Source organism: Phyllobates terribilis, unplaced genomic scaffold, assembly GCF_046119375.1.
Source record: "Phyllobates terribilis strain yellow unplaced genomic scaffold, ASM4611937v1 Scaffold_2__4_contigs__length_985480577, whole genome shotgun sequence".
Classification (NCBI taxonomy): Eukaryota; Metazoa; Chordata; class Amphibia; order Anura; family Dendrobatidae; genus Phyllobates; species Phyllobates terribilis.
In genome coordinates, this window is record NW_027362762.1 from 947236745 (window position 1) to 947308833 (window position 72089).

At 48.1% G+C, this 72089-nt stretch overlaps 1 protein-coding gene across 3 annotated transcripts; it reads left to right on the forward strand.

Moving 5' to 3' along the window:
- Positions 1 to 794: 794 nt before the first annotated feature.
- On the forward strand, positions 795 to 34591 carry LOC141253090 (B- and T-lymphocyte attenuator-like). 3 transcript variants are annotated; one of them, XM_073670847.1, is made up of 5 exons: positions 795 to 1918; positions 11820 to 12146; positions 22489 to 22605; positions 30743 to 30780; positions 34057 to 34591. In XM_073670847.1, the coding sequence occupies exons 1-5, from the start codon at positions 1837 to 1839 to the stop codon at positions 34114 to 34116; spliced, it is 624 nt and encodes a 207-aa protein (XP_073526948.1). In that variant the 5' UTR covers positions 795 to 1836; the 3' UTR covers positions 34117 to 34591. The 3 variants fall into 3 exon arrangements, 2 of the variants coding, with proteins under 2 accessions (XP_073526948.1, XP_073526949.1); XM_073670848.1 differs by lacking the exon at positions 30743 to 30780 and having other exon boundaries at positions 803 to 1918; XR_012314225.1 differs by lacking the exons at positions 795 to 1918; positions 11820 to 12146; positions 30743 to 30780 and adding an exon at positions 22267 to 22395.
- The last annotated feature ends 37498 nt before the right edge of the window (positions 34592 to 72089 follow it).

Below are 72089 nucleotides of genomic sequence, written 5' to 3' on the forward strand. Positions count from 1 at the left end.
TGAGTCACTGTGGTGTGTTTGACACTGTTATAGGGCACTGTGCTCTGGTTGGCACTGGTATTGGTCACTGTGGTGTGGATTACAATGTTTTGGGGCACTGTTACTGTTCACTGTTGTGGTTGGCACTGTTATTGTTCACTGTTATGGTTAGCACTGTTATAGGGCACTATGCTGTGGTTGGCACTGCTATAGGGCACTGTGGTGTGGTTGGCAATATTATGGGGCACTGTGCTCTGGTTGGCACTAGTATTGGTCACTGTGGTGTGGTTGGCCATGTTTTGGGGCACTGTGGTGTGGTTGGCACTGTTATTGTTCACTGTTGTGGTTGGCACTGTTATTGGTCACTGTGGTGTGATTGTCACTGTTATAGGGCACTATGCTGTGGTTGGCACTGTTATGGGGCACTGTGGTTGCATTTTTACATTAACACTGTGATGTTTTAGATGCTGGTTTAGAAAATTCTAGATATATAATAGCTTTTTCTTTTTTAGAGCACCGTGTCTTGCATTTATAGGGCAATTTGATTAGGCTTGTGATAGTGCACTCTGATACTGTTATAGGGACTCTCTAACCGGACTTTGTATGGAGTACTATGATCCACATTTTATTGTGATTGTTAATGTTATTGGGTATTATGGTTGTCTTGTTATTGATGAGCCGTGGATGGCACTGTTATGGGGCACTGTGATTGGCACTGTTGTGAGGGAATATTGCTGCATTGTTATTAAGGAGCTGTGGATTTCACTATTATGAGGCTTTGTAGTTGGCACTGTTGTGGGGTATTGTGGCTGTCCTGTTATTGGGGAACTGTAAATGGCTCTCTTATGGGTCACTGTGGTTGACATTGTTGTATGATATTATGGTTGGCACTGTTGTACGGTATTGTGACTGAATTGTTATTGGGAACCAGTGATGGCACTGGTATGGGGCACTGTGGTTGGCACTGGTGTAGAGTTTTATGGCTGCATTGTTGTAGCGAGAGCTCTGGATGGCATTGTTATGGGGCACTATGGTGGGCACTGTTATAAGGTATTGTGGATGGCACTGTTGTTGGGGAGCCATGGATGGCACTCTTACAGGGTACTGGAGTTGGCACTGTCTTTCTGTGGCTGCACTGTTGCTGAGGAGCTGTGGATGGCACTCTTATGGGGCACTGCAGTTGGCACTGTGGTTTTGTGGCTGCACTTTTGTTGGGGAGCCATGTATGGCACTCTTATGGGGTACTGCAATTGGGACTGTGGTTTTGTCGCTGCACTGTTGTGGGGGAGCCATGCGTGGCACTCTTATAGGGTACTGCAGTTGGCACTGACGTTCTGTGGTGGCACTGTTGTTGAGGAGCTGTGAATGGCACTGTTATGGGACACTAGCTTTTGCTCTTTAGAAACATTATGATTGGCTTTGTTATAGTGCCCTGCCCCGGGGTTGGCACTGCAGTGGACCACCGTGGTAGCCTTTTATGGAGCCCTATGGCTGGCACTGTAATAGGGCACTGTAGATTTGCTATTATGGGGCACTGTTATTGTTGCACTATTGCATTATATAATAAATGATATATAATCAGAGTTATCGGAACATTTTATTGTGAATGTATCGTGCTCCACTTATACCTGTCCCATTTGCAAAAATTATGAGGCGTGATACTGTGCTAGTGAGTCTGTCGCTGTTCTTACAAACAGGAATTAGACCTTGGGGTAAGTTCTCTATAGATAGAACCTGGACGTCTACACAGGAGAAAGCAGAAGCTCAGCTATAACTATACACCCACAACAGTAAAACCAAAACTTGGGATCGGCAAGAGGCACAAAACTGCAAGGACTCGTTGAACTACACAGGACCATGGACACTCGCCTTCACGTCATGTGGATGGAATTTCTTGGGATTCTTGCTCTATTGCCTCTGACCTTTACCACCATAAACCGTAAGTCCAAGAGTTAATGATCATCTAGTTTGACTTAATTTAAAGGGATATTCCAGAGAATAGTTTATTCGTCCCTTGCATATACTTCTTAGCTATCAGTTTTGGAAAAACTCTTTTTTGCTTGAAGGATCTTCTAAAACGGGTAACCCATAGTGATCAGCTGTAATCTCTGTGGGGGGGGGGATCGAGGAGTAAAGTGTTTAATTTTCCTACAGCACCACCGCAGGAGAAATTAAGTATTACACTGTTCTCATTAAAATAGGTTGTCTATGTGAATCATGAAAATGTTGAGACCTCCCAAACAAGATGCTCCAAGAGCAGAGAATCTTACAGAGAAGGGCTGTGACTTCTAAGGTCTCTCCAGTTCTGCTACAATGTATCAGTGCAGGTAGAAATGAATCCATATGAGCAAACTCTCAGTTGTGGGATGTATAAGTGTGGCACACCCAGGGGTCTGGTTTCCACAGTAATAGCAGTATTACGTCTGTGAGCAGGTGGGAGGTCTCCTGGGCAGGAATCCTAAGCATGCCACACCTCCTGCCCAGTCCTGGGAGGGGAAGAACTTCCCCTACATAAACTGGGGCTGAGGCAGGGTTAGAGAGAGGAGTTCCAGACAGAGACGGAGTCTGGTCTGGACACGCAGAAACAGGGACAGATAGACATCAGGAGCTCTGTAGGAGCCAAGGAGAAGCGCCAGGGGCTGGAGCCGTGCAGAGCTCGCCCTGGGAGAAGGTACTAAAACCGGACACAGGAGTCCGAGGCTGTGGGGACTAAGATATACCCAGCAGCAGAATCCATCCGGCAGGGGATTCCAGGTCCTCTGGCCATAAAAGCCCGGAGGCTCAGTCACAACGAAGGGACCAGCACCGCCATCCCGGAGCGGAGGCTAACAGGAGGCCCCAGGTCACCAGCCATACGGGTGAGCACCACACGGTATACCCAGGGACGTGGGCTACTTGTAACCGCCGAAAGCAGGGTAGCCAGGAAGGGTACAGACTAACGGGAAGGCCTACAACTCCACCTGGCCAGGGGAACTCCGGCTTACTCGCAGACTAACCAGGCCCCAACTACTAGCCAGTACTCCCGGGGGAATTTGCCTTGTACCATCAGTAAAGGCCCTGAACTGTACCCTCGCGTCTCCGTGCTTCCTTGTCGCACCGTTAGTGCTGGGACATCCACACCATCACACCCAACATCACCCATATCCGCTGCCCTGAGGCCATACCTCTCCCGTTGGGGGTTATATCAACATTGCTGCACACCTATACCACCGGCCTCAGCGGTCTGCCCTGCAGCGGCGGTTTCATAACCGCATTCAACGGGTGGCGTAGTCGGACACTAATACCATCATACCAATAACTGCCACTTAGTTTGACCACCCTGGGCGCGGACCGGGTCACCGCCACACGAAGACTACTACCCCCATCGGATCCGGCTCCGGGTATCTCCCGCGCGCACGCGCGCCGCACTACAGCACTGGCCCAGGGGGTGAGTCAACTTTGGCGTAGTCGGCAGGATTACGTGCCTGCAACCACCGGGTACTGCGTGCCTGAAAAAAGAGACTTTTATACTTACCTGTGGTGAAGTTTCCCGCCGTCCGGAGTCGTTTCCCGCCATCTGGAGCCGATTCCCGCCATCCGACGCCATCTTCTGCCTTCTTCCCGCCATCCATGGAGTTTTCCCGCCATCGGACGCCATCTTCGGGACGCCGCACAGGAAGAAGAGGGGCGTGGACTCCGAAAGCCCGCGAGAACTGAAGCCCCGCCTCACGTCCGGACGTTGCGTAAGGTCCTGGAAGGAGCCCAGCAGACGCCGACGTCACAGGAGCGCGACGGAAGGTCCTCAACCCTGACGATCCACTGCGGAGCCGCGGCCTACGGAAGAGGATCATCGCAAGGTAGGCCACGGTCCACTAGGGGGGAGGAGGATGTCGGATACGGAGGAGAGCTTCACCGCCACAGCCGCCGCCAGCGCCACCGCTGCTGCGGTCATGCCTTTCACCATGCCCTATATCCCGGGGGCAGCCTGGCTACCCCAGTACTCAGGGGAGTCACATACCCTAAATGACTTCAGAGAAAGGCTGGATAGCCTCTTCCAGGTGTATCCCCTCACGGAGGCGCAAAAAGTGAGCATCCTGGTGGCCCAATTAATCGGGGCAGCCCAAAGGGAGGTAAAGTTCTGGCCACATGGGAGGAAGAGGACTGTCAGAGACATACTAACCCGGCTGAAAGACACATTTGACACCCGCACCTCAGCCGAAATAAAACTAAGATTTTATGGGTGCAAACAACGGGCACATGAGAGTATAAGAGACTATGCTCTAAACCTACAAGAGGCCCTGAGAGCCATTAAGCAGGCAGACCCTGACAGCGTGGGAAATGAAGATAAGCTGTTGACTGAACAATTCATTGAGGGTCTACTGTGCAATGCCCACCGGACCCAGTTGTGGGCAATGGCCTTACAGGACCCTGACCTGGACTTTGCACAGTTCAAGGACAGAGCCATCCGGGTGCTCCGAGAACCGGCACCAGGTGGCGCTGTGACCCACAGGCGCCCTGCTATCACTTATCACCAGGAGACGGCGCCCTTGTCTGCAGGGCCTGTGGGAGCTGATGCGCAGGCTTTAAACAGTGACCCGGCTACAGACCTGCACCATCAGGTCCAAGAGCTAACTAAAAGCGTTGCCGCGCTAACCTGAACTGTGCAGTCTTTACAGGTTTCTACTGCAGGGAAGATCGAGCTGGCATCCGGACCGGAGGACATCCCGTGGCGCCGACCAAGGAGGACCCCACCGGCCAGAGGAAGACCCAGCGATCGATACAACGAGGACGGACGACCTATTTGCCGCCGCTGCAATCAACCCGGACATGTGGCAAGGTACTGTCATTTAAACGGGCACAACCTGGGGTAGAGGGCCAACCCCCAGGCATAAGACCATCAGGCCCATCAAACTGGCGTGATAAATACGTAGGGGGACGTCCAATCTTGCCTGTGGTACTGGATGGCATTCCTATGAGTGCCCTACTAGACACTGGGTCACAGGTCACCACCATCCCGTACGTGCTCTTCAAGCAGTACTGGAATGATTCGGACATAACCCGCTACCCAGACGACGACCTGAGTATCATCGCCAGCAATGGTCAGCCCGTGCCGCAGGTGGGATTCAAGGAGGTGACCATTAAAATCGGTAAAGTCGAACTGGCGGCACAAGGACTGATTATAGTGGACATAGACCGTCATGAGAGTCACCCTAGAATCACCCTGGGAACCAATGTAATTGAAAATTGTCTTGCAGAGGTGATTCTCATTTTACAGCAGGTTGCCAAGAACGCCAGTTCCGGCCAGCAGCGTGTGCTCCAAAAAGAGATCCGGGCACTGATGAAGCGGCAACAGGTGGAACTATCTGGTGGTGAGATAGGTAGCGTGAGAATGTGTGACCCGTTCCCTATTGCCATGCCCCCAAAAAGTGAGATGATGATTTGGTGCCGGGCAGCTATTGGTCTAAGAGGTAGAGACTACCAAGCAATGGTAGAACCCGTCTACTCAGACAGTAGGCCCACCATTTTGACAGCACGGGGGGTGGTCGATGTACGCCATGGGAGGGTGCCCGTTCGCATCATAAATATCGGTGAGAGAGAAGTACACCTGCCCCGGTATGCCACGCTAGCTAAATTGTTCACCATAAACCAGAATTCTGTACAGGCCGTGGAACCCTTGCCTCCATCTCAACCAGAGGAAGGTAACGGCTCTAAGAAACCAGTGGAGGACTGGTGTCAGCAACTACATCTGGGTACTGACTCCACTCCCTCACACCAGAAACAAGGAGTCTATCGGGTGGTTCAAGAGTACGAGAGAGTGTTTAGTAAACACCCGTTAGACTTCGGGCGAGTAAAGGGGGTAGAACACCACATCCCCACGGGAGACCATCCTCCCATAAAGGAGAGATACCGACCCGTACCCCCTGCACACTACCAACACGCCAAGGGGATGCTTAGAGACATGAAGGAGGCTGGGGTAATCAGGGACAGCTGTAGCCCCTGGGCAGCTCCACTAGTCTTAGTGAAAAAGAAGGACAACACTATGAGAATGTGTGTAGACTACAGGAAGGTCAACCGTATCACACACAAAGATGCGAACCCGTTACCAAGGATAGAAGAGTCCTTAGCTGCATTAAAATCTGCTAACTTCTTCTCTACTTTGGATCTCACTAGCGGGTACTGGCAGGTTCCTGTAGCAGAGGCAGACCGGGAGAAGACCGCATTCACCACCCCGATGGGTCTCAGCGAATTTAACTGTATGCCGTTCGGGCTCTGCAACGCACCAGGAACCTTCCAACGGTTGATGGAATGCTGTCTGGGACACCGGAACTTCGAGACGGTCCTGTTATACCTGGACGATGTCATCGTCTATTCCAAGACCTACGAGGACCACCTGAAACACCTGGCAGAAGTGTTCGAAGCTCTGGCAAACTACGGCCTAAAGGTGAAACCCTCCAAGTGTCACCTCCTGAAACCAAAGGTGCAATACCTGGGACACGTGGTGAGTGCTGACGGAGTGGCTCCTGACCCTGATAAGATCACCGTGATTAAGGACTGGCCAAGACCCTCCAGCATAAAGGAAGTGCGGCAGTTCCTCGGGTTGGTAGGCTACTACCGAAGATTCATTCCCGGTTTCACCAAAATGGCAGCCCCTATGCAGGACCTCCTGATAGGTCAATCTCGAAAAGCCAAAAACCAGAAGCCGCCCTTCAGGTGGGAAAAGCTGGAAGAGGAGTCCTTTTGCCAGCTGAAGATGGCCCTCACGGGGGATGAAATCCTGGCATATCCAGACTACAGCCAGCCCTTTATCCTCCACACGGACGCAAGTAACATCGGGCTAGGAGCCGTGCTGTCCCAGATCCAGCAAGGAAAAGAACGAGTAATCGCTTACGCTAGCCGAAAGCTACGACCCACCGAGAGGAACCCTGAGAATTATAGCTCATTCAAGCTGGAGTTCCTGGCAGTAGTGTGGGCAGTGACCGAACGTTTCAAGCATTACCTTGCCTCCTCCAAATTCATCGTGTACACGGATAACAACCCATTGACACACCTGGACACTGCAAGGCTCGGTGCTCTGGAACAGAGATGGATGGCTTGCCTGTCCAACTTTGAATTCACCATCAAATACCGGGCAGGACGCTCAAATGCCAACGCGGATGCCCTGTCTAGAATGCCAAACTTACCGGACGTAGGGGAAGATCCAGAAGATCTGGAAGAAGTTGAGCTCCCTGCGTTCCACCGTCATGGGATTACCCTGTATTCCCACCGTGTGAAGGACAGGCGCTCCGCGACGTTCAATCCCTTGCCCCACTACAACTGGGCGGAGACGCAAGACAGTGATCCTGCAGTCCGTCTGGTGAAGGAAATGCTGACCCAAGCCGATGCCAGAGGAGACTAAGCAACTGTGGAAGGAGAAAAGTAGGCTGTTCCTCTACAGGGAGAAGTTGTGCCGGAGAATGGTTAACTCTCGAACACATGAGTTGACCTGGCAGGTAGTGGTCCCCAGACGAGACGCGGCTATGATTCTGGAGGCGTACCACAACGGAGCAGGACATTTCGGGTGGAAGAAGCTGGAGTTCTTATTGCGTGAACGGTTCTACTGGGTAGGCATGAGAGGAGCCATCGAGAGGTGGTGCAGAGACTGTGGACCGTGCCACCTAAGAAGGAAGGACCGTGCCAGCCAGAAGACTCCCTTGCAGCCCATCATCACCCGACAGCCACTGGAACTGGTAGCCCTGGACCATGTGAAACTGGCTCCAAGCAGATCTGGGTATGTCTACGCCCTCACAATCGTAGATCATTACTCCCGGTTCCTGGTGGTGGTCCCGGTCAAGGACTTAACGGCTCAAACAGCAGCTAGAGCCTTCCAGCAGCACTTCTGCCGTCCACACAGGTACCCGGACCAAGTGCTGACAGACCAAGGGCCAGCCTTCGAAGCGGAAGTCTTCCAGGAGTTCTGCAACCTGTATGGCTGCACGAAGATAAGAACAACGCCCTATCACCCACAAACTAATGGACTCTGCGAGAAGATGAACCAGGTGGTGATAGACCTCCTGAAAACATTGCCCCTGGAAGAACGCAGTCTGTGGCCTGAGAAGCTGCCTGATCTGGTGGACCTATACAACCACATCCCTGTAGGTTCTACCAACTGTACCCCGGCTTACCTAATGAGAGCGAGGCCTGGTAAGCTGCCTATCGACCTGGATATGGGAGTCCTGACGCCCGAGGACACCTCGCCAGAGGCAGACTGGGATACAGGACGGCAGCAGCAGTATCGGAAAGTGCAGGAGAGCGTGGAGCGAAGTCTGTCTCAAGCTAGAGAAAGGCAAGAGAGGGCTTATAATCAGTATGCTCCCGCTGTTCCCCTGGTACCTGGAGAGCAGGTCTTGAAGAGGAAAAGACGGCTCCACAAGTTGGACGACCAGTGGGAGAAGGACCCTTACACCGTACTGCCATCAAGCCATGAGAACCCAAAGATTTGCGTGATCAGTAAGGATGGAGGAGAAACCACAGCCGTTGTCTCCAGAGACCACCTGAAGAAGTGTCCCGAGCAGCTGCAAAACCCTGAAGAAGAAGATCAAGAAAACCCTCGACCCGCAGAGGAAAGGGAAGAAATGATCAGGACTGTACTCGGAGACTTCCCCTGGTCTTGGACACAAGTAAACGGTGCTGTCGTGGTACCCGTCCTCACCTTTCTCCAGCCAGCCCCGCAAGTGCCTACAGAGGAACCAGTAGAGCTGGAAGAGCAGCCGGCCCAAGAGGCAGAAGAGTCCACGCCAGCAGTACAGGAGGATCAACCCTCTGCTAGTAGTGAACCTGCCGTGCCCCTAGTGAGCCAAAGAGTGTGCAGAAAGCTGCCCAGCCTGCCCATAACACCTCCTACACCCTGTAGTGCAGGACCAGTTAGTGAGCTCCGTAGGTCCACTAGGGTTACCAGAGGCCAGATGCCCGTACGTTGGAGAATCTAAGTTGGCTAGTTGCTTTAACTATTTTATGTTTACCTGTTTTGTTGTAGCCGTTGCTAATTATGTTTTTCAGTTACAGATTTCTTTATATGGACTGACAGGTTATGGACAGTGAGTAACCGGAACTCTGTTGTAAATATGTTTGGAGCGTAACCCAGGAATGGACTAAAGACTGTTAAAGACTCGGGGCAGGACAGACCCCTACCTGGTTACGGCTCCCTGTTCTTTGGTGAAATGGACACCCTTATTGCTTCCCGGTTACGGACACGCCGTGACCATCTCATGTATTTAATTGTTATTGTTTATACTCTGTTATGTTTTAAAAAAAATAAATAAATAATATGTTTAGTCCGGGAGTACTAAATTTCACTAGGGGGGAATGTGGCACACCCAGGGGTCTGGTTTCCACAGTAATAGCAGTATTACGTCTGTGAGCGGGTGGGAGGTCTCCTGGGCAGGAATCCTAAGCATGCCACACCTCCTGCCCAGTCCTGGGAGGGGAAGAACTTCCCCTACATAAACTGGGGCTGAGGCAGGGTTAGAGAGAGGAGTTCCAGACAGAGACGGAGTCTGGTCTGGACACGCAGAAACAGGGACAGATAGACATCAGGAGCTCTGTAGGAGCCAAGGAGAAGCGCCAGGGGCTGGAGCCGTGCAGAGCTCGCCCTGGGAGAAGGTACTTAAACCGGACACAGGAGTCCGAGGCTGTGGGGACTAAGATATACCCAGCAGCAGAATCCATCCGGCAGGGGATTCCAGGTCCTCTGGCCATAAAAGCCCGGAGGCTCAGTCACAACGAAGGGACCAGCACCGCCATCCCGGAGCGGAGGCTAACAGGAGGCCCCAGGTCACCAGCCATACGGGTGAGCACCACACGGTATACCCAGGGACGTGGGCTACTTGTAACCGCCGAAAGCAGGGTAGCCAGGAAGGGTACAGACTAACGGGAAGGCCTACAACTCCACCTGGCCAGGGGAACTCCGGCTTACTCGCAGACTAACCAGGCCCCAACTACTAGCCAGTACTCCCGGGGGAATTTGCCTTGTACCATCAGTAAAGGCCCTGAACTGTACCCTCGCGTCTCCGTGCTTCCTTGTCGCACCGTTAGTGCTGGGACATCCACACCATCACACCCAACATCACCCATATCCGCTGCCCTGAGGCCATACCTCTCCCGTTGGGGGTTATATCAACATTGCTGCACACCTATACTACCGGCCTCAGCGGTCTGCCCTGCAGCGGCGGTTTCATAACCGCATTCAACGGGTGGCGTAGTCGGACACTAATACCATCATACCAATAACTGCCACTTAGTTTGACCACCCTGGGCGCGGACCGGGTCACCGCCACACGAAGACTACTACCCCCATCGGATCCGGCTCCGGGTATCTCCCGCGCGCACGCGCGCCGCACTACAGCACTGGCCCAGGGGGTGAGTCATAAGATCTTCAGGCACTGATTTGTGAAGAAGAATGTTCCCATTCCCATAGCTGCCATTTTGGTCCTCCTGGGAAGACCAGCCACAGTCTGAACTTCATAAGAGAATATTATTTTATCTTTATACTGTAATAGTGTAATTTTGCAGTATATAAAACAAGCAATGGCAGCTTCAAGTCCCCTAACAAGACTAAAAAAAAAAAAAAAAAGTAAAAAATACTGTGGAAAGTTTAAATCCCTCCCACCCTTTTTTCCCTTTAAAAATAAAATACAAAAAAAATACGAAATAAAAATAAATAAATAAAAAATATATATATTTGGTATTGCCACATCTGTATACGTTTGATCTATCAAAATATGAAATGAATTAACTCGTACAGTAAACGCCATAAAGAAAAAAAAAAATCCAGATGCCAGATTTTCAATTGTTTTTGGCCTCCTGGAGGCTGCACCTTCTTAAAAAAAATACATGATCAAAATGGTAAAAACAAAAACTATAGAGTTCCTACAAAAAAAAACAAGAGTCCTCACACAGCTCCATTGACGGATTAATAAAAAAAAAGTTATGAATTTAAGAAAATGGAGACACAAAACTTTTTTTTTTGCAACTTTCCAAATTTTCATGTGACAGCTCCCTGCCTTCGATGCAGGTCCGTGAAGTTTTTTTTTGTAATAAAATGCAATAAGAGGCAATCAAAACATTGTATCTACCCCAAAATGGTATCAGTAGAAACATCAACTCAGGGCCCAAAAAAAATAAGCCGTCACCCAGCCCCAGATCCTGAAAAATGAAAAAGTTACGGTTCTCGGAAAATGGCGACAAAAGCAAATATCTTTTTTCCTTACAAAATTCCAAATTTTCCCAAATTATTTTTCTTCCCATGTCCGAATTTTTTTTTCACCACTTAAATAAAAAACAAAATAAAACTATTCATGTTTGGTATCTGCGTACTCGTACTGACCTGGAGAATCATATTACTAGGTCTTTTTTTATCATATAGTGACCATGTTTAATAAAAAAAAAAAAAAAAAAAAATTGAGGAATTGCAATTTTTTTTTGCAATTTCACCGCACTTTTTTTTCCCCAGTACACTATGTGGTATGTAACAAATCACCAATTTTCTAAATAAATCTATTTCTAAAGGTGCTATTGACATGAAATTCTCACCACATGTATGTAACAACCCATCCAATCCACACAGGCAAATAAATCATTATAGATGTCCATAAATTATGTGTAATAATGAGAAATGATAGGGAAAAAGTATTGAACACGCTTACTGAAATTCTATTAATACTGTGTACAAAAGCCTTTGTTGGTGATGAACTTTCAAGATGTATGGAGAAACTAGTCGCAGGCATTGCTCAGGTGTGATTTTGTCCCATTCTTCCACACATACACCCATGGCGTGTTCAATACTTATTTCTCCCACTGTATATACTGATATATTATTTTTATAGAAAATGGATCTTCCTGCGTACCATCACTAAATATCCCACCAAACACACAGTCTAGTATCACAGAAGAACAGGCTTTAATACTAAGATGTCCGGTCCGGTCCTGCTCCAAGGAATTACCCAATGTGACCTGGTGTAGGACAGAAGAAGGCGGCTGCGGGGCTGTGACATCTGGACGGGGAGTTTTCTATGAATGGGAAGACAACATGTATGTGCTGAAATTGGTGGCGGCACATAGGAATGACACCGGGCACTACCGATGTTCAGCAGAATATGGAGGATGGCGGATAACCGGGAATGTCATCATTGTCACTGTCATAGGAGCAAACGGTAAGACGTATAAAGGGGAGCCTGGTTTATCCGGAAGGGCAGGGTCTGGTCTCCATAGGAGCTTATCTATACTACAGACCTAGAGTAATGCAGTACATAATACAAATGATCAGATAATCGACGGTTCAGGTCTCCCAGAGAGACTAAAAAATGAATTGAAATATGCTAAAAAAAATAAATAAAAATGAAAAATATTAGAAAAAGAACAAAAATTTTCCCCATCCAAATTATTATTTTTTTTTTAAAAGCATATTAGGATTTGTTGTGTCTGTAAAAGTCCGATCTATCAGCATATTAAATTATCTAACAAAAAAAAATAGAAATGCCACAATTTCCTTTCTTTGTTTGACGCACAGCAAATCGATCAAAATAATATATCTACCACCAAATGGTGGCAATAAAAACTACAGATCATCAAGCCAAAAAAAAATAAAGTTACAGAAACAATTTTTTTTTTATTTGCAAAAGTTCAGAACTTTTTATAGTAAATCTTGTCAGCAGGTTTTTGCTATTTAATCTAAGAGCAGTATAATGTAGGGGATAGAGACAGTGATTCCAGTGATGTGTCGCTTATTAGGCTGCGTGCCGTAGTTTCAATAAAATCGGTGTTTAATCCGCAGGACTAGTTGTCATGTGTAAGCCAGTCCAGCTAATCTGTGTAACCCCGCCCCCACTACCGATTGGCAGTATACGCAGGAAGATGTCACATGGTCCTCTTTGATAGGTCATGTGAGTAACACACAGGTGCTCTGGTGTAGATCCGTAGATGGAAAATGACAGAGACAGCGGCACGCACAGCGCACCGCGCAAATTTTTCCCTTATGTACAGCACTATACATAATAGAGCAGGGGTGGGAGATTAAGTTTCACAAGGGGCCACATGAGAGACCGTGACTGTTGTGGAGGCTGAACCGATAGGCTGAAATTATTTCTGCTCAATATTAATATTGCCTTATTAATTATCATTATTTTTTTATATTAATTGTATGACTTAATTCTGAGCAGAATTAAGTATGCTGACATCCCTCTGTATACATAGAATGTATAGTTATCCTCTATAGAAATGTTATCCCCCTCATTCCAAAGATCATATATAACCTACAGAGGCCAAAAAAAGAGGCAATGGCACTAATTTTTACAAAATAGTATCAAAATGTATTACAAAGCAATGGTATACCTAACCGGCAGCCACAATGGATGATATACAAATATTCATGGACAAAGAACAGTAAAAACTAAATACCCCCATATCACTTTTTTTTTTACACAGGGCCCTGTAGGTTTGGATTTCTTTTTCCTTTAATAATAAAGACCTTCAGTTAAAAACTGCATTTTGTGTTTTCTTTGTTTAATAATTAAATTTGTTTTGTGATCTGAAACATTTAAGTGTGACGAACATGAAAAAGAAAAAGAGATCAGGAAGGGGGCAAACACTTTTTCACACCACTGAATATAGACCCTTTATGGCCTGAACAGTTGTGTACTTAGCTTAATGGCATCTTCTTCCTAAGCGTTTCTCCCCTCTTCTGGTCATTCAGGGATTTATCAGGGAATTCCTTCAATCAGGACAAGAAAAGGAGACTATAAGCCTAACTGCAATGAGAATAACAGCTCACAGGTCCAGGCAATATGCCCCCACATAGCCCCCTACATACAATATGAGCCCCCACACAGTCCCCCTATATACAGTATGAGCCCCCACGTAGCCCCCTACATACAATATGAGCCCCCACGCAGTTTCCCTATATACAGTATGAGCCCCCACATAGCCCCCTACATACAATATGAGCCCCCCCACAGTCCCCTATATACAGTATGAGCCCCCACATAGCCCCCTACATATAATATGAGCCCCCACACAGTCCCCCTATATACAGTATGAGCCCCCACGTAGCCCCCTACATACAGTATGAACCCCCACGTAGCCCCCTACATACAATATGAGCCCCCACACAGTCCCCCTATATACAGTTTGAGCCCCCACATAGCCCCCTACATACAATATGAGCCCCCACGCAGTCTCCCTATATACAGTATGAGCCCCCACATAGCCCCCTACATACAATATGAGCCCCCACACAGTCCCCCTATATACAGTATGAGCCCCCACATAGCCCCTACATACAATATGAGCCCCCACATAGTCCCCCTATATACAGTATGAGCCCCCACGTAGCCCCCTACATACAATATGAGCCCCCACACAGTCCCCTATATACAGTATGAACCCCCACGTAGCCCCCTACATACAATATGAGCCACCACACAGTCCCCCTATATACAGTATGAGCCCCAACGTAGCCACCTACATACAATATGAGCCCCCACACAGTCCCCCTATATACAGTATGAACCCCCACGTAGCCCCTACATACAATATGAGCCCACACACAGTCCCCCTATATACAGTATGAGCCCCCATGTAACCCCCTACATACAATATGAGCCCCCACACAGCCCCCCTATATACAGTATGAGCCCCCATGTAGCCACCTACATACAATATGAGCCCCCACACAGTCCCCCTATATACAGTATGAACCCCCACATAGCCCCCTACATACAATATGAGCACCCACACACTCCTCCTATATACAGTATAAGTCCACACATAGCCCCTACATACAATATGAGTAAACAGAGCCCCCTACATACAGTATGAACCCTCACATAGCCCCCAATATACAGTATGAGCCCCCACATAGCTACCTAGATACATTATGAGCCCCTACATACAATATGAGCCCCCACATAGCTACCTAGATACAGTATGAGCCCCCACATAGCCCCTACACACAATATGAGCCCCCACACAGTCCCCCTATATACAGTATGATCCCCCACATAGCCCCCTATATACAATATAAGTCCACACACAGCCCCCTACATACAGTATGAACCCTCACATAGCCCCTACATACAATATGAGCCCCCACACAGCCCCCTATATACAGTATGAGCCCCCACATAGCTACCTAGATACATTATGAGCCCCTACATATCCCCCTACATACAGTATGAGCCCCTACATAGCCCTCTACACACAATATGAGCAACCACAGAGTCCCCCTACATACAGTATGAACCCTCACATAGCCCCCAATATATAGTATGATCCCCCACATAGCTACATACATACGAGACCCCACATAGCCCCTAGATATAGTATGAGCCACCATATAGCCTCCTATACACAATATGAGCTCGCACATAGCCTCCTAGATACAGTATGAGACCCCGCATAGCCTCCTATATACAGTATGAGTCCCCACATAGCCTCCTAGATACAGTATGAGCTCCCACATAGCCTCCTATATAGAGTATGAGCCCCCACATGGCCTCCTAGATACAGTATGAGCCCCCGCATAGTCTCCTAGATACACTATGAGCCCCACATAGCCTCCTAGATACAGTATGAGCTCCCACATAGCTCCCTAGATACAGTATGAGCCCACACACAGCCCCCTACATATGTTATGAATACTCACATAGCCTCCCCATATACAGTATGACCTCCACATAGATACTTAGATACAGCATGAGCCCCCACATAGCCTCCTAGATACACAAAAAAAAAAAAAAGTCCAGCCACAGACATTCAAATCAGAATCTGTGTGTTAAAACTTCATGTTTCTTAGAATTCCTTTAAAATCACGCTGTTAAAATTGTATATCCAGTGTGTGACACCTTCGCCCTCGCCGGGTCGGTGTAGGTGTTATGGGGGATGCAGTCGTGGCCTGGACCCGTTCCGTTGTAGATCCAGGGGATTACGCGTTTCGATTAAAAATGTTCTTAGTCATAACCATGTCTGTGATCAGTACAAAAGCAGAGTTGAATAAAAAAAGGGGAGGAAAAGGAATAAGATGAGCAATTAATCAAGTAGACGAGACAATTATGCTAATAAACCAAACAAATGTCATAGGTGTAAAAGCATTAATTCAATAATAATACGTGATATCCGTTCTCTTACTCAATCCGGAAGGGACTCCGCAATTAAACTTGAAAATATATTGTGCTTCTCTAAAATGCAATCCTTTATCTCTATCCGCGCCTCGATCACTGGTGAGAACCTCCATGGACAGACAGAAGATGGTGAGAAGCTCCTGATAGAGCTCTTGTTGTAACATTTTCAGCATCGTACATATGTTCTGCGATTCTGGTCCTGAGAGGTCGTGTGCACGTGATGACATAAACCACATAGGCTGTACTGCAATTAATAACCGTGCGGTTCCTATGTGTGTATGGAGCAGCTGGGGCTTTAATGTCCTTAGAATTATCCATGTATGGACATAAGCCGCGCTGTCGTCTGCCTCATTTGTATGAACCGGACACAGATAACCAGTTACGTTTTGCTTTAGTTTGATCAGAAGGTGATGTCATGTTGCCAATAGCAATTCCTCTCCTGGATACAAAATTGACTCCTTTTTCTAGCAGTTTTTTCAAGGTGTCATCTACTATATAATTGTCTTATCCCGTCTGTCTGTCTGTCTGTCTGTCTGTCTGTCTGTCTGTCTGTCTGTCTGTCTGTCTGTCTGTCTGTCTGTCTTTCTGTCTGTCTGTCTGTCCTGGAAATCCCGCGTCGCTCATTGGTCCGGCAGCGGCCAATCAGCGCCGCAGGATTTCTGAAAAAAGATGGCGGCTGTTAGCGGCTCATCTGGCGGACGAAGGTTAGCGGCGATGCAGCGGGGAGATGAGCGGCGCTAGCAGCACAACTACCCCGACCGGCGCTGCTGACCTCCATGCGGCTAACGTCGGAAGATCAGCGACTTGGCCCGCTGATCTCCCGACAGCAAGTGTGAACGGAGGACCGGGGAGTGGCGCCGCTGGTCGGGATGCTTCTGCTGCGAGCAGCCGCTCATCTCCCGGCTTCTCGCAGCAGAAGGAGCCGCACAGGCAGCGCCGCTCCCCGGTCCTCGCTAATACGGAGCCGCACAAGCAGCGCCGCTCCCGGGCCCACACTAATACGACGCTGATTGGTCGCGGTGGCCGGCCGCGACCAATCAGCTAGATGGGCGGCAAATTTAAACGCCGCTCTGCTGATTGGTCGCGGTGGCCGGCCGACCGCGACCAATCAGCGAGATAGGCGGGAAATTTAAACGCCGCTCTGCTGATTGGTCGCGGCCGGCCACCGCGACCAATGAACGAGATGGGCGGCAAATTTAAAAGCCGCTCTGCTGATTAATCACGGCCGGCCACCGCGACCAATCAGCTAGATGGCCGGCAAATTTAAAAGCCGCTCTGCTGATTAATCACGGCCGGCCACCGCGACCAATCAGCTAGATGGCCGGCAAATTTAAAAGCCGCTCTGCTGATTAATCACGGCCGGCCACCGCGACCAATGAGCGAGATGGGCGGCAAATTTAAACGCCGCTCTGCTGATTGGTCGCGGTGGCCAGCCGGCCGCAACCAATCAGCGAGATGGGCGGCAAATTTAAACGCCGCTGTGCTGATTGGTCGCGGTGGCCGGCCGTGACCAATGAGCGAGATGGCCGGCAAATTTAAACGCCGTTCTGCTGATTGGTCGCGGCCAGCTACCTCGACCAATCAGTGAGATGGGCGGCAAATTTAAACGCCGCTCTGCTGATTGGTCGCAGCCGGCCATCGCGACCAATCAGCGTGATGGCCGGCAAATTTAAACGCCGCTCTGCTGATTGGTCGCGGTGGCCGGCCGCGACCAATGATCGAGATGGGCGGCAAATTTAAACGCTGTTCTGCTGATTGGTCGCGGTCGCCGGCCGCGACCAATCAGCGATACAGGCTGCAAATTTAAACGTCGCTCTGCTGATTGGTCGCGGTCGCCGGCCGCGACCAATCAGCGATATAGGCTGCAAATGTAAACGCCGCTCTGCTGATTGGTCGCGGTGGCCGACCGCGACCAATCAGCGAGATGGGCGGCACATTTAAACGCCACTCTGCTGATTGGTCGCGGCCGGCCACCGCGACCAATCAGCGAGATTGGCGCCAAACTTAAACAACGCTCTGCTGATTGGTCGCGGCCGCCGGCGACCGCTACCAATCAGCGATTTTGGCGCCAAATTTAAACACCACTCTGCTCATTGTTCCCGGCCGGCTGAGACCAATCAGCGAGATTGCCGGCAAATTTAAACAACGCTCGGCTGATTGGTCACTAACACAGTTCGCTAATTGGTCGCGGCCGCCACCCGCCACCGATATTCCCGCCAAATTTAAACACCGTTTTGCTGATTAGTCGCGGTTGCCGGCCGCGACCAATCAGCGATTTTGGCGCCAAATTTAAACAACGTTCTGCTGATTGCGCCCGGTCGGCCGCATACCTATTCTAGAATACCCGATGCGTTAGAATCGGGCCACCATCTAGTCAGCATATAATACTGGAAGGTATTTCTTAATCACATCAGTCACTTGGTGACAATTACTGCTATATGTAGTGGAGAAGGTTAGGCAGATTTTCTCGTGCAGTTTTTTTCTGCTGTAAGTATTCTGCTCTGCTTTTACTATCAGCTTTAATTTTTGCCCTTTCGAGCACATTAGTTGAATAGCCACGGTTTTTAAATCTACGGTCAATAATGGTGCACTCCTTCAAAAAATCTTCTCTGTTAGTACAACATCTTTTGGCTCGAATATATTCTCCTGTTGGAACATTATTCACACCATGCCTGGGATGGCAGCTGTCAGCATTCAATACAGAATTCCTAGCAGTAGGTTTGCGAAATAAGGAGCAATCAATTTTACCAGTTATAAATTGACCCTTTTAGGTTGATATCCGAATATGAAATCGTCTCCTTTTCATGTTGGAAGGTGAAAAAAAATATTAAACAGATTATTGTTAATATATTGAACAAAACCATAAACTGACTCACCGGAACCGGACCATATTATTACTAAACCATCATCTATATATCTCATGTAGCAATGTAGAGAAGATTGAAATGGATTCAGTTCTCAATAAATATAGTTGTCCTCCCACCAATTCATAAAAATAACAGCAATAGAGGGGGAAAATTTTGCCCCCCATAGAACAACCTTGCTGTTGTAGGAAAAACCTGTCTGAAAATTTGAAGTAATTATTTTTCAGCAAAAACCAAGTAGCATCTAATATAAAATCTTGCAAGCTCGTGCTATATTTGGAATATCTCTCCATATAAATGCGTATCGCATAGAGGGCTAAAGTGTGTGGAATCATAGAATATAGTGCGTTTACGTCACATGTAAGCCAGCTATTATTGATTGTCCATTCCAAACCATTCATGATATTTAGCACATGCTTAGAATCCTGGACAAAACTGGGAGAGCATCGCGTCAAAGGTTGAAGTCTCTCATCAATCCATGTTCAGACAAAGAGTCAATGCCTGAAACAATCGGTCACATTGGGGGTGGAAATGTCCCTTTATGTAGTTTAATTGCGGAGTCCCTTCCGGATTGAGTAAGAGAACGGATATCACGTATTATTATTGAATTAATGCTTTTACACCTATGACATTTGTTTGGTTTATTAGCATAATTGTCTCATCTACATGACTAATTGCTCACCTTATTCCTTTTCCTCCCCTTTTTTATTCAACTCTGCTTTTGTACTGATCACAGACATGGTTATGACTAAGAACATTTTTAATCGAAACGCGTAATCCCCTGGATCTACAATTTTAACAGCGTGATTTTAAAGGCATTCTAATAAACATGAAGTTTTAACACACAGATTCTGACTACCACAGCCGCCTTATCCGAGCACCATCCTGGAGTCCACACCCAAAGCCACAGGAATTCATCTAATGGTGAGCTGAAAAAATACTTTTCCCCCTAGATACAGTATGAGCCCCACATAGCTACTTAGATACAATATGAGCCCCCACATAGCCCCCTAGATACAGTATGAGCCCTCACATAGCCCCTTATACACAGTATGAACCCCCCCACATAGCAACTTATATACAGTATGAGGCCCCACATAGCCCCTTAGATACAGTATGAGCCCTCACATAGCCCCTTATACACAGTATGAACCCCCCCACATAGCAACTTATATACAGTATGAGGCCCCACATAGCCTCCTATATACTGTATGAGCTCTTATAGCTCACTATATACAGGGTGGGCCATTTATATGGATACACCTAAATTAAAGGGGAATGGTTGGTGATATCAACTTCCTGTTTGTGGCACATTAGTATATGGGAGGGGGAAAACTTTTCCAGGTGGGTGGTGACCATGGCGGCCATTTTGAAGTTGGCCATTTCGGGTCCAACTTTATTGTTTTCAATGGGAAGAGGGTCATGTGACACATCAAACTTATTGAGAATTTCATAAGAAAAACAATGGTGTGCTTGGTTTTAACGTAAATTTATTCTTTCATGAGTTTTTTACAAGTTTATGACCACTTATAAAATGTGTTCAAAGTGCTGCCATTGTTTTTCTTATGAAATTCTCAATAAGTTTGATGTGTCACATTACCCTCTTCCCATTGAAAACAATAAAGTTGGATCCAAAATGGCCAACTTCAAAATGGCCGCCATGGTCACCACCCATCTGGAAAAGTTTTCCCATTCCCATATACTAATGTGCCACAAACAGGAAGCTGATATCACCAACCATTCCCATTTAATCTAGGTGTATCCATATAAATGGCCCACCCTGTAGTATGAGTGCCACATAGCCTCCATATATATACAGTATGAGCCTGACATAGCTCTCTATATACATTATGGGCCCCACATAGTCTCCTATATGCAGTATGAGCCCCATATAGCCCCTATATACAGTATGAGCCCCACATAGCTCCTTATATACAGTATGAGACCCCACATAGCCTCCTATATACAGTATGAGCCCCCACATAGCCTCCTATATATAGTATGAGCCCACACATAGCCTCCTATATACAACATGAGCCTTACATAGCCCCCTATATACAGTATGAGCCTCCACATAGCCCCCTATATACAGTATGAGCCCGCACATAGCCCCCTATATACAGTATGAGCCCCCACATAGCATCCTATATACAACATGAGCCTTACATAGCCCCCTATATACAGTATGAGCCCCCACATAGCCCCCTATATACAGTATGAGCCCGCACATAGCCCCCTATATACAGTATGAGCCCCCACATAGCATCCTATATACAGTATAAGCCCCCACATAGCCTCCTATATACAACATGAGCCCCACATAGCCCCCTATATACAGTATGAGCTCCCACATAGCCCCTATATACAGTATGAGTCTCCACATAGCCTCCTATATACAATATGAGCTCTCACATAGCCTCCTATATACAGTATGAGCTCCTACATAGCCTTCTATATACAGCATGAGCCCCACATAGCCTCCTATATACAGCATGAGCCCCCACATAGCCTCCTATATACAATATGAGCTCTCACATAGCCTCCTATATACAGCATGAGCCCCCACATAGCTCCCTATGTACAGTATGAGCCCCCACATAGCCTCCTATATACAGTATGAGCCCCCACATAGTCCATATATATCGGCACACATCCCATACACATATTAATAAAAAAACACACCACATACTCACCTTGACCCTGTTCCCCGACTCTCTGATTCGGTCCCCAAGGCTCCACATGTACTTGTGGCACGTACATGCCGGCGCGTGCCTGATGATGTGATCATGCCGGAACGTCACAGCTAAGGTAACGGGAGCTCCCCTGGAGCGGGCTGCTATTCTGTATCATCGGCAAATGAGGGCAATCATTGTAATGAGGGCAATCTGACCATGGGTCCCCCCGCAGCCTCGGGGACCCGGGCGGTAGCCCACATTGTCCTTATTATAATCAGACTATCAATGTGTGCCCTTACCAGAACAAAAAAAAAGAAGAAAGGAGCTGCAGAAATAGATGAATGCAATCTACTCAGTGTAGGAATGTGAACTATTTCTTTTCACCACTAGAGGTCACTGTATTACAACAATGACATACGGCTTTAAGAAGGGATTAATCCTCAGTACATTATTTTTATCATTATTTATAGTAATATTATTATTCTCATAAACACCTCAAAGTCTGGAAAGATAAAGGAACAAAATAATTATTTAAAAATATAAAAAAAATAGAATTCTATATAATTGTGGACGACAAGTTTTATCAAAAGATCAGAACGGAGATGAGTTCTGGAAGCCCCAAACTCTTTACATGACTTCAGTTTTGGCTGCTTTTCTATCTCCTCCGCTAGGGCACAGCTATGATCGGCTTAGCTGCATTGTCTATTGGTAGTTTAAAATCTATGTCCTGTCTCATCACAGACCCGGGTTCGTTTCTCTTCCTCCATGCTTTACACTGAAGCTATGCTTTAAACAAGGGCATTTATTCCTAATCTCACTTCTCTTATTTTTTGCCATCAGCGCGTGTAATTGGGGACAGAAGTCAATCATGGATCACGTACTTCTCTATAGCGCTCCGGCTGTGGATGACCGTTGTAGTCTATGTGTGGATATACTGCTTTCTTCACCAACTGAAAGGTAAATCCCTGATAACCTGATAACCGAGCCCTCCGGCGACAGGTCCCATCGTTACTAGACTAATTTGTAGCCAAAACAAAGAATGTGGGGTTTTATTTTTCACTTTCAAAAGGAGCAAAAATAGAAGAAAAAAAAAGTTTTCAAAATGCAAAACTTTTTTTTTTTTTCACATTTTTCTTATTTTAACCCCTTCACCATTTTTCATTTTTGTTCTTTCCTCCCCTTCTTCCCAGAGCCATACATTTTTTATTTTTCCATCAGTATGGCCATATGAGGGCTTCTTTTTTCTTTTTGCAAGATGAGTTGTACTTTTGAACGTCACCATTGAAATTACTATATAGTTTACTGGAAAATGGATAAAAAAAAATTCAAGTGCGTTGAAATTGCAAAAAAAGTGCAACTCCACAATAGTTTTTTTAATTTTTTTATTTACCATGTTTACTACGTGGTAAAACTGACCTGCCATTAGGATTCTCCAGGTCATTACGAGTTCATAGATACCAAACATGTATAGATTCTTGAAAAAAAAATCTGAAATTTGTAAAGTTTTTGCATTTTTCACAATTTTCCTAGACCCATAGTGTCTCCATTTTTCAGGATTTGGGAACCGGGTGAGGGTTTATTTTTTGTTCGTTGAGCTGACTTTTTTTATTGATACCATTTTGGGGTACACATGATGTTTTGATCGCCTGTTATTACATTTTATTGCAATGTTGTGACCACAAAACAAATTAATTCTGGTGTTTCCATTTGATTTCTCGTTACGCCATTTACCGATCGGATTAATTTAGTTTATATATTGATAGATCGGACATTTCTGAATGCAACAATACCAAATATATATTTTTTAATTGTTTTATTTTTAATGGAGAAAGAGTGGGATGATTTGAACTTTTGTGTTCTTTTTAAATTTTTATATATTTTTGAAAACTTTTTTTTTAAAACTTTTTACTGTATTTAATAGTCCCGTTTGGAGACTTGAAGCTATGATCATCTGATCGCCTGTGCTATGCATAGCAAGGCTTCAGCACTGCCATATATAATAAAAATCACTATCTCCTGGCAGTGTTTTCTCAGGCGAAACCACTTCAGGAAAACAGCGACAGTCATTTTCCTGGAGCAGTTTCGGCAGCGTTTTTGCCGCTATTTTTGCTTCAGCTCCTCCGCCGCCATCTTTCATCGGCGGCTTCCGAATCGATTTGTTATGATGAATCGATTCACTCATCTTTAGCGCTGAGCAGATTGGACGGACAGTAAAAACAACAAAAAAACGGAAACGGTTAATTATTTGTGCGGATCATATTTTCCATGGTAAGGACACGTTACTGCAACAGTTCAAAACGATAAAAGTAAATTATAATATAACGTGTAATTATTATTATTATCATTATTGTAGCGGTATTTGATTATTTTGGTTTATCTTCATTATTTAATTAATTTTTTACATTTATTTACTAATTTCTTTATTTCTTTTATATGTGTGATTCTATGTGTTTTTCTCTTAATTTTTATGATTATTTTTTTTTAGCATTTTATTTCTTTTATCTGAGTGACTTTTTATTATTATATTTATTTCTTTACTAATTTATTTGTTTGTGGTTGATTTATTTCACCTATTTTTTTGGGAACCCCTATTCCCTTACAATGGTGGCAAAAAGTATTGGCACCCCTGCAATTCTGTCAGATAATACTCAGTTTCTTCCTGAAAATGATTGCAATCACAAATTCTTTGGTATTATTATCTTTATTTAATTTGTCTTCAATGAAAAAACACAAAAAGAATTGTCCTAAAGCCAAATTGGATACAATTCCACACCAAACCTAAAAAAGGGGGTGGACAAAAGTATTGGCACTGTTTGGAAAATCATGTGATGCTTCTCTAATTGGTGTAATTAACAGCACCTGTAACTTACCTGTGGCACCTAACAGGTGTTGGCAATAACTAAATCACACTTGCAGCCAGTTAACATGGATTAAAGTTGACTCAACCTCTGTCCTGTGTCCTTGTGTGTACCACATTGAGCATGGAGAAAAGAAAGAAGACCAAAGAACTGTCTGAGGACTTGAGAAACCAAATTGTGAGGAAGCATGAGCAATCTCAAGGCTACAAGTCCATCTCCAAAGACCTGAATGTTCCTGTGTCTTCCATGCGCAGTGTCATCAAGAAGTGTAAAGCCCATGGCACTGTGGCTAACCTCCCTAGATGTGGACGGAAAAGAAAAATTGACGAGAGATTTCAACGCAAGATTGTGCGGATGGTGGATAAAGAACCTCGACTAACATCCAAACAAGTTCAAGCTGCCCTGCAGTCCGAGGGTGCAACAGTGTCAACCCGTACTATCCATCGGCGTCTGAATGAAAAGGGACTGTATGGTAGGATACCCAGGAAGACTACACTTCTTACCCCGAGACATAAAAAAGCCAGGCTGGAGTTTGACAAAACTTACCTGAGAAAGCCTAAAACGTTTTGGAAGAATGTTCTCTGGTCAGATGAGCCAAAAGTAGAGCTTTTTGGGAAAAAGCATCAACATAGAGTATACAGGAAAAAAAAGAGGCATTCAAAGAAAAGAACACGGTCCCTACAGTCAAACATGGCGGAGGTTCCCTGATGTTTTGGGGTTGCTTTGCTGCCTCGGGCACTGGACTGCTTGACCGTGTGCATGGCATTATGAAGTCTGAAGACTACCAACAAATTTTGCAGCATAATGTAGGGCCCAGTGTGAGAAAGCTGGGTCTCCCTCAGAGGTCATGGGTCTTCCAGCAGGACAATGACCCAAAACACACTTCCAAAAGCACTATAAAATGGTTTGAGAGAAAGCACTGGAGACTTCTAAGGTGGCCAGCAATGAGTCCAGACCTGAATCCCATAGAAAACCTGTGGAGAGATCTCAAAATGGCAGTTTGGAGAAGGCACCCTTCAAATATCAGGGACCTGGAGCAGTTTGCCAAAGAAGAATGGTCTACAATTCCAGCAGAGCATTATAAGAAACTCATTGATGGTTACCGGAAGCGGTTGTTTGCCATTATTTTGGCTAAAGGTTGTGCAACCAAGTATTAGGCTGAGGGTGCCAATACTTTTGTCCGACCCTTTTTTGGAGTTTTGTGTGAAATGATCAATGATTTGATTTTTGCTTCATTCTCTTTTGTGTTTTTTCCTTGCAAGCAAATTATATGAAGATAATAATACCAAAGAATTTGTGATTGCAATCATTTTCAGGAAGAAACTGAGTATTATCTGACAGAATTGCAGGGGTGCCAATACTTTTGGCCACCACTGTATGTCTGGAGGAGGCAGGGATGACATGATCTGTGTAAAAATAAGGGAATTGTTTGAAATTTGAATTCTCCAAATCTTCCCAGGAAATTCTATTCATGGCGAATCAGAACTACTCCAGAGCCTTCAATTGCCCAAACAACACTATACTTTTTTCCTTACACACAAATCTTCGCCACCGTGCTGTCATACACTATCTGTACAGTTTCTTAAATGTTTATGGATTTATCTCCCTATTTGTATTGCTAAGATGTGAGCTGTGACGTCCTATTCCTATCCAGATTCACCAGAACATGGCTGCTGCATTCCCTGCCTTTGCTTTTATACAGGCTGTGATATTCCTTACTGATTGGCTGAGCTTTACCATGTGATGTGATATGAGCCAGGCATTATGGCGAAGTCTACCCGAAGTCATGTGATCCTTCTCAGGCTGAGACAATCTTCTGCATCCTGTGGGTGGGCAATTTTGACGATTTCACCAAGCCCAAATTTTTCATTATTTATAAACATTATTGGTCCTGATACATTTCCTCGGGGGAAGGCACATATTACTGTAGTTTTAATTTGACCCAGTTCTGATTACTCCATGGATATGATCATTTACTCAACCTCGTATCTAATCAGAGTGTGTATGGTTTGGTGCAAAGGACCATAAAGGGGTGGTCTCACTACAGATAGCCCCTTTTAGATTGGAGTAATTTTCCGGCAATTCACTTTAAAGCAACAGATGAATAGTCATCCATGTTATACAGGGGTGGCTCATGTCTGTTGTGGCTTATGGAGGGAGGACTTGAGCGGGGAACCTTCTTCTATGACATCCAAATTGGACAAATGTGCTGATCTCGACTTCAACCCCTAAACTTTTTTTAACATATAAATTTTTTATTAGTTTATAATTGTGCAATATAAAAAAGTACAGAAAAGAAAAAGAGGAATTGTCTCGTGTAACGTCTCTCAATAACCAGCTCAGGACCGGAAAGATAAGAGTGTTATCTCACTGTACTGTTCTAACAGATGATATAGATAGAAAGGCATATTCTGGGGAAATCTGAGCGTTCTGCTTAGCGCAGGCAGGAGGCACGAGGCCGAATTAAGGTCGGCGTGGTCCCTGGGGAAAAAATTAAACTTCAGTCACAGATCAAGACATGGAGACACCCTAGCCACTCTTTTAGAGAGAGAGAGCGCATCAAGCTTGAGAGGTAGAAAGTTAAGTTGAGCAAAAAGTTTCATGCTGGTCTGGTCCTCTGGGGTCTGTGGTCCAGTCCTCCATAGACACCTGGGCACTTTGGGTGTTTGCTAGGCCCCGTGATGTCATGACATTAATTATTAGGCATTATGTGACATCATCATGTGTGAGGACTAATTTAAGCCAAATGTGCCAAAGATGCCAAAAAGTGAAGACTACCCTGGTGCAGCGGCCACAGAGCCACGGACTGGACATTGGAACAGCATACCCAGGATAGTTTTTGCTCAAATATAGTAAATAGATGAACAAATAGATATAGGATAGATAAATATTAGGTAGATAGATAGATAATAGTGTGACACTCAAGTAGTGGTGAGATGACCGTAATGATGGACAGCAATAGCAGTATGCCAGACACACTTGGCGCAAGCCGACACGATAATGCACACCCTTGAGGGTCGGAGTACTCTTCACCCGCTCCCACTAAAGAGAGGGGGACTTTGGCAGAGCCCTTCCCAGGTGCCAATGACATGCCCAGGGGATGGGGATGACTCGGTACCCAGGCCTTTACCTGGTTTGGGGATGTCGCGGTGGTCGGCTCCCGGGCCCGTACCCTGGGGTCACTCTTGAAAAAGGGGATTGGAACTTGAATAAAATAAATAAACAGTTCGTGACGCCACCTGTTGTACCTGGTAATGATTACCAGCGCTGCTGCAGACCTCCGGGGGATGTTGGGATGGCAGCTGAGGTATTTCTGCTCCCCACAGGCGGAGCGGGCCCCCGGGGCAGGGTGGTGTGAAGGGATGCAGGAGAGAGGGGACCCAGCCGGGTCAGAGGAAGAACAGACACACACTCCGGGGCTAGTTTCAGTACCTTTACTGCAGATGGTAGGCAGGTATGGTCCGGGGTACTTGTAGGTGGTGTGCACTTCTGGACTTGCTCCCCAGTGAGCGGGTGTAAGGCCTCCTTTCTGTATCTTCCTGTCTCTCTCCCTGGAGCCTCTGACCTGCCTGGAACAGGGTCTAGCTTCCTTGATGTTTCTCTCACCCGTATGCTTGGCGGCGAGGGGTTTCCCCTGGTTACCACGATCCCTGGACGCCGGAGCTTTCGTTCTACCTAGTCCTCTAAATGTGCGGTATTCACGGGTGGACCAAGGGATATGAAATCCTCCTCAGTATGCCGGATTCCCTACTGGGCATGGAGGTCCCAATAGGCTTAGGCCCGGTGCCCGGCTTGCATCAGGGGACAAACCCTCTGTGGTTCCTCTGTCCCTTCTCCTCTCCTTGTCTTCTGGCCCACTCTAGGCTCTCACTGGCCAGACTAGCCCGCAGCTTGGGCCTAGCCTGGTTTTCAGCCACACAGACCTCAGCTTGTCTGGTGCTACAGCATCGTGTCACACTCACTGCTTCCCACTGACTGACTTCCTGAACTCCACCCCCCAGTATATATATACCTGACAGGGCTCCATCTAGTGGACTTGGGTGGAGATGTCTGCATGTATTGAGGCCACTGGGGAGAATCCGTCTGTGCACCACCCAGGAGTTCTGTGACAGCCTGCAGCTGCAGGGCGTCACACCAATAGCGGAGTGGCTGGTGGCTGGGCACACTGGCCACAGTTGGGTCAAGCACACCAATAAACTATACCGGTAAGGCAGAGACGAACCTAACAAACAAACTTGGAAGGTCAAGGAGCATAAAAACAGATGTAGAAACCAGAGGGCACCAGAGCCAGAGACAAACCAAAGAAACAATCACAAAAGAACTACCAATCATACCACTGAAGGGCAACTGAATAATTAGCGGTGAACAAGAGGATATGGCGGGTTTAAATATCCCTCTCATGGATCACCTGACACAGGAAGGGGCGAGGAGGGTGGAGAAAAAGGAATCTCCCATTACAGACCTGAACCAGGAGATATAGGATACCATGTCTCCTGGCAACAGCTGAAGCTGGGGAACCCAGGGCCCAAGATCCCTGAATAGCGTTAGTGCTGTAAGCGACGACGTCCTGCCTCCCAACCACACCACGCCCTGAGGCAGGTCCCCTGGAACAGAGTACACGGGCAAGTCGAGCCAGACTTGCCCCCTGAAGCAACCCCTCACAACCAGGGAGCGGCGAGAGGCAACCCGCCGGGGAGCCATGGTACACCTGGAAGCATGAGGGGTATGCTTGCGTGCACGCCGCCTTCCCAGCAATCCGACAGATCAATATTAGATAAATAGATATTAGAGAGATAGATATATCAGTGGTCCGGGAGATTCCAAATTCTCAAGGCTGTTCTGAACTGTTTGACCTTTGTTATCATTTATTGTTTCTTCAATTATCATATAAACATTTCTTGGTACTTTCCTTTGTAATTTACTTCCCGTTTTCAACATTCAGTGTTTAAATTCTTTTCGCATTAAATTTCTTTATTCAGTTGCATAATTTGTAGATCACAGATTCAGAGTCGGTATTGGGCCTTTTCCTTCCCCCTGCTGGAGAGGTGTATGTGCTGCTTGGGGTGATGTAAGACCACTGAGACTATCGCATCCTTACGCTGACACACCTGCACACCTTTAGTTCCACAATGACCATTAGTTGTTCAACCTGGCCATAAATGTTCAGTGACATCGAGCAAAAAATTACCAATCTTTCTGGGGCTGTTCTTTCAACAATGGATCATTCCTGGACATAGGTTGGTCCAGAATTATATCTTATCGGCCAACTACATTTCAGACGTTGATGGTCTGTGATCACTGGAGTCGATTGAATGGAGTTGATCGAATTTCCCAAAATTTGAATTTGGCAAATTCACTGGTTAGGGCAGGGGACATTTGGTTGGCACCGGAAAAAAATATTATATTCCCCACTTTTTGGCCCATCCCATACCTGTCACGCCACTGCCGCTCTCACACCTTGTTTCCAAACAGCACCTCCTCAGTTTTCTTCACCTTCCAGCCCACCGGATAGGTGCTGCCTCTGACTTAGTCCCATGCTGTCACAAGGGGCGCGTTGCTCGTCAATGCTGGCTAGACATGATCACATGGGGTCTAATCAGTGGCGATGCATGACCAAAGACTTAGAAGGAGAAGAAGGCCAAAGAGGAGTCGATCAGTAGGTAGGAGGGTCAACAAGAGGTGAGTATAAAAATTTATTAGTTTTTCTTTAACCCCTTCTCAGCCCTCAGAATCAAACACAATGGCTGACATCTAGATTTCACACAAATGGAATCTCCCAAATTCCAAAACTTTGGAGTAAATTCTTAATAAAATCGATTTTTTTTTTTTACAATCTACAGTGGCATGTAAAAGTTCGGGGACCCCTGGTCAAAATTACTGTTATTGTGAAACGGTTAAGCAAGTTGAAGGTGAAATGATCTCAAAAAGGCCTAAAGTTAAAGAAGACACATTTTTCCTTTGTATTTTAGTAGAAAAAAAATATATATATTTTTATCTTTTACATTTTAAAAATTACAAAAAAATGCACAAAAATTGTGAGGGCACATTTCTGGCACAAAGTAAACCAACTGATGAGTGGTGTAAACTAAACACTCTTACAACAGCCTGAACTGCTGTGATAAATCTGCAGCATTTTCAGACAGTCTAAGTCTAAGTTTTCGCTGTCTAAAATAAGACAGATTTGATAAATATGCCTTAATGTCGTCCTTTGATTGTGTTCTAATTTTATTCTGCAGAAAAAACGGAATTGAACGACAAATTAATTTCTTACAAGGTGAGGACGGGGGAAATTCCCCAATCTATTAATTATAATGATTTCCTAGATTTCCTTAAGAAACTAACTATAAATTTGTACACCTTTCTATAACACCTGACCTGTAACAGTTTATACTGACGTGTCCTTGACTCGCCCCCTGGGCCGTGTGGGGAACCCGGAACCGGGCCTTTTGTGGGATGCTGGGGGTCGTAGTCACAGTGGCGATGACTCGGTCCCGTGGCTCAGGGTGGTCAAACCAATGGCAGTCAATTGATATGGTTTTCATTATTTTCAAATGTCCGACTACGCCACCCGTGGATTGCGGTCAGGATGAACCGCCGCTGCAGGGCAGACCGCTGGGGCTGATGTTGGTGAGCAGCACAGGAATGGTATAATCCCCCACGGGAGGAGTGTCGCCCCAGGGCAGTGTAGGTGGATGATGGGGGTGATGGTGCGCGGGAATAATAACTCAGAGTCTCTGTAATGCAGTCCAGGATCTTTACTCACAGTTCATTATTCCACGTTACTCCGGCCGGCTGTAACTTCCTGCGTCGCACTATGTTCACCAGGTGAGGGGCTCGGCCAACTCTCATAATTTTGGAGTGTTTCACAGGACCCCCTTTGTGTGTCCTTCCTCTGGCCTGTCATACCCCACCAGTGACCACGCTTCTGTCCGGCTGCCTCGGGCCTTCTCTGGGTAAACCTCGGCGCCAGTTTCCCTGACCCTATGTGGTGCCTTCCTAGCGGGTGTAGTGAGGGGCTGCACCACATAAAATGTCACAGCCTCCGGTTTCTAGCTGAGGGTAGTTCCCCGCCTCCACTAGTTTCGGGGACCGGTCTCCCCCTTGGCCTGACGCCTCTACTCAGGTAGATGCGGGCGTGTGGTGGCTACCAGCCGGTCCACACCCCTGGGGTCCCTTCTTTCCTCTGCGTTTTTTTTCCTCTCCTTATTTCAAGAGCCCATAACTTTTTTATTTTTCCGTCCACATAGCCATCATGTTGGGGCTTGTTTTCTACAGGACAAGTTGTACTTTTGAATGAAACAACTCATTTTATCATGTGATGTACTGGAAAGAGGGAAAAAAAATTCCAAGTGTGGAGAAATTGCAAAAAAAAAGCGCAATTCTGAAACAGTTTTTTTTAGTTTTTTTAGTTACAGCACTCATTTTATGGTAAAATGACCTGGCAGTATAATTCTCCAGGTCAGTATGAGTAGGCGGATACCAAACATGCTTAGGTTTTATTTTATTTACATGGTGAAAATAAAAATCTGAAATTTATAAAAAAAAAAAAAAAACTTTTCGCCATTTTCCGAGAACCGTAACATTTTTCATTTTTTGGGAAATGGACTTGTGTGAGGAATAGTTTTGTTGCCCCTAGCCAATGATTTTATTGATATAATTTTGGGGTAGATAAAATGTTTTGATTGCTTTTTACTACATTTTTTGTATCATTATGGCGGCCAAAAAACCCGCAATTCTGACATTTTGATTTTTTTTTTTTGATACGTCATTTACTAATTGGATTAATTTAATTTATATTTTCATAGATCAGACTCTTATGAACACATCGACACTAAATACGTGCATTTTTTTATTTCTTAATTTTTAATGTGGGAAAAGACGGTGATTTAAACTTTATATTTTTTTTTTTCATGTTTTTCTAAACATTCTTTTCGTATTTTACTTTATTTGTTAGTGCCCTTAGGGGCATCTGAATGCTTGTACAATACACAGCAATACCACAGTAAAATCACCCGTCTCCTCTGAACCCCAGCTACAGACTGACTTTCACAGGATTTCCAGGATAAGAGGCACCAATGCTTCATCAGACACCTGGCCATCATGGCAACCCATTGGCGCCCAATGATGAGTGCATAGAATAGTCTGCCCCCCTGCTGGCCCACATTAAATGCCGCTGTCACAGATTGACAGTGGCATTTAACAGGTTGACAGTCTGTTATAAGCAGATGATGGTTGAGTATCACTGCCATCATCTTCCGGCAAAGATATGGACTCTAACACCTATTAAATTTTTCTCTTAATGAGAACATAGAATCAAGAAAAAGGGGATTGTATGGGAAAAATATCAACAGACCAGATGGTAAATACCTGATCCTGCGCTCCCCCGGCATCTGGGACGGGCCTGGGTTGCCGTGGCAGCGGGCCGGTTGTTGTTACTTCCGCCCTGCACTGTGCGGTGTGCTCGGGGCCCGCCCGGCTGCCGGAGGGGGCGTGGCATCGGGGTTTACTTTGCGTCCATTAGTCGGCTCTCACGCTGAGTCATATATATAGACCCACCTATACATCACTAAGCCACCCCTCCTGACGAAGCCATCAAGGCGAAACGTGCGTCGAGGCGCGCTATTAGTCCCCTGTCAGCGGTGCCTGCACACCGCACATTCAACATGTCTCTAGGTAATGTTGCTTGTACCAATATCTTGTATCTTCTATAGCCCTTAAGACACTTACATATGTACATAGTGTTACTCTAAGGGTTATCAGTTTCTGGCTGTCTAACTATATCAAGGAGCTCTGGTATATACCACGGACTTGTGGTGTATATATGCCAGGTGACTTGATGCTACCATTGATGGCATTAGAGTCTCACTTCAGCCTCATTTGATACTACTGTTCTGACTTCTACAGCATTGATCATTTTATGAACTAGAGTTATATGATATTTGTATTATCTGATCTCAGTCAGTTTAAATGCACATGCCTTATACATATGCGGTTGTTGTTCGGGGCGGCTTATAGGGATATTGTCTCCTTCTTTTGCTTTTTTTCATCTGCCTTATCTAGTTGTGCTTCTCACGGAAACCACTTTTTACTAGTAACAATTTTTACCTGTTCTATTTAAGATTCAATAAATTGTATAATTATTTAATGGCTTCTTTCTCTGGCTGCCTTTTCTTGGGATTGGGTATTTACCATCTGGTCTGTTGATATTTTTCCCATACAATCCCCTTTTTCTTGGTTCTATAAAGATATGGACTCTACTTACGTTAAAGAAAATATGATCTCATGGTACTCTGCCAGGAGATGTTTTTGTTTATATGTCTATGGCCACCCAGTGGTTATAATGTGCATTGTTTTTGCTAATGTGTCAAGATAATATATCGGATTTGTGCAGCAAGGAATTTTTGGAGATTTAAGGGTGGACACATCTGTATAGTTACAGTTTTCTTCAGGTTGCCTAGAATTATGTGTCAGTTATATGATAGTATCATTCACTCCGATATACTGAACTAAAAGCAACCAACCTAATTAAATGTTGTCAACTATTTTGCAGGTAAAATATTTGCACCCGTCAAAAAGAGCTGCAGTGTCTAATAAAAAAGAATCTCACTGAGACGTCAGAGCGACCTATGGACGGAGATCCACCGACAGAGTCCTTCGATATGATTTGTGAAGATTTGGAGACTTGTGACGATGAACTGATGCTGGAGTCACCACAAGAACAAGACTCCACTAATGAAAAATTAATGAGGGTAAAAGTGCTAATCTGTGACAATGAATAAAGGGGAAACAAAAAACTAACCAGCCCCTCTGAACAGAATAAAACAAGTGTGAACTGGTGCAAGCTGTTTTGACTGCATGATATACAAACAAAAGCATACAGCAGCACTCTGTAAGCGATAAGATGTATGCAAACACTGAATATACAAAATGTAAACTGCATTACTACTATATAGAATAAATTAAGGTACTTGGTGCATAAATTGGCCAATTCATGAGAGCCAAACAGCCACAACATCTATCTACACGCTCCTCAATATTGATATTGCAACACAAAGAAGGAAAAGTTGTGAATTTTTGTAATCACAGGATGGAGATATGTTAAAGACATGCAAACAATGAAAAAATGGAAACAAGATTTTCAAACCATCTTGATTTATTCAGTCTGGAGTATGAGCGCCATGTGCAGAAATCCCAGTACTTCCAGCCTTGGCTGCTATGACTGAGGTTATTAATGGTTGTCTGAGGAAGGTTGAGCTGCTGGATGCACTTGGTAAAATCATCAATATCCGCTGCTGGCAGCTCCTGTGTAATCACCGACCAATGACATTCCAGATGTGCTCGATAGGAGACAAGTCTGGAGACACTTCAGGCCATGGGAGCAGGTCTAGGTCACACAGGCTGCTCACAGACACACAACTAACATGTGGCCTGGTGTTGAAAAATGGCTCCTGAGACATTTTCACGTTCCCTCGTGAAGGCCTCTTCATGGCTTCAGGAAAAGATAAAATCTGACTGGACACCTCCACCTGGCCACAACGCTGTTTTGGAGCAGTATATTGACTCATTTAGACATTTGGTGCAGTCTACAATATTGGATAAACAGAGAAAGGAAACATTTAATATCAGTGTTCCAGGGAGAATGACAATTCATAGCATGAAAAACAACAATGATATCGTGGATAAAGGTGGTTCCACAGCCAGTTGACGGACATACAGCACTACGCCTAACTGTATGAAGACCCAACTCCAAATTTTATGAGGAAATTAAGAAGGGTCATCAGTGGTCTGTTTTCATATTCTACAAAACTTTTGTACTTGATACATGCATACATGATACCTGATACTAGATACATAAGCCAAGCAACCCAAGGAGGCCAAGCATCTCAGGAGTGGAACTACTCACTGAAAAAAATTCAGGATGGATAAGTAGTGTCCTTAAACCACTGGTAAGAAAAACATCCAGCTATCTGCAAGACACCAAGGACGTATTGAGCAAAATATCTACCATAGGTCCCCTCTCCAAGTCTGCCACCATTGCCACCATGGATGGGAAATCCCTGCATTCTAACATTCCATATGAAGATGGACAAGCTGCCTGCCTGAATGTTGAAGAAATTGGGAATGGATTCCTTCTGAGTCTGTGTTACAACTCGCCAGATGTATCATCATGTATAATTTGTTCTATTTCAGTGAGGAGTTATATCTACAAACACTGGAACCACCATGGGCAGCAAAATAGCACCCAAGTACGCCAAACATTTCATGGCAGAACTGGAAAGGGACTTTTTTCGCATCCAGCTCCATCAAAACTCTTGGCCTAATTCCATTACATTGGTGACATCTTAATAATATGAACTGACTCTGATCAAAAATAAATAAAGCTCCATGAAAGTTTCATCCCACCATAAACCTGACATTGGACCACTCATAAAAATACCAAAAATTCCAAGGCAACAGAGAGTTTGTATAGGGATAAAACATAGCTTTTATTCGATCCTTAAAATCACATAGCGAAGATACAAAAATGAGTTAGACAATGCAACGTTTCAGCCATAATGGGCCTTTATCAAGCCAGAAATACAAATGATAAAATTTCAGCCTCGGAATTTTTGGTATTTTCATTATTTTGGACCTTGTGAGGGGTCATACCGAGCCAGCGCGGAGCCACCATTGGTGCACAAAAATCGATCACTGATCCTATTGGACCACTCATATACAGAAATCAACTTTATGGACACCACCATAAAGATTCAAAATTGTTCAATACAGAAATCCCTGTATCCCAAACCTATTGACCATCCTACATACCTCGGATAGGATAGCTTCCACCCCAGAGACATTAAAAAGCTAATTGTCTATAGCCATCAGATATAATTGTATGTGTTCCAGCCCAACAGACAGGAATATATGAACACTTGATTCCTACAAGGACATTTTTAAGTAAAGGCTACAGTTCTAGCTCTGTTGATCAGATCATCAGAGCCACCCAGAAGCCCAGAAGTCAATCAACTTCAGTATACGTTGTAGAGAAAAAGAAGGAACAATTGTGTCCCCCTGGTAGTGACCAACGACTCTTAGCTAGAGGTATCAAGAAAAACAGCTAGAAAACGTCACCATATCCTACCAAGATGTAGGATGAAGGATTACCGGCTAAAACCTATAGTCAAACCTTCCTTTGTGATGCTACAGACAACCTCCAAATGTTAGAAAGATCGTGATCAGAAGCTTAATGCCCTCTGATACACCAAGAAGAACTTATTCTTGCAATGTGAGGAGCTACAAAACCTGCAATCATGTAAGGACTAAAGACAAGATACAGATCCCACTGTACAGGACACAACATAAACCATATTGAAGTTATCACAATCTTTGAAACACTCTACAAAGAAGGGGCATTTACACTGCAAGATAATTGTGTACTAGAGTTTTTAACCCCTTTACAACCCAAGGTGGTTTGCACGTTAATGACCAGGCCAATTTTTACAATTCTGACCACTGTCACTTTATGAGGTAATTACTCTGGAACGCTTCAACGGATCCTCCTGATTCTGAGAATGCTTTTTTTCGTGACATATTGTACTTCATGATTGTGGTAAAATTTCTTCGATATCACTTGCGTTTATTTGTGAAAAAAATGGAAATTTGGCGAAAATTTTGCAATTTTCAAAATTTGAATTTTTATGCCCTTGTGAGATATGTCACACAAAATAGTTAATAAATAACATTTCCCACATGTCTACTTTACATCAGCACAATTTTGGAGCCAAATTTTTTTTTTTATTAGGGAGCTATAAGGGTTAAAAGATGACCAGCAATTTCTCATTTTTCCAACAAAATTTACAAAACCATTTTTTTCAGGGACCACATCATATTTGAAGTCACTTTGAGGGGTCTTTAAGGACAGAAAATACCCAAAAGTGACACCATTCTAAAAACTGCACCCCTCAAGGTGCTCAAAACCACATTCAAGAACTTTATTAACCCTTCAGGTGCTTCACAGGAATTTTTGGAATGTGGAAGAAAAAAATTAACATTTAACTTTTTTCACAAAAATGTTACTTTAGACCCAATTTTTTTATTTTTGCAGGGGTAACAGGAAAAAATGGACCCCAAAATTTGTTGTGCAATTTCCCCTGGGCATGCAGATACCCCATATGTGGGGAAAAAACATTGTTTGGGTTCACGGCAGGGTTCAGAAGGGAAGGAGCGCCATTTGACTTATTGAATGTAAAATTTTCTTGAATAATTAGTGGATGCCATGTTGCTTTTGGGGAGCTCCTGATGTGCCTAAACAGTGGAAACCCCCCACAAGTGACACCATTTTGGAAACTAGATCCCTCAGGGAACTTATCTAGATGTGTGGTGAGCACCTTGAACCCCCAGGTGCTTCACAGAAGTTTATAACATTGAGCTGTAAAAATAAAATTTTCACATTTTTCCCACAAAAATGTTTTTCAGCCCCAAATTTTGCATTTTCATAAGGGTAACAGGAGAAATTGCACCATGCAGTTTGTTGTGCAATTTCTCCTGAGTAAGCAGATACCCCATATGTGGGGGAAAATCACTGTTTGGGCGCACGGCAGTGTTCGGAAGGGAAGGAGCGCCATTTGACTTTTTCATTGTAAAATTTGCTTGAATAATTAGTGGACGCCATGTTGCGTTTGGAGAGCCCCTGATGTGCCTAAACAGTGGAAACCACCCACAAGTTACACCATTTTGGAAACTATACCCCTCAGGGAACTTATCTAGATGTGTGGTGAGCACCTTGGACCCCCAGGTGCTTCACAGAAGTTTATAACATTGAGCCGTAAAAATAAAATTTTCACATTTTTCCCACAAAAATGTTTTTCAGCCCCCACTTTTGCATTTTCATAAGGGTAACAGGAGAAATTGCACCATGCAGTTTGTTGTGCAATTTCTCCTGAGTAAGCAGATACCCCATATGAGGGGGAAAATCACTGTTTGGGCGCACGGCAGGGTTCGGAAGGGAAGGAGCGCCATTTGACTTTTTGATTGTAAAATTTGCTTGAATAATTAGTGGACGCCATGTTGCGTTTGGAGAGCCCCTGATGTGCCTAAACAGTGGAAACCACCCACAAGTTACACCATTTTGGAAACTATACCCCTCAGGGAACTTATCTAGATGTGTGGTGAGCACATTGGACCCCAAGGTGCTTCACAGAAGTTTATAACATTGAGCCGTAAAAATGAAATTTTCACATTTTTCCCACAAAAATGTTTTTCAGCCCCCACTTTTGCATTTTCATAAGGGTAACAGGAGAAATTGCACCATGCAGTTTGTTGTGCAATTTCTCCTGAGTAAGCAGATACCCCATATGTGGGGGAAAACCACTGTTTGGGCGCACGGCAGGGTTCGGAAGGGAAGGAGCGCCATTTGACTTTTTGACTGTAAAATTTGCTTGAATAATTAGTGGACGCCATGTTGCGTTTGGAGAGCCCCTGATGCGCCTAAATAGTGGAAACCCCCCACAAGTGACCTCATTTTGGAAACTACACCCCTCAAGGATTTTATCAAGGGGTATAGTGAACATTTTGAACCCAGAGATGCGATACAGAATTTGAAAACATTAGGTCATCATATTGAATAAGTTGTCATTAGTCTTGAGTGCATGTGCTCGCTACTTGAGTTTGCATCGGGTACTCAGGAATGCACCATGTATCAAGGGTGCTCGAGTGACATGCTCGAGTCCCCGCCCTCATGTTTCACGGTTATTAGACACCCAAAAAAAACATGCGGGGATCGCTCGTGCATGGCAGGAAATCCCCGCAAGTTTTTTTGGCCGCGAAGCATATAGGGCGGAGACTCGAGCATGTCACTCGAGCACCCACGATACTCAATGCATGTCCGAGCACCTGATGCAAACTCAAGTAGCGAGCACTTGCGCTCAACACTAGTTGCCATATCGTCATTTTTTTTTTTTTTTTTTTTTTTGAAAAAAATCCCAACCCTTACCCTAGCCCAACCCTAACCCCAATCCTAACCCGACCTCAACCCTAACCCTAGCCTAGCCCTAACCCCAACCCTAGCCCAACCCTAGCCCTAACCCCAACCCTAACCCTAGCACAACCTTAGCCCAACCCTAACCCTAGCACAACCCCAACCCCAACCCTAACCCTAACCTGAGAGTTTATTTTTTACACCGTTCCTCGTGCGGTATAAGTGATTAGACGACTTTATTCTTCGGGTCGGTGTGATTACAGCGATACCAGAATCATATCGGGTTTTTATGATTGACAGCTGTCACACACTAAAAGACGCATTTTTTTGTAAAATCTAGTTTTTGCATCGCCATATTTTGAGAGCTATAATTTTTCCATATTTTGGCCGACAGAGTCATGTGATGGCTTGTTTTTTGCGGGATGAGTTGACATTTTTATTCTTGCCATTTTCAGGCACGTGACATTTTTTGATTGCTTTCTGTTCCGATTTTTGGGAGGCAAAATAAACAAAAACCAACAATTCAGGAATTGTTTATTTTTTATTTTTTTATTCTGCTCCGCGTGTGGTAAAATTGATAAGGTAGTTTTATTCTTCGGGTCAGTACGTTTACAGCGGTACCACATTTATATCGTTTTTCTATGTTTTGGTGCTTTTACATAATAAAAGCAATTTTATAGAAAAAATTATTTTTTTGCATCGCTTTATTCTGAGAGCTATAACTTTTTTATTTTTTGGCTGATGGAGCTGTATGGCAGCTTGTTTTTTGCGGGAGAAGATGACATTTTCAGCGGTACCATTTTTATTTATATTCGTCTTTTTGATCGCGTGTTATTCCATTTTTTGCTTGGCAGTATGGTGATAAAGCATTGTTTTTTGCTTTGTTTTTTTTTTTTGCCGTATTAACTGAAGGGGTTAACTAGTGGGACTATTTTATAGGTCAGGTCGTTCTGGATGTGGCAATACCAAATATGTGTACTTTTATTGTTTGTTTTTTTTCATAATAATATTTATTGATGGGTACATTCTTTTTATATTTTTGGTGGATTATTTTTTTTATTTTTTTTGTAATATTTTTACACATTTTTTTTTCACTTTCTGACAGTTTTTTTATTTTTATACTTTGTCCCACCATGGGACTTTCACTTTTTTTATTCTGATCGCCTGCATAGCACAGGAATGGAGCACCATCCTTGTGCTATGCAGGCTGTCATCGCTGCTCAGGGAGAAGATAGTTTGGTCATGCACTGCGCATGACCAGAAAATCATCCTGCTGTCTGGTGACCTGGATGTCATCATGGCAACATCCGGGAAGCGGCGGAAGACAGCGCTGGAGGCCGGAAGAGGAGGTGAGTATCCCGATCACCTCCCCTTTGCCCCTTAGCCACCGCAATGCTGCGATCGACTTCGATCGCAGGATTGCGGGTGTTAATGTGCCGGGAGAGGTGCGGGTCCGCTCCCTGCACATAGTACCGGGTGTCAGCTGTGACAATCAGCTGACACCCGGCGGCGATTGCCCCGCACAGCCTGTGTGCGGGCGCAATCGCAAAGACATACTAATACGTATCAGGCTCTTAAAGCCCAGGGCGCAGATACGTATTAATATGTCTTAGGCTTTAAAGGGGTTAAAGACATTTGTTTCACGATTACCTTGCTGTGTAAACAGGGTGCTGATCACCCAGTGAACTAGCAAAATGATTTTTCATTACGTGAAGTGATCTTTTATGCAGCGTATAAGGTCATCATTATCGGCAGCACATTATTCTATGTAAACAAGACTTGCACTGCCGAGAACTATGTCAGCCATGTACAGATCTCTTTGGTTTTCCTATGCTAACGGGTATTTAAACAACTGCCGATCGGAAAAAGTTTACCGATCAGTGGTCGTATCATACCGCCGGTCAGTCTGTCTACACGAACTCTAAATCTGACGTGAGGATTTATGTCTTTCAACATCTGAGGAATCTACTCCAGATAAGACGAGGGCATCAGGTCTTTGGTCTTACATAAGTTTAGAGGCGATTAAACTTTCACACCACATATTTAATGTTTTTTTTTTTTTTTTACATGTTCATTTATTCCACCAGGTCTCTGCTCTTTTTGTATATTTTCAGAGGCTAGATGTAAATGGGTTAAATTCTGCACTGCCAGAGGAACAAGAATAGACAGGAATCACGAATAAGATATCCATAAATAGGGTTTTTGTTTTTTTTTAAAACCGCTATTAATTCATGGATATCCGATTCCAGTCCATCGTTGTTCCTCCGGCAGCGCAGAATTTAACCCATCTACTTCCAAACTCTAAAGATTCTCCAAGCCGTGGTCTGCAGCAGCTTTCATAAGCCTTAAAGCCGTTGTGGTCATACACCCTTTACCAGGTGAGCACTTTTGCTTATCCCTTCTCACGTTATACTCGGATAAGACCCTATTGTGCTTTTTAACTTTCCAGTTTATTTCTCTTTTTGTGTATTTATGTGTTTCTCCGTATACTTTATTATACTATGCCTGATGGAGAGACATAAGTAGTTAGTGTAACTCCATTTATGTTATTTTTTAGCCACTACAAGAGGTCATATTTACGTGATTATTATTTTGTTTCTCTTCAGTCTATTTTCAACTGGATAACACAGTACCAAAATCTGTTTTCTTTTAATTTTGTAATAAATCACCAAGAGTGTCACCCGCAATGCGCCCCCTCACCACCTCCCACAACATCGCACCTCCGCCTACATGCTTCGCAGTGGAACCACAAATGTAGAAACCATCCGCTCCTCTTTTCTCACAAACATATCGTGTTTGGGACCAAAATCTCACATTTTGACTTATCAGAGCACAGTACAGATGTCCAGTGATCTAATATCCAGTTCTTGTGTTGCTTTCACCAAAAAAAGTCTCTTCCTCTTCTTGTCTTGTAGCGGCTTCTTTGCAGCAGTTCAACCATAAAGACGGTTTTTCGCAGACTCCTCTGGACAATTTATGTTGCAATGTCTCTGTTCGGGATGAGCGGACCCTTAGAACTTTAATCTAAAGTTCGGTTCAGGTACCAGAACAGTACTAGAATTTAAAGCAGAACCCGAACTCCATTGAAAATAATGGAGACCCGAATATTTCTAACTGGTAAAAAAAAAATCTCTCTCGCTCCTGGACTTCCACCGGAACTCTGTACATTAAAACAGACTTCCGGGAGAAGTTCATGTTCAGGATTTTGCATCAGACCAAACGCTGAACTTGTAAGTTTGGGTTCGCTCATCTCTAGTCTCTGCTACTCTATGTCTGTGCATCATTTATCAGAGCTTATCTGAACTGCTGTCAATTTTCTGGTAACTTTGGTGAACTTATCCTCTGCAGCAGAGATCATTCATGGTCGTCCTTTCCCGGGGTGGACTTCATGAGAAGCAGTTTTATTATAGAAATGTATAGTATATATGACTGTACTTGAAGCTACCTTTAAGGTTCTAGCAAATATCTGGTTTGACTGACCTTCGTGCCTTAAAATTATGATGGACTTTTTGTTTCTCTTTGCTCAGTTGATTGGTCCTTGCCATGTTCTGGCTTAGAACAGTTGTGGAATTAGCATAGAATGAATGTGTACAAGCACTTCCTCTGCAAAACAAACACACATGATGGTTGCAAATACTTTCTGAAGGCCAGTGACTTCACAAGTGAGCTCTTGATGAGGCGACCTGTTCATTAGAAGCCATTTCAGATGATGAACTGACATATCTGGTAGAAAAAATGCCAAGGGGGTTTAATAAAGTTGTCATCAGTAAAAAGAGGGGTATTCTCAGGAATCTAAAGTGTATATTTGTTTCTTTACTCCTCATTCCCACATGTGCTCCTTCCTTCGTGGTTTTGTTGCCTTCAGTCTGAATCTACAATGTGCACATTCCAATAAGAATAAGCAAAACCATTGTATGAATAGGGATGTTCAAACGTTTGACTGGTATTCAGGGGCGTACATAGGAATCATGGGGCCCCATAGCAGAAGTTCTAATTGGGCCCTCCTCCCTCCCCAAAAAATGTAAAAATGTAAATAATTGTCGGGGTCACAGAAGAGCAGATCTCACAACTTTCCAGCCTTTACATAGTAATTTTCCTCCTGCTGACGTCCCAGATCCCTCTTTCATTCCCCATAAAGTGTGGTGCCAACAAAAGTGTCCCCCAAACACAGTATGATACCCCCATGGTGAATTCCTCCACATGCACAGTATAATGACCCTACTGTACCCCACCTCAACTCCCAGGGTAAAGTATGATGACACCAACACAGTATGATCCCCCAACTGCCGCACACCTTTCCACACTCCATAGAGTATAATGCACTCGCCATGGTCCTCCACACAGTATAAGACTCTCGCCATGGTCCTCCACACAGTATAAGGCACTCGCCATGGTCCTCCACACAGTATAAGGCACTCCCTCGTGGCCCTCCACGCAGTACAATGCACTCCCACATGCTCCTCCACACAGTACAATGCACTCCCCCATGGTCCTCCACACAGTACAATGCACTCCCCCATGGTCCTCCACACAGCACAATGCACTCCCCCATGGTCCTCCACACAGTACAATGCACTCCCTCATGGTCTTCCACAGAGTACAATGCACTCCCTCATGGTCCTGTACACAGTATAATGCAGCCCCCCATAGGGTAAAATGCAGCCCCCCCCCCCACCCGTAGGGTAAAATGCAGCCCCAGTCCTCCAGTATTATCAGTACACACTGATTTAAAAATAAATACATACTTACCGCTCCTTTTTCCCCGCTGCTTCAGTCTCTGCAGCTCATCACCTCAGCAGCTGCCAGCTCCACTGTCTGACACAGCGTGGCGCGTCATCATGCCGCTGCGTCAGACGCAGAAGAGGAATGATGGGAGAGGGAGTGTCTCATGATGCTCCCTCCTCCATGTTTTCGTGGGCCCCGGGCGAAAGAGTCTCAGTGGCCCCTTTAACACACACCACGATTCATGATGCACAGATACCGCAGAGAAATTATAGATATAGATATAGTACAATGCCAAAAATTTCACTGACTTGTTACATTTCATGAGTGATATCTTTTGTAAATTCTAGAATAGCTCAGAAACCGGCGAATCCTCACAGCGCACAGTGCACAGTATAATCCTCCATACAGTGTTATGGCACCACTAAGGCCTCCATACAATATTATGGGCACCACATAGTCCTCCTTACAGTATTATGAGCCCCGTATAATGCTCCATATAAAATATTGATCCCATATAATGCACCATAGAGAATACTGCCTGGTCCCCATGTAATGCCCCATGCAGGCTGGGCCCCATGTAATGCCATATGCAGGCTGGACCCCATGTAATGCCCCATGCCTTCTGGGCCCCACACAGAGCCCTCACAAGCCCACTGCATCCCCCTCGGGGCCTCCACAAGCCTGCTGCACCCCCCCCTGGGGCCCCCACAAGCCCGCAGCATCCCCCCCAGAGCACCCACAATCCCGCAGCATCCCCCCAAGGGCCCCCACATACCTGCTGCACCCCCCCCTGGGGCCCCCACAAGCCCGCAGCACCCCCCCCCAGAGCACCTACAAGCATGCAGCATCCCACCCCAGGGCCCCCACAAGCCCGCAGCAACCCCCCAGAGCACCCACAAGCCCGCAGCATCCCCCCCAGGGCCCCCCAAGCCCGCAGAATCCCCCCTAGGGCCCCCACAAGCCCGCAGCATCCCCCCAGAGCACCCACAAGCCCGCAGCATCCCCCCGAGAGCACCTACAAGCCCGCAGCATCCCCCCCAGAGCACCCACAAGCCCGCAGCATCCACCACAGGGCCCCACAAGCCAACAGCATCCCCCCCAGGGCCCCACAAGCCCGCAGCATCCTCCCCAGAGCATCCACAAGCCCGCAGCATCCCCCCCAGAGCACCCACAAGCCCGCAGCTTCCCCCCCAGAGCACCCACAAGCCCGCAGCATCCCCCCCAGGGCCCCACAAGCTCGCAGCATCCCCCCCAGAGCCCCCACAAGCCCGCTGAATCCCCCTTAGGGCCCCCACAAGCCCGCAGAATCCCCCCCAGAGCCCTCACAAGTCCACAACATCCCCTTAGGGCCCCCACAAGCACACATTATCCCTGCATTATTCCCCAGAGCCCCCTAAGGTCTCCACAAGCATTAATTAACCTCACCAGACTGCCCTCCAGCATTAACCCCCCCAAATCCCTCACTCCCAAGTATGAACCCCCTCACCCCAAAAACAACAAGAAAAAAAGACATCAGACCAGCAATTAATAGAACAATCTCCTGTTTCTCAGCTTAGGATACTGACCTCCTCCTGCAGCTTCACCGGCAGCTCTGTCTCTGCATGAGACGCTGGCATCTGGTGCTGAACTAGAACACGCCCCCGGAAATGACATCATACCTGGAAGGATCCCATACATTCTAGCGTCTAGGGCACGGGAAGAGGCAAGTATTGTGCCGGCCGGGCCCTGAACAACCAATAAGACCAAAATACCAATACTCAAAAGATACAACCAAAAATAGATATCAATAAATTCATGTAATAAAAACAACACAAAAAAGTACATAGTTGCTCAGGAGAGGGGAGGGATATGCCCACTATAGAGAGGTGGCATTTATGTTTAGATTGTCCAGTATGTCAATACATATCTGCCACACCAATATAAAAATATAAATATATCTATATTTTCCTCTTATAAATAGATTAATGTATTTATTATTCAATTTCAGTTGCTGTTATGGATAGTATTAGTGATGAGCGAATATGTTCGAAATCTGATTTCCAAACTTAAGCTTGACACGAATGTGGCACATTCGGATTCGTGATCGGAAAGGCGAGCAAAATTTGTTAAATTCCAGAAAATTGGTAACGTTCGGTGAATTTCTGTGGTTACGGGATTGCGGCGCAACTACTTGTTTTTTTTTACAGATTTGGTAGCATAGTGCTTGTGTATGATGAGCGGGGGATGTGGTAGATAAACGGGGGGGCTGGTTATAGCTCAGAACAGGTCAGATCAGCAGCACACTGTTTTTTTTTTTGTTTGTTTCTTTTCCTGTAGGCGGTAACTTTAAGTCAGGAATGCGCGGCTAGCCAATCAGAGCGCAGGAAGCATCCACAGTGTCCCAGACAGAAGGGCTTCTGCAATTGGCTGCTGAAATCACATGGCCTCTCCATATAAAAAGTGGCCATGTTCCCTCAGCGCCATTTTATGCATGTCACTGAAGGAGATAGACGCTGCTGAGTGTGCTGTGTCCTGTGTAATGAGAGATATTAGCTACATAGATGGGCGCTTCTGTGGATGTCAGATAGTGTAGATAAGTCCTATGCTGTGTACCTGTTTAATTGACCTTGCAGCACTTTTTTTGTTTTTGTGCAATTACTGAGATTCTGACAGAAAGAGCAGGGCCTATGGCTCAGAACAGTGCTGTGCACCAGGTGTACTGTCTGTGCTCCATGCAGGCAGGGTTCGACTGGCCCACCAGACAACTGGAGAATCCTCCGGTGGGCCCTGGCTTCTCCTTCAGGAGAGGTCATAGTACAAACCTTGCAGTTGCTATTGGGGCTCTTGAGCGGGGGAGAAAGGAGAAAGGTGGTCCCTCAGAATCAAATCCTCTGGTGGGCCCAATGTTCTTCAGTCTGACACTGCATGCAGGGGTATAACTTTAATCTATTTTTGCACTTGCTAATGTGATAAAGCAATCAAGCCCTTGTAGGCCACTTTTTGTTTTTGTGGGGTTGAAATTCAGCTATCTGCAAAGCTTGTCAGTGCAGAGCTTCTGATTGCAGAACTCAAAAAACTTTTTTTTTTCATTTGCTAATATGATAGTGCAAGCTGTGTTAGCCCAGTTTGCCATTTTTTTGGTGAATTATAGCGTCGGCGTCCCTGCCCCCTGCTAGGCAGGGACGCCGTTCCCCTCACCTCTCCGCTCCGTGCCCGGCGGCTTCCTCCCACTCTGCTGGCAGCGCGCGCTGCTTCCCGGCCTCTGTGCTTAGGGCGCGCGCGCTCCCCCTCCCTTAAAGGGGCCGCGCGCGCCGTCCTAAGGAGTCCCCGGCCAATGGCCGGAGGACCTCTCCATATATAAGGCACCTCCTCCAAAATGGAGGTGCCCGAGCAATGTTGTTGCAAAGCCTTTCAACTCTGCTTCAGCCCCCAGGTCCCATTACCAGTTACCTGCCAGTCACCTGCCAGTCACCTGCCAGATTCCTGCCTGTTTCTTATCTATCTGCGGTCCGACAGTTTGCCTACCAGCCCCGCCAGTCTGTCTATGGATCAGTCTGCCCGCTCACCTGGGAGCGCTCACCTACTACCTGTCTGCTAGCCTACCTGGAGGCTCCGCCGTCACGTGCTGTGACCACCTGCCTGTCCTGAGACTCTTGCCCGCTCACCTGGGAGCGCTCACCTGCTACCTGCCTGTTAGCCTACCTGGAGGCTCTGCCGTCACCTGCCGTGACCACCTGCCTGTCCAGAGACTCTTGCCCGCTCACCTGGGAGCGCTCACCTGCTACCTGCCTGCTAGCCTACCTGGAGGCTCTGCCGTCACGTGCTGTGACCTCCTGCCTGTCCAGAGACTCTTGCCCGCTCACCTGGGAGCGCTTCTCTGCTACCTGCCTGCTAGCCTACCTGGAGCCATCACTTGCTGTGACCACCGGCCAGTCCAGAGACTCTTGCCCGCTCACCTGGGAGCGTCCACCTGCTACCTGCCTGCTAGCCTACCTGGAGGCTCTGACGTCACTTGCCGTGACCACCCGCCTGTCAAGAGACTGTCCACGTCACTTGCCGTGACCTCCTGCCCTTCTACCCAGAGACTGTCCCCGTCACTTGCCGTGTCCTCCTGCCCTACTACCCAGAGACTGTCCCCGTCACCTGCCGTGTCCTCCTGCCCTTCTACCCAGAGACTGTCCCCGTCACTAGCCGTGACTACCTGCCCGCCTTCCCTGGGAGCCACCCGCTTCCTTACAAGGACTGCCCCCTTGTATAGTTGCTCAGAGGTTCCACCTCCCAGTCCAGTTACAGTTTGCTCGGGCCATGGAACCCGGTGGCACCCAAACTCCCTCGCTCTCGGACCTATGCCATGAACTGTCCCGTCAGAGGTCCCAACAGGAGTCCATCCTGAGCCACCTGCAGAATGTCAACTCTCGCCTGGACACTCTGACTGCTCCACCAGCAACCACCGCTAGTGTCATGACTCGCAACCCGGCAGCGCCGCTGCCCACCAATACCATGGCATCCTGCCCCGGTCCCCGGCTTTCTGCACCTCCTCGCTTCGGAGGCGACCCCGCTCAAGCTCGGGGCTTCATAAACCAGTGCACCCTGCACTTTGAATTCCTGGCCCACCAGTTTATCTCCGACCGAGCCAAAGTGGCATTCATCATGTCCCATCTCACTGGGGAGGCACTGGCATGGCTTAACCCTCTGTGGGAGAGAGGGGATCCCCTGTTGTCCGACCTGTCGTCTTTCCTCTCTGCTTTCCGAAGGGTCTTCGATGAACCGGGACGAAAGACCTCATCTGACTCCTCTTTGCTACGTCTCCGCCAAGGGAGTCTCACCGTGGGCCAATATGCCATACAGTTCCGCACCATCGCTTCTGAGCTTGCCTGGGATAATGAGGCCCTGGTGTCCGTCTTCTGGGAGGGCCTTTCTGGTCGGATTAAAGATGAGCTCGCCGGTCGGGACATTCCTACCACCCTGAATGACCTGGTGTCTCTGGCTACCCGGATTGACATCCGGTTTCAAGAACGTACCAAAGAGACCACCCGTGAGAGAAGGTTTCCCCGCCTAGCTCCTACTTTCCAGAAACCTGTCTCCTCTTCTGTCACTCCCCAGGCGCACTCACCCGAGTCCATGCAGATCGACCAGACCAAGTTGGTCAAATCTCGCCAAGAGTCACGCCGAGCCGAGGGGAGCTGCTTCTATTGTGGCAGTAAGGAGCACCTGATTCGTTCCTGCCCGGAGAGGCCGGGAAACTCCAGTGTCTAGGACCGCTCGGAGAGGTTGCCCTAGACAAAAATAAGTCCTCTCCAACCCTGACTTTGTCTGTATCTATCTCCTGGGGAGAGAACCGTCACTTTGAACTCGCCCACCTGGACTCTGGATCCACTGGAAACCTCATCTCTCAGTCCCTGGTTGAGAAATACCGTATTCCCACCAAGTCTCTGGCTGAACCTTTTTCAGTCGCCTCCGTGGATGGAAGACTCCTTCCGGTGACCATCCTGCTCGTCACGGAACCCATAACCCTGCAGGTGGGAATGCTGCACTCTGAGGTAATCTCCTTCCATGTGTTGTCCGGACTCTCCCACTCCCTATTGCTAGGTCTACCTTGGCTCCAGACACATGAACCCGTGTTGAACTGGCATTCCGGTGAATTACTCCGGTGGGGGCCGGCCTGCCATAAGACCTGCCTGGTTCCGGTTCGTCCGGTTCGTCCACCACCTATCCCAGCTAATTTACCCGGTCTTCCGGCTCCTTACTGGCCCTATGCTGACGTCTTCGGTAAGAAGGAAGCAGAGACATTGCCTCCTCATAGGCCATATGATTGCCCGATCGACCTGGTACCCAGTGCCACTCCACCCCGTGGGCGTATTTATCCGTTGTCTGCGGCAGAAACCCGGGCCATGTCTGAGTACATAGAGGAGAATCTGGCGAGGGGATTCATCCGGAAGTCTACTTCCCCGGCTGGAGCCGGATTCTTCTTTGTCAAAAAAAAAGATGGCTCGCTTCGCCCCTGTATTGACTATAGAGGTCTCAATCAGATCACGGTTAAAAATAAATACCCCCTTCCGCTCATCTCTGAGTTATTTGATTGTCTTAAAGGCGTCAGGATCTTCTCCAAGCTGGATCTACGCGGAGCATATAACCTGGTCCCTATCTGTCAGGGAGACGAGTGGAAAACAGCATTTAATACCCGGGACGGACACTATGAGTACCGTGTGATGCCCTTCGGTCTCTGCAATGCTCCCGCCGTCTTCCAAGAACTGGTCAACGACATCTTCCGTGACCTTCTTTACTCCTGCGTGGTGGTATACCTGGACGACATCTTGGTCTTCTCTCCGGATCTTCCCACACACCGGAGGGATGTTCGTCAGGTCCTGCTTAGGCTCAGGCAGAACCACCTCTATGCTAAATACGAGAAGTGCCTTTTTGAGCAGACCTCTCTTCCTTTCCTGGGCTATGTTATCTCCCAGACAGGTTTGCGAATGGATCCCGAGAAGCTCTCTGCTGTCCTAAAGTGGCCCCGTCCGGAGGGCTTGAAGGCGATACAGCGATTCCTGGGCTTCGCTAATTACTATCGTCTCTTCATTCCTCACTTCTCGTCACGGACTGCGCCCATATCTGCGCTCACCCTTAAGGGAGCAAATCCCAAGGTATGGTCATCCGAAGCTGAGGAGGCCTTCCTTTCCCTGAAACAAGCCTTCTCCTCTGCCCCTGTGCTGCACCGTCCGGACTGCAACAAACAGTTCTACCTGGAGGTTGATGCCTCCTCCTCTGGAGCCGGAGCGGTGCTCACCCAAAAGTCTTCCTCCGGGAGAATGGTAACCTGCGGCTTTTTCTCTAAAATCTTCTCCTCCTCTGAGCGCAATTACTCCATAGGAGACCGAGAACTGCTTGCCGTTAAATTAGCGCTGGAGGAATGGCGTTACCTGCTTGAAGGGGCTCTATACCCGGTGATCATCTACACGGATCACAAGAACCTGGCATATCTCCAAAATGCCCAGAGACTTAATCCACGTCAGGCCCGGTGGTCTTTGTTTTTTGTCCGCTTCGATTTCATCCTTCATTTCCCCCGGCGGACAAAAATGTCAAAGCTGATGCCTTGTCCCGATCCTTCCTGTCCTCCGACCAAGAGGAGGAGCCTATGCACATTATCGACCCCTCCAAGGTGATGAATGTGGCCCCCTTGGATTTGACTCGTCTTCCACCCGGCAAGACGTTCGTGGCGCCTCCAGACCGTGAGAGGGTTCTTCGCTGGGGTCATTCTTCTAAACTAGCTGGCCATGCCGGCCAAAAAAAGACCTTCCTACTCATTTCCCGGCATTACTGGTGGTCTACCCTGCGTAAGGATGTGGTAGACTTCGTCTCTGCCTGTTCATCTTGTGGCCGCAACAAAGTTCCCAGACACTTACCAGCTGGTCATCTCCTGCCGCTTCCCATACCTGTTGCCCCAAGGCAACACATCGCTATGGACTTCATTACCGATCTTCCTGTCTCTGCCGGGTGTACTGTCATTTGGGTGGTCGCGGACCGCTTCTCTAACATGGCCCACTTCATTCCCCTGCCTGGTCTTCCATCTGCACCTGAGCTGGCTAAGGACTTTATTCGCCATATCTTCCGTCTCCATGGCCTACCCCTCCACATCGTGTCAGATCGAGGTGTTCAGTTTACCTCACGCTTCTGGAGAGCCACATGTAAACTGCTGGACGTCACCCTGGACTTCTCCTCCGCTTACCACCCTCAGTCCAATGGTCAAGTGGAGCGGATCAATCAGATCCTTACCAGCTATCTCCGGCACTTTGTTAATGCCCACCATTCTGATTGGGTGGACCTCCTTCCTTGGGCCGAGTTCTCTTATAATAACCACGAGAGCGAATCCTCTTCCAAGTCCCCGTTCTTTATTGTCTATGGCCAGCACCCCCGGATTCCGTTTCCCTTCTCCGCCTCTGTGGACAACCCTGCCGCGCAGTCTCTTGTCAGCGAGTTTTCTACCATTTGGGAGAGTACTAGGTCTGCACTTCTTCAGTCCTCCGAGCGGATGAAGCGATATGCTGATAAGAGACGTCTGGATCCGCCTCAATTCCGTCCGGGAGACAAGGTTTGGCTCTCTTCCAAACATGTACGGCTCAAGATACCCTCCTACAAGTTAGGTCCTCGCTTCATCGGTCCTTTCGAAATCCTCAGGCAAATTAATCCAGTGGCCTACAAATTAAAACTCCCGGCCACCTTACGGATTCCCAACTTCTTCCACGTATCTCTCCTCAAACCCGTTGTCTTTAACTCTTTTTCCAACAATCCAGGTACTCCTCCTGCTCCGGTTTTCGCTGAAGACGTCTTTGAGGTAGAGAGTATTCTGGCCACTAAGAGGGTAAGAGGAAAGACTTTTTTTTGGTAGATTGGAACGGGTTTGGTCCTGAGGAGAGAACATGGGAGCCCCGGGAGAACATCCATAACCCTCTCATCCTTGCTAAATTTCTCTCTGGCCTAAAAAAGGGGGGGCTAAAGGGGGGGGTACTGTAGCGTTGGCGTCCCTGCCCCCTGCTAGGCAGGGACGCTGTTCCCCTAACCTCTCCGCTCCGTGCCCGGCGGCTTCCTCCCGCTCTGCTGGCAGCGCGCGCTGCTTCCCGGCCTCTGTGCTTAGGGCGCGCGCGCTCCCCCTCTCTTAAAGGGGCCGCGCGCGCCGTCCTAAGGAGTCCCCGGCCAATGGCCGGAGGACCTCTCCATATATAAGGCACCTCCTCCAAAATGGAGGTGCCCGAGCAATGTTGTTGCAAAGCCTTTCAACTCTGCTTCATCCCTCAGGTCCCGTTACCAGTTACCTTCCAGTTACCTGCCAGTCACCTGCCAGTCACCTGCCAGATTCCTGCCTGTTTCTTATCTATCTGCGGTCCGACAGTCTGCCTACCAGCCCTGCCAGTCTGTCTATGGATCAGTCTGCCCGCTCACCTGGGAGCGCTCACCTACTACCTGTCTGCTAGCCTACCTGGAGGCTCCGCCGTCACCTGCCGTGACCACTTGCCTGTCCAGAGACTCTTGCCCGCTCACCTGGGAGCGCTCACCTGCTACCTGCCTGTTAGCCTACCTGGAGGCTCTGCCGTCACCTGCCGTGACCACCTGCCTGTCCAGAGACTCTTGCCCGCTCACCTGGGAGCGCTCATCTGCTACCTGCCTGCTAGCCTACCTGGAGGCTCTGCCGTCACGTGCTGTGACCTCCTGCCTGTCCAGAGACTCTTGCCCGCTCACCTGGGAGCGCTTCTCTGCTACCTGCCTGCTAGCCTACCTGGAGCCATCACTTGCTGTGACCACCGGCCAGTCCAGAGACTCTTGCCCGCTCACCTGGGAGCGTCCACCTGCTACCTGCCTGCTAGCCTACCTGGAGGCTCTGCCGTCACTTGCCGTGACCACCCGCCTGTCAAGAGACTGTCCCTGTCACTAGCCATGACCTCCTGCCCTTCTACCCAGAGACTGTCCCCGTCACTTGCCGTGTCCTCCTGCCCTTCTACCCAGAGACTGTCCCCGTCACCTGCCGTGTCCTCCTGCCCTTCTACCCAGAGACTGTCCCCTTCACTAGCCGTGACTACCTGCCCGCCTTCCCTGGGAGCCACCCGCTTCCTTACAAGGACTGCCCCCTTGTATAGTTGCTCAGAGGTTCCACCTCCCAGTCCCGTTACATGAATGAACCTCACCTCAGCTTTATGCACAGTAAAAAAAAAAAAAATTTCTGTTGCTAGCCACGGTCCACCAAAGATTTTTTTGTGTGGCAAACGTGATACAGTCTACTAAAAGCCACCTACTATCTTAGTGCCGGTGAATAGTGTTGAGCCACCCCCGTAGTGTTCGAGTTCGGTTCGGTTCGTCGAACACCCGTATGTTCGTCGAACTGTTCGTCGAACACCTTCGAACACCGTTAAAACCAATGGCAGGCAAACAAAAACACATAGAAACACATAGAAAACACTTCAAAGGTGTCCAAAAGCTGAAAAACTGCTCAGAAGACACAACTAACACATGGAAAAGTGACAAGTACATATAGTCATGCGAAAAGAAAAGAGGTGGAGGAGTAAAAGGAGGGGTAGACACAGATATAGGCATGTCATGCCCTTCTAAAATCAAGAAAGGCTGGAGTAAAAATCTAAAATCAGCCTACCAACACCCAGACGTCGTGACAAGAAAATTAAAAAAAGAAATATCTTTAGGTACAATGGCGATTCCATTCAGAACACTTTCCTTACAAGACGTAGTGGTATCCCCATTGTGAGTTGTGCCAAAAACGGAACCCAATACATTCGGACTAATCCACCATTTGTCATATCCAAGGGGCAGGTACGTAAACGACAACATCGACGTGGAACCAAGTACAGTAGTATATACTGTACATCCTTTGACAAGGCAATCAGGCGGATCAAGAAGTTGGGAAGGGGCACCCTAATGGCCAAAACAGACATTGATGCGGCGTTCCGGTTACTTACTACCTGTGCCTCCGAATAGTGTCCACCTATTGGGCTGCTTCTGGGAAGGAGCATACTATATAGACCGCTGTTTGCCCATGGGGTGCTCCAGATCCTGCTCACTATTTGAGGCGTTTAGTTGCTTCCTCGAATGGGTTGTAATGGACGTTTCTAAGCGGGCACATATTATCCATTAGCTCGACAACTTCTTATGCCTGGGCCCAAAAGATTCGCCACAGTGTGAATACACGCGGTAGTCCACCTGTGAGAAGGAGAGAGCTGGAGGGAGAGCGGACACCACAGAGCCGAGGGGTTAGATGGAGAAAGGGAGAAGGAAAGAGGGCGAGGGAGGTAAGGGAGTACAGTGGAAGGCCGACCTGAGCTCCCCCACGTTCCTGCTGGGCGGGGAACAGCCCTGGGAAGAAAAGCCGCTTGCGCATCCCTTTGAGGTTACGGGCGCGAGCGGGCAGAGGGACTACGCTGGAGTGCGAAGCCGACACGGCCAGTCCGTTCCTGCCCGTGCGACCTCCGTGTCGCCGGGTTTGTGCCAGAGCCGCGGTGGACCCTGACGGCCAGCCCCCCTCTCCCAATACTGGTGCCTGTCCGCTGGTGGGTCGAGCCCCCCCGCGGTGGGGGGGAGTAACATCTGATGAAGAAAGACCATCTTCCAACCAAACTAAGATGTCTACTTCTTTTCGTGGACAATGTGATACGATCCCTTTCTTACTGACACGCCCATCGCTACAAATTCCAGATGAGGCACAAAAACAGCAGGTGCTTCAACGGATATCAAGTGCTCCTTCAAGTGGGCTTTCCTCCACCTCAACTTCAACATCACAAATACTCCAGTCCTCAGAGGTGTCACCCCAATCGCACTTGCTTCCTCACAGCTCCCAAGTCTCCAGCTGCCCGTCTGAGTATGGGGTAACACAGATGGTTGAGTCTGCACAGCTGTTTACTCATACTATAGCCTGGGAAACGGAGGTCTGCTCCAGAGCTTCTGTTAATCCAGACGAGGAAATGATCTGCACTGATGCCCAGAATCTTAATGAGTCGGATCCAGGACCAGATGAAGAAGGTTCTGAGCATAATGTAGACCCTCGTTCCCAAACTGTAACTCCTGTTGGTGGAGACAATGATGAAGACGATGATGAGACTCAAATGCCTGATTGGAGCAACAACTTGACTTTTCGGTCAGGGCAGGAAGAGGTTGGCTCTGAGGACGACGGGTGTGAGAACACACAGCGTGATGATGATGAGGTTGGAGATCCCACTTACTGTCAACCCACAGTCAGCCAGCTGATGAGGTCAGCAGAGGAGGTGGAGGAGGATGTGACTAGCCCAGGGGGTGGGGATGACTCGGTACCCGGGCCTTTGCCTGGCCTTTGGGATGTTGCGGTGGTCGGCTCCCGGGCCCGTACCCTGGGGTCACTCTTTAAAAGGGTGGATAATTGTTAATTTTATATGAGTTCGTGATGCCACCTGTGGTATCTGGTGAGAAGCACCAGCGCTGCAGCAGTCCACTGAGGCCGGTGATAAGGCAGCTTGATGGTATAGCTACCCACAGGTGGAGCTAGGCCTCAGAAAAGCGTATGCAGGGGGAATGCAGGACAGGCGAGACCCAGCTGGGTCAGAGCAAGAACGGGAACGGACACGGTCGTCACTTCAGTACATTTTACTGGTGGAAATTCAGGCACATCCCAGAGCACTGTAGGGTGAAGGGTGCATATCAGGATCCTCCCCAATGAGCGGGTGTAGGGCCTCCTGTTTCTTGCCTCTGCGTAGTAAGTTTCTGACCTGCCTGGAGCTAAGCCTAACTTTGTCTCTGTCCTGCGCTGGCTGACCTTGTGGTAGGGCCTTGTCTTGGAGTTCACGCTCCCAGTATGCGGGGCCTAAGCGTCTCCTGGCTCTTTTACGTATCAGCACCTTAGCGATCCTGGGACTTGTAGTTCTCCGGGGATTCCGGTTATGCCTTACTGGGTCATAGAGATCCCGGTAAGCTCGGATCTGGTGTCCGGTAAATGCTTTGAGGTGAGCTGGTTAAGCTCCTCTGCCCCCTATGTACTAACTCTTCACTTGCCTTCGGCCTACTCGGGCCCTCACTAGGCTATACACACTAACGGCAGCTTGCCGCGCTTCACCGATCTTATGGCACCGGCACACCTTAAGCTCTAACTGGGCTCCCTGAATCTAGCTAGCAGGAGCCTCATGCTCCACTGCTGAGCTATTAACTGAGTTCTCTAGACTAGACTGAGCTCCACTGCAGACTGACCTCTCTTAGGCTTCTCTACTGCAGGAACTCTTCAGAGGAACTGAACTGCCTAGCTCCACCTTCCCTATTTATATCCCTAACGGGCTCCCTCTGCTGGTCTGAGGTGGAAGGTGGAGATGTGTGAATGTTTATGGGGGCCTCTTGTGGAGGATTCCATCAATGCACTCTTCTAGGATCTGTGATACCAAGCGCAACTGGGCGTCACAGATGCTATTGACGACGAGGTTAGGTTGCGCCTTCCTGGACAGAGACGGAGTACTGGAAGCACGTCAACAACTGCATCCTCAACCACAACTCTGCCTCTGACCACAAGTCGTAGTGGCTCTTCAGGTCGCATGGGCTCTAAGCCTTGCATAGCCTGGGCATTTTTTCAGATCGATAAGGATGACCCAACTCGTGTTATCTGTTATATTTGTCACCAAAGCTAAGTAGAGGCCAAAAAATACATAGTTTGAGTACTTCATGCATGAACCGTCACATGGATATGAAGCATAAGTTGCAGTGGGAAGCTCACTGTGCTACAATGCGGCCTAGTGGGCCGGGCCAACCACCGTCTGCCCCATATTGTGCATTCGCGGCCTCTTCATCCTCTGTGACTGTGGGGAAAGCAGTCACACATGTTTTTGGACGCAGACCTGCCACCTATTTACCCGCAACAGCCAGTGTGATTGGCAGGTCATCGTTTCATTTGGAAGTGGAAACACCAGCTGGTGTTGAGCGCTCTCCGACATCGAGAGCACCACCTTTGGATCAAGGCAACCTAGCTTTTCCACCTGCATCTTCCTCACAGACCGGCAGTTTGCCGGGGACACCCTACTCAACCCCATCTAAGCACAACAGCCAGCCCTCGGTCCTTCAGATGTGGACAAGTAAAAGACCATTTCCTCCTAGCCATGACAAAGCTAAGAGGTTGAATTTCACCATCTGCAATCTGTTGGCTACAGAAATGCTGCCTTTCCGCCTGGTGGACACAGAGGATTTTCGAGACCTTATGTCCGTCGCAGTGCCCCAGTACCAGATGCCCAGTCGGCACTACTTCTCAAAGAAAGGTGTGCCTGTGCTCCACCAGCATGTCGCACACAACATCACCGCTTCTTTGAGAAACTCTGTGTGTGACAGGGTGCATTTCACCACAGACACTTGGACGAATAGGCATGGACAGGGGCGTTACATGTCGCTGACTGGGCACTGGGTAACTATGGTGACAGCAGGACAAGGGGCTGCTGTCCCAGTCTTGCTGTCCCCACGAGTTGTACATCAATCCTCTTTATCTAGAAGTTCCTCCACTGTTTCTTCCTCCTCAACCTCCTCTCGGTCCTCCACCTGCACCCAAAGTCTGTCTGGTAATGCCACCCGCTTTCTAACTGCACAGAAAGAATCCTGCACACCTCCTTACTATGCTGGCCGCAGGGCTCAATGGCATCAGGCGTGTTTACTTTGAAATGTCTGGGAAATGTGAGTCACACAGCTGAGGAGTTGTGGTCAGCTCTGGAGACCGAGTTTCATGAATGGTTATCTCCACTGGACCTGCAACCAGGGAAGGCCGTGTGCGACAATGCTGCAAACCTGGGTGCGGCCCTTCACCGGGGCAATGTCACACACGTGCCTTGTATGGCTCACGTGTTGAACCTGGTTGTCCAGCAATTTTTAGCCCACTATCACGGACTAGATGGGATTCTGCAGAGGGCACGGTCGCTGTGTGCTCGCTTCCGCCGTTCGCATCCCGCAGCTCAACGACTTACATCTCTACAGAAGTCGTTGGGCTTGCCAGTTCACCGGCTGAAATGCGATGTGCCGACACGGTGGAATTCAACTCTGCACATTTTGCAGCGACTGTGGCAGCACCGACAAGCCCTGGTGCAATACGTTCTGACGTATAGCCTGGGCCAACGAGATCCAGAGGTGGGGCAAATCACGCTGCAGGAGTGGTCTCAGATCAGGGACCTATGAAGTTGACGCGCCCCCTGAGCCGTGGGGTACCCGGAGCCGGGCCGGTAGACGCTGGGGGTTGTAGTCGCTGTGGCGGTGACCCGGTCCATGACCCAGGGCGGTCAATCCAAGGGTAATTTGTATATATGGGTTTTATATTGTCCGACTACGCCACCTGTGGAGTGCAATGGTATATTACTCCCCACAGGAAGAGTGTAGCTTCAGGGCAGTGTGGGTGGATGATGGTGGTTGTAGTGCAGGGAGTCAGTAATGAACACAGAGTCCGTGTGATGCAGTCCCAAGATCTTTACTCACAGTTGTTGCAGTCCAGATTACAGGTACCAGAGCAATCTCCCCCGTCGTGCTGTGCGTACTCAGTAAGGGGCTCAGTCCACCCCCAGATAGCTCCGGAGTACTTAGCAGGACCCCCTTCTGTGTGTCCTTTCTCTGGCCTTCTCCCTGCACCTCACACCCAGTGACACTTCTATCCGGTATCCTCGAGCCTTGGCGGGCAACGTGTGTTCCGTCCCCTGGGTCCTATGTGGCTACCTTCTTAGTGAGACTGGTGTGGACTTTGGCCTACAGTACATGAAATGCTGCAGCCTCCGGTTTCTAGTTGAGCCTTGCTGTTTCTCCGCTAGTTGAGGGACCAGTTCCCCTTATCTGGCCTGACCCCTCTACCTCCTGGTAGCAGCGGGCGTACGGGTGGCCTTCTGCACGGCACGTACCCCTAGGGTCCCTTTGGTTCCTGGAGCCTTCCTGCTCCCACTCCTCTCTTCTCTCCTTCAGTCCTGGGCCTCCCAGGATAGGCCCGCCTCTGGAGCAGAGCTCATGCAGAGCCTCTGCTCCTGTCCCTTCTCCTCCTCTGACTGGCTTGCTCTTTCTAAGATGGCTTCCTATTTATACTCTCCCTGTCATGTGCTCCCCTAAGCTGCTTTCTCCACCCACACCCACTACATAGGACCCTCCCTCCAGCTAGGGACCTGGGACTGTGCTCTCTCTTAGGAGCAATCTCGCCCTACCCCCACTGCGGGTATGTGTTGGATGCAGGTGTTAGGGTCCCGAGCCATACTCCTTCCTTACCTGAGGGTGAGATACCACACCTCTGGGTGAGATGCAGTACCTCTGTGGCGACTGAACCCTCAGGGGCGCCAGACACCCTTCTGCACAGTTTTGAAATGGCGACGAAGATGTTTAGTGCTGACTATGCCATTATCAGCATGACTATTCCGGTGATTTACATACTGGAGCACACGTTAAACAGAATTCAGTCAGGTGGTGGGACAAGAGGAGGTGGAGGAAGTAGAGGAGGAGTCGTATGCGGAAGGGATAACATCTCCAAGGTCCAGACGGTCGGCAGCACCAAGGTGACAGGCATCGGAGGGTGGGGGAGAGGGATTAACCAGGGCGCATGGTAGCAGCCACACTGTTGAGGAAGGCGCAGGAGCCGAGGAAGAAGTGGAGGACAAACTGGCGATGGGCATGTAAGACTCATCAGATGAGGGAGACCTTGATCACATTTCTGTTGTGTGAGGTTGGGGGGAGAGGGCAGAGGAAGGAAGCATGATTCTTACCTCGCTACCAACACAACAAGGACTTGGTCCTCCTGGATGCGCAAGACACATGAGTGCCTTCTTGCTGCACTACCTGCAACATGACCCTTGGATTGTCAGAATTCGAAGTAATCCCGACTACTGGGTTGCCACACTCTTAGATCCCCGGTACAAAAGTAAATTTGCCGAAATAATTCCTGCCATAGAAAGAGATTCACGCATGCAGGAGTATCAGCAGAGGCTGTTGCAGAATCTTACATGTGCTTTTCCACAAAACACTAGTGGTGCACGTAGTGAATCTCACAGTTCTAACTTGCAAACCGTGGGACTGTCGAGTCTTCATCACTCAAACCGTAACAGTAACACAGTATCTGCTGGTAACAGCAATTTTGTGGAATCGTTTCACCACTTTTTTAGACCATCCTTTGCACGGCCACAGGAGACAAGAAGTCTGACACATAGTCAACGCCTAGAGACGATGGTACAGGAGTATCTCCAAGTGAACATCGAAGCCATGACTGTGTCACTGGATCCTTGCTCATTTTGGGATTCCAATCTGGAAAAATGTCCAGCGCTCACCACTCACGCCTTGGAGATCTTGTCATGCCCTGCAGCCAGCGTTCTCTCTGAATGTGTGTTCAGCGCTGCTGGTGGTGTGTTGACAGATAAGCGCACGCGGCTGTCCACTGAGAATGTAGACAGACTCACGTGCATAAAGATGAACAAATCATGGATCCGCAAGGACTTTTCTACCCCTGTGTCATCCTGGGGAGACTAAAACCTTGAGGATTTGGTAAAATCACCTCACCAACAGTTTTAAGCAACTCTGGGGCAATTGATGCCACTTAAGTGGTGTCTGTGCCACAATTTTTGGAAAAAATGGAGACTCTTTTTGGAGTCCCCTTGCTGTGTTTTACGTGACATTGGCATCGTCAATTCCAGGTGGGTTGGGTCGCCCCCCCCCTTTTAACTGTAAGAAACTACATACACTATGGCTTGGGGTAACACAGATGGTTGAGTCTGAAGAGCTGTTTACTCAGAGGTCTGCTTCAAAGCTTCAGTGTCTGCTAGTCAGCGTAGAATTTTTAACTGCATCTAGCCTAGGCAATACTTTGGGCGTAGTAGCCCAGCTGCGAAGCAAGCTGCACCGCCTGTGTATCTAATAAGAATTTTTAAATGCATCTAGCCTAGGCAGACTGTGGAGACCCCCAACCAAACCCAGACGCTCAGCCCCCCTACCACCCCCCTTGCCTTGACAATACAATAATGTAACTCTTACAACTGGATGGGTGAGGATCGGTCACAGCTTTATTAACTCTTTATACTCATTCCATTAGAAAGGCATTTTATTTCTAAAATAATTCAGCTTGTTGCAGCATGCCCTGGGTCTCCACACCGGCAAGTTGGCTAACAAGTGTAACTCTCCAACATGTCCTTTCTATTTCCAGGCCACGGAGGATCCTGCGTACTCGTATGCAGGACTCTGACCCCCATCCATCACTCTTAATGCTTGTTCCACTCCGTCCTGGAGTCCTGACAGGAATATGTCCTGTCCAATATCCATTAAGTGAACACCGTCAGGCCGTATGAGGCCTGATTTATCTCCTTCCAGTTGTCGGTGTAGTTGTATCACTACACCGCCTCTGTCTCTTCTAAATTTTGCCATCCGAATATTTATTACCCGCCTTGTCCGTTCGATGGCCGTGATGTCTCGCACACCTTGCCATACTGCTATCGGCACAATCTCTGACCATACTATAGTTAGTTTTGTGAAAAAAATTCTCTGAAGCGCTCAGTATCTAGTTTCATTATTGCCATTAGTTATGCGCTCTTGTGATGACCTAGGTCTTTTCCCCCGGCCTGTATAACTAAGATGACTGGACCTCTTTCCTCTCTCCCTACCTTGATTACCTCCATTAGTACCTGTGGCCATCGCAGGCCTCTAATACCTCTCCAGTTGAAATATGTGTTATGAAACTCTAATTTCCTCCTGCCTGGGCGGACTTTCGCCCTTTTTTCTGCCCAATATATATACGAGTGGCCTATCACCCACACTGTTGGCTTAGTGTCACCTGTAAAAGAAACAAACCACGTTAGGATAACAAGTCCGGTCTTATGTATCTCGCCAAACACGTGGATCGCCATCTCCCTATCCTCTGAACTTCCGTTTCTGACAGTCCTGCTCTTGCTGCTTCCGTGGCCGCGCCTATGCGGAATGAGTGTGTCCCATAATCTTTGGGGTGGTTCCCTGCCGATGTTATGCATTTATTAAATATAGCTTGGAACTGGTATCTTCATAATGGCATTCCATCAATGTGTGATAGGAAGAAATTACTTTGTGATCTGATGGTTAGATATGTTTTTACTATTGTTACCCGACTCAGTGTACCATTTGTGGGTTGTAGAAGTACCCAAGTGCCCCTGCCCGCTAGAACCGTTTTTGATTGGCGTATGCGTAGACGTATTGCATTATTGGCTATGACTACGTCTTGGTGTAATAAGCCTCCACTGGTGGTAATTTTGGATTGAGGGACTAATTCGCTTATGCATAGCGCCTCGAAGAAGGTGATCGCAAATGCAGTAGACAGTAGTGTTGCTTCAAATTGTGAGTGTCATGTTAATGGTGTTAGGGATATGATGTGAGAAATCAGTTTTAGTGACACGGGACTGGACGTCTACACTTCTGACTTGGCTGACCCCTTTTCCACCCTTTTATGGATTGTCTGATGATGAATCTCTTTGTCACATCTCCCCAATTCAGTAGTTGGAAGTGAAATGCTACTCCGGTCAGACACCGCTTCGCTGACGCCCCTGATATGCCCCTCATCATTAGCTCGTGGAGAAATTCTATGGTGACTTGTAATCTGGCTTGTTCACATTGGTCAACCCGTCTGCCTGCTACTAGTCGTGTCCACTCTTCCCATGCCTTACCGTATGCTTGCCACGTCGACGGGGAAACTGACGCTCTGATTAATGGCATCAACTATTCGCCACTAGATCCCATAGGGAGGGTGGGCAACTGTTGCCCGATGGGTGGGCGTTGGGGAGGAGCTCTGTGAAAATCTGCCGAATGAATTGTGATAAAGCGTTAGCAGCAGCTTTAGACCCCTCAGCATCGTGGCTAGCGCGGACCCATACATTGTGTTTTAGGCACAGGAATGCTAACCGGCGTAGTAGGCCTAGCACTGGGAGAGACGATGATGCCATCTTATTAATGCAGTGCGCTAGGCTGGTGTTTTTTGTTATGAAGCGTATATTTTTGTTAGCCAGGCGCGCGCCCCACATTTCTATTGCTACCACTATTGGGAAGAAAAATTATTTTCCGGGCTAGATGCAGCTAAAAATTATTATTAATTTCAAAGCTGGTGGAGCTTGGTATAGATGGCCTAATACAATGAGTACCGCACACTGCTACTATGCCCAAAATTATTTTCCAGGCAAGATACAGCTAAAAATTATTAGTAATTTGAAAGCTGGTGGAGCTTAGTATAGATGGCCTAATAGATTAAGTACCACACACTGCTACAGGCCCAAAAGGTTTTACTTGGCTAGGTGCAGTAAAAAATTTGTATTACATACACAGGTCGTGTAGCTTGCAACACAGATAGGCTACTCCACTGACTAACACACTCTGCAATAGGCCAAAAAGGATTTGCTTAGCTAGATTTAGCCAAATGCTGTGAAAAACACTTGCACAGGACTAAAACAGACCTGCCTGGCAAAAAGTGATAGGAACTGATGTAACCTAGCCCTCAAAAGGGCTGCAATTACAACTAATCACTACTCCCAACCTATCTGTCGATTTAAGAGCACAGACCTGCCTGCTTAAAGTGCTAGGAACTTCTGTAACCTAGCCCTCAAAAAGGCTGCAATTACAAACTAGTCCCTACTCCCTAAACCTTTCTGTCTATTTAAGAAAAAATTTGCTTGCAATTCAGTTACACAATATAGCGCTAACAGCAGCAGCAGTGTCGTCTAACACTCAGCTGCAGCAGTGAGAAAATGGTGGCGACGGGGAAAATGGCTGGGTCTTATAGGGCAAGGACATGTGACATACACTGCCACTGACACATGCCCTTCCTTGTGTGAAATAAAGCAGTTCTCTCCGTGTGTGTGTGGCACCCCAGGGGTCTGGTTTCCACAGTAATAGCAATATTACATCTGGGAGCAGGTGGGAGGTCTCCTGGTCAGGAATCCTATGCATGCCACACCTCCTGCCCAGTCCTGTTAGGGGAAGAACTTCCCCTATATAAAACTAGGGCTGAGGCAGGGTTAGGGAGAAAAAGAAGAGAAAGAGAAGAAGAGGAGTCCCAGACAGAGACATAGTCTGGTCTGGAGTGGAGCAGCTTTAGGGAAAGAGAGATCAGGAGCTCTGTGGGAGCCGTGCTAAAAGAGGTCAGGGGCTGGAAGCTGTAGAGCTCGCCCTGATTGAAGAGTTCTCACCGGACCCGGAGTCCGAGGCTGTGGGGACTAATCCTTACCCAGCAGCAGAAACCGACCGGCAGGGGATTTCAGGTCCTCTGGCCAAGAAACCCGAAGGCATGGTCACACGCAAGGGACCAGCACCGCCGTCGTGGAGCGGAAGCTACCAGAAGGCCCCGAGTCACCGGCCATACGGGTGAGCACCACACGGTACACTCGGGGACGTGGGCTACTTTTACCCGCCTCTAGCAAGGTAGCCAGAAGAGTACAATTAGTTGGGGAGGCCTACAACTCCGCCTGGCCAGGGGAGATCCCATCTGCTCACGGACTGACCAGGCCCCGATCGCTAGTCAGTACTCCGGGAGGGTCTACCCTTGTCATCAGTAAAGACCCTGAACTACACCGCACCGTTTCTGAGTGGTTCCTGCTACCTGCATGCTATACTGCTACCCCCTTCAAACACGTCGGCTGCCCTGAGGCCATACCCCTCCCGTTGGGGGTTATACCATCTACGCTGCACAATCGTACCACCGGCCTCAGCGGTCTGCCCTGCAGCGGCGGCCTCATAGCCGCATTCAACGGGTGGCGTAGTCGAACATTCTAACATCTACTGTTAAACTCTGCCACTCAGCTTGACTCCCTGGGCACGGACCGGGTCACCGCCATGAGACTACTACCCCTATCAGATCCGGCTCCGGGTAGGTTCCCGCGTGCGCAACGCTGCGCGACTCAGGCCCAGGGGCGCGTCAACTTTGGCGTAGTCGGCAGGATTACGTGCCCGCAACCACCGGGTACTGCGTGCCTGAAAGAAGACTGTTAAACTTACCTGTGGTGAAGATTCCCGCCATCCGGCGCCATCTTCTGCCTTCTTCCCGCCATCCGTGAAGTTTTCCCGCCATCCGGCGCCATCTTCTGCCTTCTTCCCGCCATCCGTGGAGTTTTCCCGCCGTTGGACGCCATCTTGAAGACGCCGCGCGGGAAGAAGAGGGGCGTGGACTCTGAAAGCGCGCGAGAACTGAAGCCCCGCCTCACGTCCGGACGTTGCGTAAGGTCCTGGAAGGAGCCCAGCAGACGCCGACGTCACAGGAGTGCGACGGAAGGTCCTCAACCCTGACGATCCACTGCGGAACCGCGGCCTACGGAAGAGGATCATCGCAAGGTAGGCCACGGTCCACTAGGGGGGAGGAGGATGTCGGATACGGAGGAGAGCTACACTGCCACAGCCACCGCCAGCGCCGCCGCTGCTGCGGTCATGCCTTTCACCATGCCCTATATCCCGGGGGCAGCCTGGCTACCCCAGTACTCAGGGGAGTCACATACCTTAAATGACTTTAGAGAAAAGCTGGATAGCCTCTTCCAGGTGTACCCCCTCACAGAAGAGCAAAAAGTGAGCATCCTGGTGGCCCAACTAACCGGGGCAGCCCAAAGGGAGGTAAAGTCCTGGCCACCTGGGAGGAGGACTGTCGCAGGGATATTAACCCGGCTGAAGGACACCTTTGATACCCGCACCTCAGCCGAGATTAAGCTTAGATTCTACGGGTGCAAACAGCGAGCACATGAGAATATAAGGGACTATGCACTAAACCTACAAGAGGCCCTGAGAGCCATTAAGCAGGCAGACCCTGACAGCGTGGGAAACGAGGACAGGCTGTTGACCGAACAATTTATAGAGGGACTATATTGCAATGCCCACCGAACCCAGTTGCGGGCAATGGCCTTACAGGATCCTCATCTGGACTTTGCACAGTTCAAGGACAGAGCCATCCGGGTGCTCCAAGAACTGGCACCGGGTGGCGTGGTGACCCACAGGCGCCCTTCTACCGCTTACCACCAGGAGGCGGCGCCCTTGTCGGCAGGGCCTGTGGGAGCTGATGCGCAGGCTTTGAACAATGACCCGGCTCCAGACCTGCACCATCAGGTCCAAGAGCTAGCTAAAAGCGTTGCTGCGCTAACCCGAACTGTGCAGTCTTTACAGGTTTCTGCTCCAGGGAAGATCCAGCTGGCATCCGGACCGGAGGACATCCCGTGGCGTCGACCAAGGAGGACCCCACCGGCCAGAGGAAGACCCAGCGACCGATACAACGAGGACGGACAACCCATCTGCCGCCGCTGCAATCAACCCGGACATATGGCAAGGTACTGTCCTTTAAACTGGCACAACCTGGGGTAGAGGGCCAACCCCCAGGAATAAGATCACCAGGCCCATCGAACTGGCGTGACAAATACGTGGGAGGACGTCCAGTCTTGCCTGTGGTACTGGATGCCATTCCTATGAGTGCCCTACTTGACACCGGGTCACAGGTCACCACCATCCCGTACGTGCTCTTCAAGCAGTACTGGAATGACTCGGATATAACCCGTTACCCTGACGACGACTTGAGTATCATCGCCAGCAATGGTCAGCCCGTGCCACAGATCGGATTTAAAGAGATGACCATTAAAATCGGTAGAGTCGAACTGGCAGCACAGGGACTGATCATTGTAGACATTGACAAGCGCGAGAGTCACCCAAAGATAACTCTAGGAACTAATGTGATTGAAAATTGTCTTGCAGAGGTGATTTTCATTTTACAGCAGGTTGCCAAGAACGCCAGCTCCGGCCAGCAGCGAGTGCTCCAAAAAGAGATCCGGGCACTGATGCGGCGGCAACAGGTGGAACTCTCCGGTGGTGAGATAGGAAGCGTGAGAATGTGTGACCCTTTCCCTATTGCCATGCCCCCGAAAAGTGAAATGATGATTTGGTGCCGGGCAGCTATTGGTCTGAGAGGTAGAGATTACCAGGCAATGGTAGAACCAGTCTACTCAGACAGTAGGCCCACCATTTTGACGGCACGGAGGGTGGTTGATGTACGCCATGGGAGGGTGCCCGTTCGCATAATAAATATCGGGAAGAGGGAAGTATACTTGCCCCGGTATGCCACGCTAGCCAAATTGTATACCATCGACCAAAATTCTGTACAGTCAGTGGAACCCTTGCCTCCATCTCACCCAGAGGAAGGTAACGGCTCTAAGAAACCAATGGAGGACTGGTGTCAGCAACTACATTTGGGAACTGACTCCACTCCCTCACACCAGAAAGAGGGAGTCTATCGGGTGGTTCAAGAGTACGAGAGAGTGTTTAGTAAACACCCGTTAGACTTCGGGCGAGTAAAGGGGGTAGAACACCACATCCCCACGGGAGACCATCCTCCCATAAAGGAGAGATACCGACCCGTACCCCCTGCACACTACCAACACGCTAAGGGGATGCTTAGAGACATGAAGGAGGCTGGGGTAATCAGGGATAGCTGTAGCCCCTGGGCAGCTCCACTAGTCTTGGTTAAAAAGAAAGACAACACCATGAGAATGTGTGTAGATTACCGGAAAATCAACCGTATCACCCACAAAGATGCGTACCCCTTACCAAGGATAGAGGAGTCTTTGGCTGCTTTAAAATCTGCTAACTTCTTCTCCACTTTGGATCTCACTAGCGGGTACTGGCAGGTTCCTGTAGCAGAGGCGGACCGGGAGAAGACCGCATTCACCACCCCGATGGGACTTAGCGAGTTTACCTGCATGCCGTTCGGACTCTGCAACGCACCAGGAACCTTCCAACGATTGATGGAATGCTGTCTGGGACACCGAAATTTCGAGACGGTCCTGTTATACCTGGACGATGTCATCGTCTACTCCAAGACCTACGAGGACCACCTGAAACACCTGGCAGAAGTGTTCGAAGCCCTGGCAAACTACGGCCTAAAGGTGAAACCCTCCAAGTGTCACCTCCTGAAACCAAAGGTGCAGTACCTGGGACACATGGTGAGTGCTGACGGAGTGGCTCCCGACCCTGATAAGATCACCGCAATTAAGGAATGGCCAAGCCCCTCCAGCGTAAAGGAAGTGCGGCAGTTCCTCGGGTTGGTAGGCTACTACCGAAGATTCATTCCCGGTTTCACCAAAAAGGCAGCTCCTATGCAGGACCTCCTGATAGGCCAGTCCAGGAAGGCCAAGAACCAGAAGCCACCCTTCAAATGGGAGAAGCTGGAAGAAGAGTCCTTCCGCCAGCTGAAGATGGCCCTCACGGGGGATGAAATCCTGGCGTACCCTGATTACAGCCAGCCCTTTATCCTCTACACCGACGCCAGTAACATCGGGCTAGGAGCCGTACTGTCCCAGATCCAGCAGGGGAAAGAACGGGTAATTGCTTACGCCAGCCGAAAACTGCGACCCACCGAAAGAAACCCTGAGAATTACAGCTCATTTAAGCTAGAGTTCCTGGCAGTGGTGTGGGCAGTCACCGAACGCTTTAGGCACTACCTCGCCTCTTCCCGGTTCACCGTGTACACGGATAACAACCCGTTGACACATCTGGACACTGCAAGACTCGGTGCCCTGGAGCAGAGATGGATGGCCCGTCTGTCCAACTATGAATTTACGATCAAATACCGGGCAGGACGCTCCAATACCAACGCGGATGCCTTGTCCAGAATGCCAAACCTACCGGACGTAGGGGAAGATCCAGAGGAACTGGAAGAAGTTGAACTCCCCGCGTTCCACCGTCATGGGACTATCCAGTATTCCCACCGTGTAAGGGGTAAGCAATCTGCTACGTTCAACCCCTTACCTCATTACAACTGGGCGGAAACGCAAGACAGTGACCCCGCCGTCCGACTGGTGAAGGAGATGCTGACTCAGCCAGATGCCCGCCTTGACCCAGACGCTCCGGAGGAGGCCAAGCAACTGTGGGTTGAGAGGAGTCGACTGTTCCTTTACAAGGGGAAGTTGTGCCGCAGAATGGTTAACTCCCGGATGCATGAACTGATCTGGCAAGTAGTGGTGCCAAGAAGAGACGCGGCTATGGTACTGGAGGCATACCACAACGGAGCTGGGCACTTCGGATGGAAGAAGCTGGAGTTCCTGCTGCGCGGGCGGTTCCATTGGGTAGGCATGAGAGGAACCATCGAGAGGTGGTGCAGAGACTGTGGCCCATGCAACCTAAGAAGGAAGGACCGTGCTAGCCAGAAGGCTCCCCTGCAGTCCATCGTCACCAAGCAGCCGTTGGAACTGGTAGCCTTGGATCATGTAAAACTGACCCCCAGCAGAAGTGGCTACGTCTATGCTTTAACCATCGTGGATCACTATTCCCGGTTCTTGGTTGTCGTCCCCGTCAAGGACTTAACGGCTCAAACAGCAGCTAGAGCCTTCCAGCAGCACTTCTGCCGTCCACACGGATACCCAGAGCAGGTGCTGACGGACCAGGGACCTGCCTTTGAAGCGGAGGTCTTCCAGGAGTTCTGCACTCTGTATGGCTGCCGGAAGATAAGAACAACACCCTATCATCCACAAACCAATGGACTCTGTGAGAAAATGAACCAGGTGGTGATAGACCTTTTGAAAACATTGCCCCTGGAAGAACGCAGTCTGTGGCCTGAGAAACTGCCTGATCTGGTGGACCTATACAACCACATCCCTGTAGGTTCTACCAACTGTACCCCGGCTTACCTAATGAGAGCAAGACCTGGTAAGCTGCCTGTTGACCTGGATATGGGAGTCCTGACACCCGAGGACACTTCACCAGAAGCAGACTGGGACACAGAGAGGCAGCAGCAGTACCGGAAAGTACAGGAGAGCGTGGAGCGAAGTCTCTGTCAAGCTAGAGAAAGACAGGAGAAGACTTACAACCAGTATGCTCCCGCTGTTCCCCTGGTACCTGGAGAGCAGGTCTTGAAGAGGAAGAGACGGCTCCACAAGTTGGACGACCAGTGGGAGAAGGACCCGTACACCGTACTGCCCTCAAGCCATGAGAACCCGAAAGTCTGCACAATCAGTAAGGATGGAGGAGAAACCACAGCCATTGTATCCCAAGATCACCTGAAGAAGTGTCCCGAACAGATACGGAACCCTGAAGAAGAACAGGAAGACCCTCGACCCGCAGAGGAAAGGGAAGATATGGTCAGTACTGTGCTCGGAGACTTCCCTCGGTCTTGGACTCAAGTCAATGGCGCTGTTGTGGTACCCGTCCTCACCTTCCTCCAACCAGCATCTCAAGTACCTACGGAGAAACAGGTAGAGCTGGAAGAGCAGCCGGTCCAGGAGGCAGAAGACCCCACACAAGCAGACCAGGAGGATCAACCCTCTGCTTATAGTGAGCCTGCCGTGCCCCTAGTGAGCCAAAGAGCCCGTAGACAGCTGCCCAGTTTACCTTTGACAGCCCCTACACCCTGTAACTCAGGACCAGTCAGTCAGCTCCGTAGGTCTACTAGGGTCACTAGAGGCCAGTTGCCCGTACGTTGGAGGATTTAAAGTGCTCAAACTGTTTTATTTGTATTTACCTGTTTATTGTTGCTTGTAAATAATTATGTATCTCTAGTTATTTCATAGGTGTCTTTAATGGATTATCCGGAATCCTTTGTACATATGTTTGGAGCGTAACCCAGGAACGGACTAAAGACTGTTAAAGACTCGGGGCAGGACAGACCCCTACCTGGTTACGGCTCCCTGTTCCTTGGTGAAATGGACACCCTTGTTTTCTTCAAAAACTGCACCCGGTTGCGGACACGCCGTGACCATCATAATGTGTTTTTCTTTATTATGCTGTTTCTGTTTATACTTGTTATGTTCACAAAAATATGTTTAGTCCCGGAGTACTAAATTTTACTAGTGGGGAATGTGGCACCCCAGGGGTCTGGTTTCCACAGTAATAGCAATATTACGTCTGGGAGCAGGTGGGAGGTCTCCTGGTCAGGAATCCTATGCATGCCACACCTCCTGCCCAGTCCTGGGAGGGGAAGAACTTCCCCTATATAAAACTAGGGCTGAGGCAGGGTTAGGGAGAAAAAGAAGAGAAAGAGAAGAAGAGGAGTCCCAGACAGAGACATAGTCTGGTCTGGAGTGGAGCAGCTTTAGGGAAAGAGAGATCAGGAGCTCTGTGGGAGCCGTGCTAAAAGAGGTCAGGGGCTGGAAGCTGTAGAGCTCGCCCTGATTGAAGAGTTCTCACCGGACCCGGAGTCCGAGGCTGTGGGGACTAATCCTTACCCAGCAGCAGAAACCGACCGGCAGGGGATTTCAGGTCCTCTGGCCAAGAAACCCGAAGGCACGGTCACACGCAAGGGACCAGCACCGCCGTCGTGGAGCGGAAGCTACCAGAAGGCCCCGAGTCACCGGCCATACGGGTGAGCACCACACGGTACACTCAGGGACGTGGGCTACTTTTACCCGCCTCTAGCAAGGTAGCCAGAAGAGTACAATTAGTTGGGGAGGCCTACAACTCCGCTTGGCCAGGGGAGATCCCATCTGCTCACGGACTGACCAGGCCCCGATCGCTAGTCA

Bases quoted from the DNA above. Each gene is read 5' to 3' on its own strand.
- LOC141253090 (XM_073670847.1), top strand. From the start codon at position 1,837: ATGGACACTCGCCTTCACGTCATGTGGATGGAATTTCTTGGGATTCTT. The intron at 1,919-11,819 runs GTAAGTCCAAGA...TTATTTTTATAG, and splicing joins GACCTTTACCACCATAAACC to AAAATGGATCTTCCTGCGTA. The intron at 30,781-34,056 runs GTGAGGACGGGG...ACTATTTTGCAG, and splicing joins ACAAATTAATTTCTTACAAG to GTAAAATATTTGCACCCGTC.